General features: G+C 38.2%; 3 protein-coding genes and 3 long non-coding RNA genes across 6 annotated transcripts in view; 5 read left to right on the forward strand and 1 right to left on the reverse strand.

Moving 5' to 3' along the window:
• The first annotated feature begins 13,718 nt into the window (after window positions 1–13,718).
• LOC123321313 lies at window positions 13,719–14,580 on the forward strand. Its single transcript, XR_006538848.1, has 2 exons — window positions 13,719–14,108; window positions 14,169–14,580. It is a non-coding gene; the product is annotated as an uncharacterized LOC123321313 (long non-coding RNA).
• Window positions 14,581–19,051: 4,471 nt separating this feature from the next.
• On the forward strand, window positions 19,052–19,946 carry LOC123321314. Its single transcript, XR_006538849.1, has 2 exons — window positions 19,052–19,474; window positions 19,535–19,946. It is a non-coding gene; the product is annotated as an uncharacterized LOC123321314 (long non-coding RNA).
• A 4,184-nt stretch (window positions 19,947–24,130) lies between these two features.
• On the forward strand, window positions 24,131–24,450 carry LOC123321308. Its single transcript, XR_006538843.1, has 2 exons — window positions 24,131–24,315; window positions 24,400–24,450. It is a non-coding gene; the product is annotated as an uncharacterized LOC123321308 (long non-coding RNA).
• A 211-nt stretch (window positions 24,451–24,661) lies between these two features.
• LOC123321291 lies at window positions 24,662–27,114 on the reverse strand. Its single transcript, XM_044908760.1, has 3 exons — window positions 26,726–27,114; window positions 26,524–26,667; window positions 24,662–26,461 (listed from the first exon to the last, which is right to left on the reverse strand). Exons 1-3 carry the CDS (start codon window positions 26,836–26,838, stop codon window positions 25,216–25,218), a joined length of 1,503 nt encoding a protein of 500 aa, XP_044764695.1. The 5' UTR covers window positions 26,839–27,114; the 3' UTR covers window positions 24,662–25,215.
• A 39,049-nt stretch (window positions 27,115–66,163) lies between these two features.
• LOC123322346 lies at window positions 66,164–71,800 on the forward strand. Its single transcript, XM_044910289.1, has 6 exons — window positions 66,164–66,234; window positions 66,319–66,378; window positions 68,832–68,958; window positions 71,158–71,231; window positions 71,290–71,709; window positions 71,793–71,800. The coding sequence occupies exons 3-6, from the start codon at window positions 68,885–68,887 to the stop codon at window positions 71,798–71,800; spliced, it is 576 nt and encodes a 191-aa protein (XP_044766224.1). The 5' UTR covers window positions 66,164–66,234; window positions 66,319–66,378; window positions 68,832–68,884.
• Window positions 71,801–71,902: 102 nt separating this feature from the next.
• The window catches only part of LOC123321292, a 1,926-nt gene continuing 1,739 nt past the window's right edge, over window positions 71,903–72,089 (forward strand). The window contains exon 1 of the mRNA XM_044908761.1: window positions 71,903–72,089. This exon is cut by the window's right edge and continues 76 nt beyond it. Within this exon, the coding sequence (XP_044764696.1) occupies window positions 72,012–72,089 (78 nt within the window). The 5' untranslated portion in view covers window positions 71,903–72,011.

Below are 72,089 nucleotides of genomic sequence, written 5' to 3' on the forward strand. Positions count from 1 at the left end.
TGGTTGGACACTATTGAAAGAACTGCTTATATTGGATATATTTTTATTCCGATTATACTAATTATGTTCATTTATTTCGGCTAGTTATACTTTGATAATGTTCATATATTTGTACCAATTATATTTTAATATTGTTTCCTTTTCATAATAAAGCAAATGCACCTTTTCAATGAAGCGTTGCATCTTTTCGAGAAAATTCAATACAAATTAAGTTACATTATATTATGTATTTAGATGCTTATTCCATCCATAAATTACTTTTACAACCGCTGCATAGCCATCGGTCAGTAGCACTAGTCAGCCGAACAAATTGGGTATATCACCAATGCATTTCATAATATTGTAGCATATTATTAAAGGTTAGTCATTATTTCTTTTCTTTCTCTACATATTGCACTCCAATTCAACCGTGCAGACCTTTTGTGAAATACCAGAATATTTTAAAGCGAATACACCACAGTGTAACCCAGATAAAAAGCCTGCTTTAAAGTATTGGTAGGTTGATGAGCTCTTGAAGGTTTTCATTCGCGGATTTGTTTAAGAACTGGTTATTGAAACAAGAGCAACCACAATATCTCCATATTCCACAAGTGGAAACTTATCGGGACTGTAACTTATATCTCTTTCTTGAATTATGTAAGCATAATTCAAGCCATCTGTGGCAATACGTTAACATCACGCTCTGCGCTCTCCGAATATTTCATGTTTCTGCAGTGGATATAAAATTGTTAAATTTCAGAATAAAATAGTGGTTTTATAAACATTTAGTATACTATAATTTGTTTTCAAAAGTGGAAATTTTCACAAATTAAACGAGAAAAGGACATAAGTAATTTCATTCAGAACAATTCTTTGAATGTACCATACGGTGGGTGCCAACAAAAAAAAAAGTGCATGCAAATACAAATATCCAGACAACCCATAAAGGAGGACATACATGCTCGGATAATTCTAGAATATGGCCGAAGAAAATTCCGATGTCACAATAAAACAACTTTACGATGAGGTGGTTAATTCAAAGAAGGAAATAAAGAATTCGATTGCTGCAAGCGAATCAAGAATACTGTTGGAACTGCAGGCCCTAAAAAAAAGAGTTGCAGAACTAGAAACAGAAAATCAATTTTTGAAAAGTGAAATAGAAAATACACATCGAATAAATAAGAAGAATAATTTAATTTTATTCGGCATAAATAAAACAGCTGAGCAAATTACACCCGAATTCCTCTGTGAAGAAATAAAACGCCTTATGCAGATAGAAATCAAAACCAACGACATCAACGACTGCTATAAATTAGGAAAGAAAGAAAAGGCCCCCATTAAAGTAGAATTGATATCTTATTTAAAAAAGAAAGAAATCTTATCTAATGCGAAAACATTGAAAGGATCATACTTGAGTATATCGCACGACTTGACGGAGAAGCAGCGTGAGGAATACAAAATTTTAAAAACTAATTTATTAAAAGCTAAGGCAAACGGTTCTCGAAATTCATTCATACGAGGGAACCGCCTTATAGTCGGAAATGAATCTTACACATTGGAAGACTTAGAGCATAACCAACCAGAAAACAAAGCAGATAGTGCACCACCAACACCAATAAGAAGAGAACAAGCGAGTGCAGTATTCGAAAGTGAAGGGGATGAAAGTTCAAAGGAGGTGTATTGGGAGGATACAGAAATTTTGGATGAAGCAAGTACGTCATAGACAGGACCAGAGAGAAAACAAAACCAAAATAGAAAAGTTACTCCAAAATCTACTATCGGAACTAGAGTATTCAAGAAAAAATCTCCTAACAAACAATTAAGGTTGAGACAATGGATCTGCCCAACAGTAGGATAAAGAAGCAGGAAAGAAGGTTTTAATTTCAATAATAAATAAATATACTTCAATAAATTAATTCTAATAGGACTCAAATAACTAAAAATACATGTGTTTCTTGCTTTGGTATCTCTCAAAATGAACCGTTATATAAGGGATTACGAATGCACATTATATGAAACTATCATAGTAGATATTGATTACCTAAAAACCAATAAATTAAAATTTAATAACAATTTCAACATACTGCATGTAAATATACGTAGCATAAATTTAAATTTGCCTGAATTGATCATATTTTTGGAATATTTATCTTTGGATTATGGAATCATTGTACTCACTGAAACGTTTCAGATTGAAAATTGTAATCTATTTCAGTTAAATGGATTTAATTGTATTTATAATGAAGGTAGTTATTATACAACAAGAACGATGGAGTGGTCATCTACGTTAAAGAGAACCTTAAATTCAGTTATAAAATTGTTGAAATCGGGGAAACAGAAGCTATAGATATGTTAATAAAAGGAGTATGCAATGAAGATATGAAGGTAACAGCCATATACAGATCTCCACATCAGTGTACAAGACTGTTTAATGAAAGTTTATACAACTATCTGCAAACAATATCATGTCAAAGGCACGTGATAGTGGGTGATATTAATATCAACATCCTATCCAATGAAGATTTCGCTGAGGAATACAAAAATATTATGAACACCTTTGGATTTGAATCGTTCATAAACAAATGCACAAGACGAGCTAGCGGTTCTTGTCTCGATCATTTTTATGCCAAGGGCTGGAATACGAAGAGTACTCCAGACTGCATGAATGGCTATATTCTGGATTATTTAATAACTGACCACAACCCGACTATGCTATCTTGCGGCAGAGCTGAGGAAACCAAACAATCAGGCACTACGAACAAAGAAAAGATTTATATAAATTATGGGCAACTTGAACAAGACTTACTGAATGAAACCTGGCAAGGAATGTATACGGAAACAAACGTAGATTCAGTTGCTGAAACATTTGTTAACATTCTCACAAACTATATAAAAAAAAATACCATTCATGTAAAAATCGAAAACAAAAATATCAAACGTAAGTCCTGGATAACACCATCCCTACTAAAATCAATAAATGAAAAAAATAATATGTACAAGGAACTTAAAAAAAATCCGGAAAATCTAGATCTAGGAGGGCATCTTGAAATAAATCCAGAAATGAAGATTCCAGAGACCAAATTCATTAAATATCTTGGGATAGTAATTGACGTCAACTTGAAATGGGACCATCACATTAGTCATGTAGTTAAAAAACTTAGAGGTCTCCTGAATAAAGTCAGAATTATGAAGAAATATTTGAAAAGCCCTAAATATTTGATAGTATTGTTCAATGCCCTGGTTCAGTCTCAAATTAATTATGGCATCTTGAGATGGGGTGGAGTTTATGATGTACATCTTAAAAAACTGAATACTATGCAAAAATGGATATTGAGAATAATTCATGGCAAAAAAATTACATATCCGAGTGAACCACTATATCAGACATCCAAAATTTTAGACACGAGGCAGCTCTACACACTCAAAATAAGAATTAATATTTTCAAAGGGAAAATAATATTGGAAAAAAAGAACCATCCATATACTACAAGAATTAAAAATAATACTTACCAGACCTCAAGAGCAAAGAAAAGAATAGGACAAAGATACTTTTATTATCTCGCACCGCGCATATATGAGAAGCTTCCTGAAGATCTGACAAAAATTAAAAATTACAAGCAGTTTAAAAAGAAAATTAAATTCTGGATTTTAGAAAGAGGTCGCAAATATGCGGAAACACTGATAAATCAAACTTAAAGAATTGCACTAGAATGGTATAAGTTATCACGATTTATGAACTGACCTGAGTTGATAAACTTACCGAGTTGATACTCTTAGGAATTGACATTTCACCCACTACACGATTTGTGAGCTGATTTATTGTTCGGAATATTTTTACTTGTATTGTTTTATATCATAAGGTTCATTACGTTAGTTAACTGAAAAATAAGTTTAGTTGTGTACACCCACAGGTTAAAGGAAAGAAAAAATGTTAATTTATAGTTACGCACAGGTTGTAAATTCTAGAATTGAAAACCTCTGTAACTCGTCATGTTTATTTATGTTGAATAAACATTATTATTATTATTATTATTATTATATAAAAACCCCCAATCTTGTTTATCCTCTAGGCATCATTAATAAACTTGAATACCACTCTTCCGTAGCTGGTAACAACGAAAATATTCTTTGAAATATCACTTGTAACAACACGGAATGACGTTTGCTTGTACTTTTTGAGGTTATAAGGATCCATTTGCCTGTTCGTTTGAGAAAAAACCGTTTCAATCAATTCACTATGTTAATATTTCTACAAGATAATTCGAAATACTTGTGACTTATTTTTAATAAAATAATCAAATATTGGTTAGGTGTACTAGGTTAGAAAAATTCAAATTTGACATTTGTTCTTTCTAACTCCGCCCATTTCGAGATGCGAGCTGCTCAAGGTCAACGAAACTCGCTTGGTCAAAATAGTGGAGTGGTACATCTTGTTAATCTTTGGTATGTGCGTAACTGCGTGACTACTCAGACGCTGTCCTGCACTGGGTGGTGATCGTCGTATTAGTGATGACGTGGCAATTGTGGTAGGTCAGTGTTCCAGATCCAAACAAGGGAAAAACGTGAACTAATGTCAATTTTCGTTTTATTATTAATAAATAAGAATTTTTTTCACGGTGAGTGTATTCAATTTTGAACGACAGTCATTTCTATATACTTTTCTTTAATTGTTATCCTACATTAAGCTTAAAATATGCTAGAAACCTAGAACGTGCATAACCTCAAATCTTTATATTTGATTTGAATTTCGAATTATTATTCGTATCATTCAAAATATTATGATTTTGTCTAGGTATTCACAATATTTCATCTAGAAATAATATTATACTAACAGATAAAAGTGTAATTGAGAAGAAATATGGACTTGTTGAAGCATATATAACTTCTTAAGACTTATCATCTGGCTATTAATATTAATTAACTTGTTATATATCTTTCAGATGACTGGAAAAGGAGTAATTTCATTGTCCCACATTGTTGTATTTTTCATTTTCAATTTCAGAGAGGAGAAAATGGTTTTTCTAGTGAAAATGTTGTGCGTACACATTTCGATCCTGAAGTACAACCTATGTTACTTAAAGGAGAAGTGCAAGCAAGTATGAAGAACAGAGTGTATTCTGTTGAGGTAGGAAATATAATTTATAATGAAGGAATTTCAAATTATGTTTATTATTTCAGATATCTTTAGACGCAGAAGATGGCATTGTTGCTGCAACCTGCTCGTGCCCCAGGGGCCAGTTAGTTTGCCACCATATGGCAGCTCTCTGCATTTTTGGACTCAATCATTTTAGTGTAACGGATAAACCATGCATATGGAATAAACCAAAAAAAAGTTCTGAGCAAGATGAAGTTCAAAACATAACACGAATCTTTCCAAAAAAAAAAAAGAATTACCGTGCTGCAAATCGAATGGCAACAGACCAAGAAATTGAGACATTTGTAAATTCTTTGGGGGAACCAGTTGGATTTACGTGGTTACTGAAGCCAGAGCCTTCAGAGCTTTATTTAAATTTGGTTCCTGCAATTCAGGATATCATATTCAGTGAGGAGTATCTGGAATCTACTGACAAAACTGAATATTTTTTGGCGGCAACACATATTTCTCAAGATATGATTGTTAAAATTGCTGAAGTAACAACAGGACAACACAAAAATGAAAATTGGTTAGTCCTCAGGAAGCACAGAATTACAGCTAGTTATTTTAGCCAAGTAATTGAAGCATGTAAGAGGAACAATTTTCCACCTTCATTATTTAAAACTTTATTAGGAGGGTATAACTTAGACGGCGTGAAAGCGGTTCAGTGGGGACGGGATAATGAGGCTGAAGTATTAAATTGCTTTTGTAATGGACTCAAAAGGGATGTCTTGCCAACTGGTTTATGGCTGGATAAATGTGGATTTTTGGGGGCAAGTCCTGATGGCCTTAAAGGTGATGATTCCATATTGGAAATAAAATGCCCCTATAAATATAAAGCTACAAGTTTGTCAGAAGTTTCACGAACAGATAGAACTTATTTCAAATATAACAACGAGAGTGGAGATACAATAGTAAACCAAGATCATCCTTACTGGCATCAAATACAAGGGCAACTTCATATCACAAGAAGAAACTTGTGCTACTTGGTTGTATGGACACCTTCGGAAGTTGAAGTAATTGTTGAAAAATTCGATGAATGGTCAGAAAATATGGGGTTATTGAAGGAGTTTTTTATTATTACCTACTTACCATATTTATGTACATAGTATGTATTATTGAATTTTTTAATGAATGCATATCATATTTCTCTCACTTTATTCATCAGTGATTGTTTGCTATAAATCTTTTATTTGAGTTATAACAAAAAACTGCGAACAAATAAATTAATAGGAAAGTATGAAAGAAGTCTTATTTTTACCACACAAATCTTTTTTATTTAATACTCCTTAATTTATTATGTAACTGCAGTTTCGTGATCAACTGTGATCACATCTTCAGACAAGAGAGAAGCTAGAATTAATACAAAAATTACAAACCCCGTGAAATGATTATCAACAGAAAAATACAAACGCTATAAACTTATTATCAAACAAAAACGGGAAATAGTCGAATTTCAACTGACAATTCTTAATATGAGGAATAAGAGAGTAAAAAATCAATAAGCCAGATCGGAACGATAGATTGATTCAGATATATTCCCCATGTTTAGAATTGTGAATTAAAACTTTGACTACTTCTTGTTTTTGTTTAATAATATAAGTTTATATTGTTTGTTAATAGCCATTTTAAGATTATAGATGTAAAAACTTTAAATTTATAAAATTTCCATATTTCGTTGACCTGATATAAAATATCAGGTATTTGAATGTGTCAGACTTAACATGTCAAAAATACAACTTTATGATAAATAATAAGTAAAACAACTTAATTTCTGCTGATTTATTTAATTTTCCTTTGGTCATGAAAAATTTATTCGCTATCAGATGATGAGTAGAAATTTTTCACCTCATCAATTGAAGGGTCTTGGAGATTAGTAAGTGCGCCTATAACCTGGAAAATCTCCTCGGCTTGCTCAAATAGAGAGCGTGGGATGAAGCTTAGGATCTTGTACCTTTTCATTCTTTCTATTGCTCTCTCCACATGAATTCGAGCTCTTGCGATGGTCTCAGTTTGTTTAATTTGTGAGGCGGTAAATTGAGCAGTTTGGAGGAAGGGCGGGATATTTAGGCTCACTCCATTGGATTGGGTAGCAAATCTCTAATTAGGAACCCTTTGTCTGCCAATATTAAATCACCTGCCTACAACTACCGATGTGAAGTTAGCGGCCACTTTATCCGGAGGTAGCAGCCGTTTCGCCAGTGGCGTCGGGTGAATTATATTTTATCATAACTTTTCACTGGAACATAGTTCGCATATGAAGTTTGTAGAGATTCTCTTTGAGGTCATTTCTAATGCCATATCTTGATATCTGATTATTTTTTTTCCCCAAACTGAAAATTAACCTTCAACAAAAACATACTATCTGGTTTCTTCCGAAAACCATTGAAGTAAATAACCTCTACAGATGAAAATAAGAGACAATATTAATAATAACAACAGAAACAAAATCTTACAAGTTTATTGCATTCGAAAGGGGCTGAGGGGTGAAAATCACCACCACCCCCATAAATCATAGTTGTTGGAAAAATATCGAAGGAACCGTCCTCTACAGATGAAAATCACAGAATAAGTTCTATGTACCCCAAGGAACAATTTTTTATCAATGACATTGAATTCGGAAGGGGCTGAGGGGTGAAAATCACCACCACCCCCATAAATCATATTTGTTGGAAAAATATCGAAGGAACCGTCCTCTATAGATGAAAATCACAGGATAAGTTCTATCTACCCCAAGGAACAATTTTTCATCAATTTCATTGAATTCGAAAGGGGCTGAGGGTGGAAAATCACCGCCACCCCCATTAATCATATTTGTTGGAAAAATATCGAAGGAACCGTCCTCTACAGATGAAAATCACAGAATTTTTACCATTTTCGATTGACTATTTTCTGTAGATGAGAATATTGAAATTTTTAATATTCTGACAGTGAGTACCCATATTTTTTTCCCTTTTTTTTTTCTTGTCTTGCTTGGTCCGCTCTGATGTGTTTTTTCATCGTTTTTTCATTATTTTCGGTGTTTCTATTTCTTTGTTGAGTGTTTTTAATAATTTTACATGCAAAATTTATATTTATAAGGTTCTTATTTATGGTATTCCATCTCTGTCGTATGTATGTCGCTGAATGTAAAACATAATTCCTCATTTTTAGCCTGAAGAAGGCACAATGAAGTGCCGAAACGTTGTGAAAGAGTAGTTTTGTTGTGTTTGTTCCTTGGACCGATATTACCAAACTGAGATCACAGAATAAGTTCTATGTACCCCAAGGAACCATTTTTTATCAATTTCATTGAATTCGGAAGGGGCTGAGGGGTGAAAATCACCACCACCCCTATAAATCATATTTGTTGGGAAAATATCGAAGGAACCGTCCTCTACAGATGAAAACCACAGAATAAGTTCTATGTCTCAAGGAACAATTTTTTATCCATTTCATTGAATTCGGAAGGGGCTGAGGGTGTAAATTCACCGCCACCCCCATAAATCTTATTTGTTGGGAAAGTAGCGAAGGAACCATCCTCCACAGATGAAAATCACAGGATGAGTTCTATGTACCCCAAGGAACAATTTTTTATCAACTTCATGGAATTCGGAAGGGGCTGAGGGTGTAAAATCACCGCCACCCCCATAAATTTTATTAGTTGGGAAAATATCGAAGGAACCGTCCTCTACAGATGAAAATCACAGAATAAGTTCTATGTACCCCAAGGACCAATTTTTCATGAGATCTAACAAGATTAACTGGGATACCATCCGGACCAATAGTGAATTTGTTTTTTAGTTTTTTAAAAGCACATATAATTATATCCTCAGAAATATCACCTACATATATTCAATACCGGACTCAAGTCAGGAGACTCAACAGAATGAGAGTTAGAATTCTATTTTTGGCTGTGACTTACATAAACACTCTTAAAGTTCATTGCAAATGCATCTAGTATGTCCTTAGGTGTTTTCAATATTTCATCATTAAAGCACATGTGTCCCGGTATTCGTGACTTATTTTTTTTTTGAATAAATATATTTCCAAAAATTATTGGGATTGCTTTCCAAGTCAGCTTGAGACCTCTGGATGAATTCCCTATAGGCCGATTCCACGTCAAGTTTAACAGATTGTCTGAAGTATCTGAAGCGCTCACGATAAAAAATCAATTTATGTCTTCTATTCATTTTGAGATAGTGTTTTTTTACTTTTATTTTGTGAATCAAGTCCTTTGTAAACCATAATGGGTATTTACGAGAGGAACATTTTTTCTTGGGAACACACCCTGCGATAACATCTTGAATGGCAGTGTTGAAAACATCACTAGCATCATGTATATTTGTGATACTTCCCAAAAGCTGATTCCAGTCTATACCACCGAGAAGTCCATAAAATTTTTCCACATCTAGATTTTTGAAGTCAAATCGTTTGGCAGTAGAGGTGAAATTCTTTGGTATGGCAAGGCAGGATGAAGCCCGCACAATAAGTCCAGGATGATGTGGGTCAGCTGGCACTAATGGATCGTCATCACTAAGCACCTCACACGCGGCATCCTCCAGATAGATAACCAAATCTAAAAGTCTGTTATTGTGATTCCGCACCGCACTACACTGTCTCATATTACAGAAGTTCAGGAAACCATCAAAACGAGCAGTGTATCCTGTATGTGCAGCACCCTCGTAAACACTTTGAAGCTCCGGTATATTGAAGTCGCCAACAATTACCATATTGCCACCATCATATTTGTCTTCAATTAATTCAAAAAGTTCATCATACACATCTACAGATTCATTGCATGTAACCCTAGATTCATCTCTGAACGCAACTTTAAAGGCATTTTGGGAACTCGAAGACCTTCCAATTTCGGCATCGGAATCACATTCTTCCGATGAGATTCTCTGTGAAGAGATTTTCAAAAAAGATATGTCTCGAGATAGTATAACGGGTCGTTTTGGCGACACTTATTCAGTGGCATTGCGTCGTTTCTTGTTGCTAGAGAAACGACTCGATAAAGATTCCTCTCTCCGGCAACAATATAATGACTTCATGCAAGATTATTTAGAATCTAACCATATGACGTTGGTAGAGTCAAAGCCTTCTGATGAATCTTCTTATTTCATTCCACACCATTGCGTTCTCAAACCCGATAGTACTTCCACTAAACTCAGGGTTGTGTTTGATGCTTCAGCGAAGGTTGCTGGTCACTCGTCCTTGAATGATTGTCTTCTTACAGGTCAAAAACTGCAGAAGGATATTGCCACTATTCTTCTCCGTACACATAAGTTTGTGTTCACGGCCGATATACGACAAATGTATCGCCAAATTCTGATTCACTCAGGTCATCGAAATATCAGCGCATTCTCTGGAGATTTTCGACCTCAGAGTCAATAAGGTGTTATGAGTTAAACACTGTTACTTATGGGTTGTCTTCAGCTCCTTTTCTGGCGCTTCGAACCTTGCGTAAGTTGGCTGCCGACGAGAAGGATAGCTATCCTCTAGCTTCTAGGATCCTAAATGAGGATATATACATCGATGATATTGTCTCGGGTTCCGACGATCTTCGAAAGGCTAAAAATCTCCGAAATGACCTCATTTCTCTTTTGAATATAGGGGGCTTTGAACTGCGAAAATGGGCGAGTAATGAGCCAAAGCTTCTCGAAGGAATTCCAATGGAACACCAGCTGATGCAGTCCTTCTCATTCACTGATGGGGAATTTATGAAGATTCTAGGACTTTGCTGGAATCCCAATAGCTTTTCCTTCCCCTTTTACCTTTTCCTTTGCAGCATCGAAGATAGATTCAATTTGCACGAAACGTAGCATATTATCGCAACTTGCACGAATTTACGATCCTTTGGGTTTTATAACTCCTTTTTTCATTTTTTCATGAAGCATCTCATACAGGTTCTTTGGATTCAAGGTTTACAGTGGGACCAGACGCCTACTCTTGACGTCGTGCACTGTTGGAATCAATGTCTTTACATTGATTCATTTCATTGATTGATTCAAAGATGAACTTTCTCATCTACAAGATCTACGTATTCCACGTTGCATTTTCCGACAATCACATATCGGATTAGAATAACATGGATTCGGCGATAGCAGTGAAAGAGGTTATGCAGCTGTAGTATATTTTCGTTTCATTTATTCATCAGGACAAATTGAAACTTTTCTCATCTGTGCGAAATCCAAGGTTGCTCCTATTAAGCGCATATCTCTTCCTCGTCTCGAGTTATGTGCTGCTCTATTGTTGGCCAAACTAATTTCATTTGTGGTCTCCACTTATCCATCTGTTAGATTTTCTGAACTATGCGCATGGTCTGACTCAACCGTTGCTCTGTCTTGGATCAAATCGTCGCCTCATAAGTGGAAATCTTTTGTGAGCAATCGAACAACTGAAATTCAAAATCTGGTTCCTCCCGAAAAATGGTTTCATGTTAAATCAGAGGATAACCCTGCTGACTTCGGCTCTCGCGGTTTAACACCGTTCAGATTGGTGAATTGCACTAAGTGGTGGTCGGGACCGACTTGGTTAAGATCGAATCAAGCTCTTAGCACGCCATTTACCTATACTGAAGATTCTTCTCTCTGCTCGGAAGAAGAACGAAAAATTGTCTTGACAACATCGGTTCAGAAATCATTGACTGACGACCTAATATCACAGTTTTCATCTCTTTCGAAAATTCAAAGCATTTTAGCTTACATTCTGAGGTTCTGCTTCAATGCTCGAAATTCTTCATCGCATCGCCACGGCATGTTAACTATTTCGGAGTTAACACATGCCTTACTATTTCTTGTAAAGCAAGTTCAGGTGGATATTTTTAGTGTGGAAATCGATCATCTTCGAAAAGGCAAACTTTTGTCAAAACCTTTCAGGAAACTGAATCCTTTCCTTGACTCGGATGATATTCTCAGGGTGGACGGTCGTATTACTCTTTCAGGGCTCTCCTTTGAGAGCAAACACCCTGCTTTACTTCCTTGCCAACATCCTCTAACGGATCTTATAATTCGCCATTTCCACTTAAAACATTTGCACCCAGGTCACCAAGCATTGCAGTATCTTATTTGTCAGCAATTTTGGATACTTTCATCGAGACGAGCTATACATCGCGTGCTCTCAAAATGTAATACTTGCTCCCGTTCAAATCCTAAACCCGTTCAACCGTTTATGGGAGACTTGCCTTCTAGCCGTTTAAACCAGGTAAAGCCATTTCAATGTTTTGGTGTTGATTTTGGTGGTCCTTTCCTTATCACAATGTCAAGATCACGAGGTACTAAATATACTAAAGCGTCTGCCTTTTCATTTGTTTCGCCGTTAAGGCAATACACCTAGAATTGGTTTCTGACCTTTCCTCCGAAGCTTTCCTGGCAGCTTTACGACGCTTTATAGCCCGCAGGGGGCGGTGTAATAAGATCTTTAGTGACGGTGGTACAAATTTTCGTGGAGCCTACGGCCTTTTACGTACTTTGTTCCGCAATGCTACCGAATCTGAGCCTATTGATTGGAGCTTCAACCCTCCATTCGCACCTCATTTTGGCGGTCTCTGAGAAGCCGGAATAAAATCAGTTAAAACGCACTCAATGAGGGTAATAGGTGAACAGAAACTGACCTACGAAGAACTGTATATGGTTCTGACGCGAATCGAAGCGGTTCTGAATTCGCGACCACTTTGCCCGTTGAGCAGTGATCCAAATGACCTATCCGCCTTGACGCCAGGTCATTTTTTGACTCTTGAACCCTTAACATCGCTACCAGATGATGATTTGTCTCATCTGCAAATCAATAGGCTATCTAGATGGCAATTGCTCTCACGACTTCATGCAGATTTTTGGAAACGTTGGCACAAAGAGTATCTACATACGTTACAACAACGAAAAAAATGGGATAAACATCCGAATTCTACCCTAAAACCGGGTACGCTTGTCCTAATTAATGATGGACCTATTTCTCCCTTGCGCTGGCGGTTGGCACGAATTGAGAAACTACATCTAGGTTTAGATGGAATAGCTCGTGTAGCTACCGTTCGTACTAGCCAAAGTGGGATGCAACGTCCTATAGTAAAGTTGTGTCCATTACCCCAGCAATAATCATTGCTGAATTTTAATTTTTTTTATTTTTTTCTTCTCTTTAAAATATGTATATTTTAGGTGGGCCGTTATGTTAATGCAACACTCTTATTCAATTGAATTTCTAAATTCAATATATATATTTTTCTTTTGTTTCGAAACGATCGTTGAATCAACGCGTCAGTTTCTATAATTAATTCTCCTTTTTTGAATTCATTCATTCATTTGTGTATATTTCAATTCATCATCGGCAAATACGCTGGAAAATCTCGGACTGCATATGGAGACATATGGGCGAGATTAATATAACTTCTCGATTGACGAAGGACGTAGACAGTGCAAATTACAACCGAATTTCGTCGATTTTTCAAAATTCCGATTCCATTTTTTCTTAAATAGTGCTTTCAAAAGGACTTCGAAAGATAGCAGGAAGTGCCAGCTCCCCATTTTCTGGTGTTCATCCCAACAAGGTAGGTCGAGTGCTTCCAGCGTATCTCTATGTATAATTTCTTTTCTCATTTTTCTCTCATATTCTCTGAGCTATCGTAACATTGTTACCCTCATTTCATTTTCTCGGCGGAGTAGTGTATGCCACGATTTTGTTCGGGTAGTTTAGGTTTCCTAAATCTAGCGGCCGAGTTCGAACAAACTACGTTTTTAATATGTTTGTGTAATTTTTTGTCCGAATGTTCTTTCTGGAGTTACGACCTTGCGGGAACATATTTTCAATTCATTATTCTGGTAACAAGGAAGAGAGAAATATCTTTTTGGTGATTATAAAGATATCTTTTGAGGATTTAATAAATCTCTTCATTAAGTAAATTCACAATATTTAGAAAGCTAAGAGAGACTATTGGTTTTCATTCTCTGGCTAAACTCGAAAATCGAGGATTTCATTATTGGAATTTATTGTTACCTCGCATCAACCCCACACACCACCAAGGGTAAGATATAATTTCCGTGCTCCAGAGAGAGTATTCTGATTGTTTTGTATGTCCTTTTAGGGTTTTTATTTTTTTTTATTTTCTCTTTGAAATATTGGAATACCACATTACGTCAGTTCCATGCGATAATGTTATCTGGAGGGACGTTTAATGATCTATTGGAGGAGTAACTGATCCAGGAAAATTTCACCTTCCTCATTATTTGTTTGGATAAGTACCCCGCAGGGGATCTATATATGTGTACTCGTATATCGATTTTATATTATCAAAAAAAAAATTATTGATGATTAGTTATTGTAGTTTTAGAGCAGGTAGTACATAAGATAGGTAGATAAGTTAAGATTAGGTTAGTATAGGGTATAGGTTAGATAATAGGCATAGGGTAATAAATAAGAGATTAGTAGATAGGTAGGTTTAGATAGGTTTAGGGTTGTAGTTATTAACTTGAATATATTCAAAATTAGAATTCAAATATTATTTTTCTTCGATCATGTTTCGGAACCACCAACTTCCAATACTCATTGTCATCATATGACAATTGTGGGTATTTGACGCTACAATACTTAAATAACTTATTATCAGAAATCTTCCACTTCGGATAACTATCAGGTTTGAGTTTAACACGAGTGATCATACTGGAATACCACCTATCTAACCCATGATTTTCATCAGTTTTCTCAACCCTAGCTATTGATGATGTTTGTATTAATGGGGATAAATTTTCATTAATAGGTATATCTGAGTTATCTTTTCCGACAGATCTACTCAAAAAGTCTGGAACAACATTTTCTTTACCAGGCCTATGGACTATTTCAAAATCATACTGAGTTAGGGCAACAGACCATCTTGCCAAACGACCTCGTGGATCCTTAAGGTTGTGTAACCACAACAGACTGCTGTGATCGGTAACCACAGTAACTTTTGAACCCTCTATATAAGGTCTGAATTTTTCAAGACTAAAAAGAACTGCTAGGCATTCTAACTCTGTTGTCGTAAAAATTCTTTCATTACGCGAAAGTGACCTACTGGCATAGGCCACGACTCTATCACCGTCAGGATATTTTTGAGTTAAGACACCACCCAAACCGAACCCTGAAGCATCGCACTGAACCACGAAAGGCAGATCGAAATTCGGACAAGCTAGTATAGGGGAAGACACAAGTGCTTGCTTGATGAGCCGAAATGAGTTCTCGCATTCTTCAGTCCACCTAAATGTAGAATTCTTCTTAAGAAGGTTATTAACAGGGGCAGCTATATGAGCGAAGTTTGGTATGAAACGTCTATACCAACTTACCATGCCCAATAAGCTACGGAGCTCTTTAACACAAGTAGGACGGGAAATATTCACTATAGCTGAAACCTTCTCAGGGTCAGCCCGCAAACCATTCCTGTCAACTATATAACCCAAATACTTTATTTCAGGCTTACAAAATTCGCATTTAGATCGATTTATCGACAAACCAGCCTCCACAATTTTAGAGATGAGCAATTTCAAAATCCTAAGATGATCTTCAAAATTTTCCGTCACTATGACAATATCATCGAGATAAGGGAAACAAAATTCCGTCAATTCACCAGTTATTATTTTATCAATAAATCTCTGCCAAGTGGCAGGACTGTTACATAGACCAAAAGGGAGACGATTGAAATGGAATAGTCCTCTATTAGGTACAGTAAAAGCTGTATATTTCTTTGAACCCGGTGCCATCGGTATATTCCAGAAAGCACTTTTTATGTCAATCGTGGAAAGGTAGTTAGCTCTCCTGAGTTTGTCGAGAATTGTAGTAATTCTTGGTAAAGGGTACGCATCCTTCACCGTTACTCTATTTAAACGCCTATAATCCACGCAAAACCTATAAGTGTTATCCGGCTTCTTCACAAGAATAATAGGAGAAGACCAAGGGCTATCAGAAGGTTCAATAATATTGTTTTTGAGCATCTGATCCAGTTCTATGTTGATCTGTTTTTGAACCGGAGGTGATACTGGGTAGTACCTTTGCTTAATAGGTGTTTCATCAGTCAGCTGAATCTTATGATGAACGAGATTCGTAAGACCGACTTCTGATCGAGGTTTGCTGAATATTTCCTCCAACATTTTGTCGAGATTAAGCTGCTCGTTTTCAGAAAGAGATGTTTGTGCCAATATATTATCGGTTGATACAACTGAAGCGAAGCTCCATTCTTTAGATCTCAAATTAGGAACGATTCCTATCTTCCTCCAAAAGTCAGCACCCAAAATTAATAAATGAGTAAGAGATGGCACCACTAGAACGTCCATTAAAACTGTTCGATCGCAAACTTGAACAGGTACCGTTAAATATCCCAAAATTTGACATTGGTTGCCATTAGCAACAGTGCAATGACTACCTGAATATGGTTTCAGAGGTAAATTAAGCCTCTTTAAGATATTCCAACCTGGACCACCCACTATAGTAGAGGATGCCCCGGAATCTAACAAACCCAAAAATTTTATATCGTAAATTGATACCTGCAAATAGGGTCTTTCGTCACTCCCTGCGCTTTGAAGAATATAATCCAGTATGGGAGAGGTTCTATCCGAGTCTGGAGCCGCTAGTCGACCATCTAGTGCTCCGGTATGGCGTTTCCCTGAGATCTTGAATTGTTTTTTGAACAAGACGGACATGTGAGGACAGTGTAATTTGGTTTATTACATCGATAACACCTTTTCCTTCTTGGAGCTCTACAGACGTTCGCTTTGTGCCCGCTTTGGCCGCAATTATAACATTTAATGTTTGATTCTACAGCATCAACATTCGATCTCGACGCAGTATTTGAGAAGGAAGTAGAAGGCTCATTATATTCCGTTTCTACCGCCGCCAAATCTGGCTCCAATAAACGAGAAACCCTACGTGATGGTGGAGGCTTAAACGATTCTACAGACGCTTTACACGATTCTAACTTTCTACCATACCTAAGTAATTCCTCAATAGAATGTATATCCAATAAACCTAATTGGGTCTGATAAAAAGGAGAAATATTCTTCAACAATATCTTCAAACGCAAGTGCTCCGATACAGGTACTGTGAGACGATTGAACAAGTTAGTCATAACAGCAATATACATCCCTATAGATTCATCTGGCGATTGTGTACGATTTTTAATTTCATCGAATAATTTATCATTGTAATCAACAGGTTGAAATTCCTCGCGTAGTAATCGAACTAAAGCAGACCAATTTTTAACACGACTTCTTGAAGCACGATACCAAATTAAAGCTTTTCCTGAGAACAAATCAATGGCGGAGTTGAACAATTCTTCATACGTTGTATTTCTCGCGACTCTCATATCCTCTATACGTTCGAGAAATGCGCTAAGGGAACACGAATCTTTCTCTCCGGTGAATTTCAAATTCCATTGGGAAACTGGTACCTTTTTGATTTTGACCGCATTGACGACATTAGACGAATGTGAAAAGTTATGTGGGAAAGCATCAATATCAACTTCCGAATCCGACGAAGAAATTTCTGAATTACTGCTCGAGAGAGCAGTCTGAGCCATTCCTGGACCTAGACTATGTTCTGACAGTAGAGAACGATTATATTGCCTTAATTTCTTATTAAAATCTGTTTGTTTGGCGAGAATGTTCACTAATAACGATGACTTAGCTGTCGAATCATCATTTGTGATTGGCTTTGCGTTATTCAGTCTTTCAAGAGCGAAATTTATTTTAGTGGAAATTTTCTTCTTGACAGAATCATTGTTACCATCAAAATTCTCTAACAAAGCATCGACATCAGACAACATCAAGTCTAAAGCAGCCCTATCTGCATCGAAAGAAAAAGGATAATCAGGCCATTTGATTCTAATATCAGATTTACGTTCCATCTTGATAAGACTTCGCAAAGTTTGTCTCATTAATTTAACAGTATCGACATCTGTAACTCCTCGTATAGCAAGAAGATATTGTAGTTCAGACGATGAAAGACGATTGATCTCAAGGTTCGATGAAGCCATGATGAAATATATTACTTATGGGTGAGAATCAAATAAAAAAAAAATTTAAACGAATATATAACCGCGAATAACAACAACTAGCTTGAGGACGCAGAGTTCGAACAATAACAATTTTCTAAATTTTCCTTCAAGTCGAAAGAAATATGTAATATCAACATCAACTAAGAATCGATATGGATCAAAAATAATTTGAAAATATCAGGTTTCGATTTCAATATCAGATATCAATAATTTAATCAACATCAACTAAGATACTCTAATCAATAAATCCCTACTAAGTACAAATCCAACCTCTCAATTTTATTACTATGACGTGTTTCAAAAGTTGATGTTCCAAAAAGAGGGGTGGCCCCACGTTGGGCGCCAAATTTGTTACGTTTGGAATTTTACCAAAGTTAATTGAATCAAACAAAGTTGTTTTTTTTTTTCAAATTTGCCAGTTGTAACAAAAGTGACCAGCTAGCTCACTCAGGGTGGGTTTCCCTCTGGAGCATGAAGTAAAGAAAAATTTAAAGAGTTCTAATGGGCGCCAGGTAATTTCATTATCTGGTCACGTATTTCTAAAATTACCAAACTTATGGCATAAAATGAAAAAAAAAATATAGATTCTATTGACTGACAATGAGAGGTGGAAAAAATAATATTTGAATTCTAATTTTGAATATATTCAAGTTAATAACTACAACCCTAAACCTATCTAAACCTACCTATCTACTAATCTCTTATTTATTACCCTATGCCTATTATCTAACCTATACCCTATACTAACCTAATCTTAACTTATCTACCTATCTTATGTACTACCTGCTCTAAAACTACAATAACTAATCTCAATGATAGGGAATAGCTCAGGACTTGCAAATTAATTTTTAAACTCCTTGAAAAAAAAAATTAAAATAAACAAATTCTCTCTACTTATAGTCGGATTTTTCTCTTTTATCCCTTGTTTTATCCAATAATTTTTTTTGGAAAAAAAATTTTTTTTTGGCGAGTGGGGAGTGTTACCCTCATTTCATTTTCTCGGCGGAGTAGTGTATGCCACGATTTTGTTCGGGTAGTTTAGGTTTCCTAAATCTAGCGGCCGAGTTCGAACAAACTACGTTTTTAATATGTTTGTGTAATTTTTTGTCCGAATGTTCTTTCTGGAGTTACGACCTTGCGGGAACATATTTTCAATTCATTATTCTGGTAACAAGGAAGAGAGAAATATCTTTTTGGTGATTATAAAGATATCTTTTGAGGATTTAATAAATCTCTTCATTAAGTAAATTCACAATATTTAGAAAGCTAAGAGAGACTATTGGTTTTCATTCTCTGGCTAAACTCGAAAATCGAGGATTTCATTATTGGAATTTATTGTTACCTCGCATCAACCCCACACACCACCAAGGGTAAGATATAATTTCCGTGCTCCAGAGAGAGTATTCTGATTGTTTTGTATGTCCTTTTAGGGTTTTTATTTTTTTTTATTTTCTCTTTGAAATATTGGAATACCACATTACGTCAGTTCCATGCGATAATGTTATCTGGAGGGACGTTTAATGATCTATTGGAGGAGTAACTGATCCAGGAAAATTTCACCTTCCTCATTATTTGTTTGGATAAGTACCCCGCAGGGGATCTATATATGTGTACTCGTATATCGATTTTATATTATAAAAAAAAAAATTATTGATGATTAGTTATTGTAGTTTTAGAGCAGGTAGTACATAAGATAGGTAGATAAGTTAAGATTAGGTTAGTATAGGGTATAGGTTAGATAATAGGCATAGGGTAATAAATAAGAGATTAGTAGATAGGTAGGTTTAGATAGGTTTAGGGTTGTAGTTATTAACTTGAATATATTCAAAATTAGAATTCAAATATTATTTTTTCCACCTCTCATTGTCAGTCAATAGAATCTATATTTTTTTTTTCATTTTATGCCATAAGTTTGGTAATTTTAGAAATACGTGACCAGATAATGAAATTACCTGGCGCCCATTAGAACTCTTTAAATTTTTCTTTACTTCATGCTCCAGAGGGAAACCCACCCTGAGTGAGCTAGCTGGTCACTTTTGTTACAACTGGCAAATTTGAAAAAAAAAACAACTTTGTTTGATTCAATTAACTTTGGTAAAATTCCAAACGTAACAACATACCTAGTAGAAGACTTAGACATTCAAGTGTTTTCCTACCTAAGTTTCGAAATACCAGATACGCCAAGAATTCACCACTTCAAAGAATTACTCATTCATGTAATAATCTGAGTTTCAATTTGTTCTCCATAGGATCCATTGAAGTAAAGAGATACTTGAAGAGACTGTATTCTTTATGATTGTTTGATATAATTTGCATTACATATCCTTTTTTGTCCATAGTTTATAAGTCTTTTTTCTTAGTTGTCTTTCCTTTGCTTGATTGGTTTCGATTCAATTTAATTGTGGATGCAGTGATTGGACTTTAATAAGTTGCATTATTCATAATAATAATAATAATTCATAATAATAATAATGATAAATAATAACCGAATTACAGTTGAGTCGAAATTAGGACGTCTTCATAGACGCAACTTGACCGATTTTCGACAGCTGGGGCACATCTAGTTCGGGTTCGACTTTTGGACGGTCCGATAAAATTGTTCTAAAACTGCGCAAAACTGTTGCGCCCTAGTATCGAAACCTATGCGCAGTTCTAGAACCATTCTCGGACTCTCCGAAAGCCGAACCCGAATACAGCTATTATATTCCGTTCGCTCTTCGCTCTCAGCACAGACTACTAACCCTCTAAACGGTTCACGCAGGTTACATGGCCTTGAACCTCTTTTTAGTACCGATACCAAACTGAAGATGTCTCTCTACTCACAGTGTGAAGAAGAATGGAGAAATGTGATTTGTGAATTTTTGGTAGAGTTTGAGGTTACTTATTTGAGTTTGAATTTTGAATTGTTGTAAATTGTGTCGTTGAGGAAGTAAGTGCTAATAAATACGGTTTCATCATGGTTTATCACAACAAGTGTAGTGTTTCCCAATGCAAAAGTGACTCTAAAATTAGGCATAGATTTCCTAATCCAAATAAGGAATTGAGCCGTTTCAAGGAATGGATTCTTGCAATCAATAATGTTGAGCTTGTAGAGGGGTTTTTCTCGGTGTTCTCGAGCGCCAGCTATTCTTTAAGGGAGAATAGCAAACCTACCCTGGCAGCTACTAGCCGGAGACAGGGTTCCCTGGTGTCTAGGGTGTTAGCGACGCACAATGATAGGCAGAATCAACGTATACAACTTTTATTGGTCAATTCGTAAAAGGGGAACACAAATGGCACTACTACAAAATTTTTACAGTGACTCGAAATCGGTGAAATTTACAGGGGCAAGACGGACGGAATAACACTGGATCCGATCTCAAACGTTATACGGGGGTTAACGGACTTGTTCGCCAGCCATAACCTGAGACGTACACTTGACGGACAGATACCGGACTTCAGCCAGGTTAGGGGATGAAAGACGGCACAGATTTACAACAGCTCACCCCTAGTTGCGCTTCTCGCCCCCTGAGTATCCACGCCAGCGGGGTTCTTCGATAACAACTGAAGTGAGCGTCGAAACAATGGGGAAGGAAAGAGGGTTAGCCACTCCAAAGTGCCTCCGCACCCCCTGAGTATCCACGCCAGCGGGATGCTTTAGCAATAGGGGTGGAACTTAACCCGGGGTAGGAAGGGATAAAGGAAGGTTTTCTGCCACTCCAAAGTGCCTCCGCACCCCCTGAGTATCCACGCCAGCGGGGTGCTTTAGCAGTAGTAGTGGAGCTTAAACTAGGGGTAGGAAGGGATAAAGGAAGGTTTTCTGCCACTCCAAAGTGCCTCCGCACCCCCTGAGTATCCACGCCAGCTGGGTGCTTTAACAGTAGGAGTGGAGCTTAAACTAGGGGTAGGAAGTGATAAAGGGAGGCTGAAGTTCCAATATTATATAACAGAAAAATAACGGCGTGTCGTCTTACCTAAGTTTCTGTTTGGCCACTTCACTCCGGACAATCACCCAATATGGTGAACAATAAAAAGAAAAACTGAAGAAAAATTCTATCCCGGATTAATGAAATTAAAGAGAAAAAAAATTCTAAACTCAAAAATACTTTTCTAATACTTGAATGCAGAAGGCAACGGCGGACGGTAATTAACGGCAAGCGTACTAATTCGGCGAATAATTAGAAGTCAATCGTAAGTGAAGTGGCCTGCGGGGGAACATCTGATTTTATACCCACAGGGGGGTGCGGAAATCAGATGTGCCCGACAGTCGAAATTCGGTAAATTTGCGTCGATGAAAACGTCTTAATTTCGACTTATCTGTGCTAGCGAACAAAAAAACTCGGTTATCTTCCAATTCAGGATGTTTTATACGGTGCGACATCGTTTTTAGGAAATAAAAACGGAATAAAAACGGTACGGTATGTTTACAATTCCGAACGATGTCGGAATCCTGAATTGGAAATTCGAAAAGATTTTTCGGAAATTAATTCAAAACAAAATTATTTAAAAATGAAAACTAAAATAATTATTCTAAAATGAGGGGGTAGGTTTGAAAACTACCCTCTCGTTACATCCCCCCGGCTCCGGTTGAAAAATTGAATCCACGATGAAATAGGGGATTAAATTTTTCACGGTGAAATCTACTAAGTCCGGTTAACGGTTTGACTATTCACGGCAAGACGATTGAGATCGGATTTACATCAAACAGGTTCACCTAATCTACTCCAGGTGGCGTATACTCGGCTAATGCTATCTCGGTTGCTCCCACTCTATGGTCCGCGTTGACGTATGTCCGCCGGTGGTGCTGTCGAAGTTCTGTGTTCTATCAGCTAACCTCCAAAGTCCAATAGGGACGATAAGTCGTGACGTCATATTTAGGTTGGTACCTTTCAAAATATATCTGTCATTACTTTCCGTTTCCAAACAAACCGGTTTCACAAAGGCGATATTTTCAGAAATGATATTTCTAAAGTATCTACTACCATGTAAGTAATTTTAGGTGAGTTTTCTAATTTGGTACTTAATTCTTAACCAACCTATAAAAAAAAACCCATGTATTTGTCATATTTATAACATTATGCAGAGATGTTCGTAAATTGATAGGTTATAGCTGTTTCGTTTGATTTTTGCATATTTATTTCAAAAATTTCTTTTAATGTTCTTAACAGCCATGAATGATTGAAAAGAAAAAGAAGAATGTGAATTTATTTCAGTTACTCACTGTTAGATACTACAAGATTTTCGAAAATGTGTTTATTTCTTCAGTCTTGTAGTTGTCTTCTTAGTGTTATTTCGAGATTTAAAATGGCATCAAAGCACGTTATCAGGCTGTCCGAAGTAATAAACTTCTTTAAAGACGAAGATAAATTAGTGAAGAAAGGGGAAAATGCTGTTGAATCAGGGCATGTGATTAATATGGTGTTTGATAGTGATCTTCATGTAGTTCGTGGAAAGGTGCATGCCAGCATGAGAGACCGACAATATAATGTTGAGGTATAGTATAGACTAATTTATTGCTTCTTATTTTATTCTTATGTAATAGGATTTAGTGGATGGAGATACTGGCTGCACCTTGTTACCTATATTCTTGTATTGTTTTAATGTTATTATTATTCCTTCATACATGTAGTTCTTTTTATTTTTCAGATAGAATTTGATATTGATTGGTCAGTAAAATCAGGAAAGTGTGACTGCCCACGTGGACAATTACGTTGTCATCACATGGCAGCATTGCTGCTTTTTGCTCGAGACAACATTTCAGTCACTGATAAGGAGTGTGCTTGGAACAAATCAAAACAATCACAAGAGAAAAACGTTAAAAAGTTAAAAGATATGTATCCTGCCAAGCCGCACAGGTCAACTGACAGGAATTTAACAGAAGAAGAGATAAAAGTTTTCAAGAACAAGCTTTCTGTTTTTGATGGTGCTGTTGGATTCTCTTGGCTGTTAGCGGATGAAATATCATCAGAAGAATCATTCATTATTAATGTGGAAGATATTCTTTTCAGCCAAGAGTATTTAATAGCACAGAACAGAACCGTGTTTTTTGAAGACAAAATCAAATTAGAGGAAAACGATGCCAACAAAATAGCTGAGCTCACAATTGGACAGTCCGAGAATGCTAAGTGGCTGTTGGCTCGGAAAAATCGATTAACGGCAAGCAATTTTGCAGTTGTATTGGCAGCCTGTAGTAGGCAGCGTTATCCTCCCAGTCTTTTCAAACGTCTTTCAGGTACTTTAATTTCTGTTCATTTTGAAGTTAGAGCTAGTTTTTTTTTTAATTGATATCTTTATTATTAAGAAAAATTATTTACAGGTGCATATAATCTAGAAAATATAAAAGCCATACAATGGGGGAAGCTTCATGGAAAAAAAGGCATCGAAGCTCTGGAGGAAGCACTTGGTGTTGAAGTCATTCCCACTGGACTGTGGTTAGACAAGTGTGGCTTCTTAGGTGCTAGTCCGAATGGATTTATAGGAGAAGATCAACTTGTTGAGGTTAAATGCCCCTATAAGTTCAGAGATGTCACTGTATTAGAAGGATTGAAAAGTACTCATGACTACATAATAAAAGCAGATGGAGATGGAAATGTAGTGATAAATAGAAGTCATGAGTACTTTATTCAAATTCAAGGACAGCTGGCTATCACCGGAAGAAAGAAGGCACATCTTGTCATATGGACACCGAAGGAGTCAATACTTGTGGTGATTGTTGCAGAGGATTTCAAAGAAAATTTGATAATTTAAAAAAAATTTTATTTGGAGCACTATGTTCCGTTCATATTAGGGGAAAAATATGTGAACCAATAAATACTACTTAAAAAAATTATTTCAATTATTATTCCTGTGGTGTACATGTTTCATCAAGTTGGCATTTCTGTGATATGCTTACAGCTGGTCTATTGTCAAATTGTTCGATGACAACAATGCTAAAGGTATGGGATTTCCTACACTGATCGTAAATCGAAGTTCACTTAAATGAAAAGTGGGTACTTCGTAGTTTTTACCATATAAAATCGAAAGAAAATATTGAAATTTATTAAAAAAAGGCAACAATAATAGAAATAAATATTTATTAGGAGCCCATGAAATTATGTTAAAAAATTGCGAAATGTCAATCAATAAATTTTTTTTAATCAATTTTATATAATTCTCCTACTTGGGCAATTAAAGGAAATTGCAAATTAGTTAGTGCAGCACAAACTTGAAATATTTCTGATGAATATGGCATCAAGGTCTGAGGAATTGAGTCCAATATGGAAAAACACTTAATTCGCTGTATAGCCCTTTCAACATGGATTCTGGCTCTGGCTATAGTCCTTGTCTGTATGATTTGTTCTGGGGTAAATTGTGCATTTGTTAAAAATGGTGGTATGTTTAGGCTGACTCCATCTGGCAAAATATCGACTATTAAGAAGCCCTTATCAGCTAAAATAAGATCACCAGCCACCATTTTTTTAAAAATTGCACAATCTTCTACGATCTTTTTATCTGACGTCGATCCTGCATATAAGTCACTTACAAAGGTTATCACACCATTTGGAGCAACACCAACTAAACCCTTTACAGTGTTTTGATGTTTATAAGAACTGTATGTGGACTTTTGCTTCTCTAAGGAAGAAGGCTTTATGCACTTGACTTCAGTGCAGTCTAGTACAATCCGACAATTAGTAAATGTACTGAAACACGCTGGCATACACTGCTTGTTCTTGATTCTGGAAGGTATACTGCCCATTAGTTGTAGAAATATTATTTCATGGAGAGCATAAACCCATGTTGTTATTATATTTGAAACAGTTGCTTGGCTGCAATTAAACCTACAGGCCAAATCATTATGGAGTAAGTTTAATCTCAGTTTCATTAAAGTTAATAGTAGCTGATCTTTTTTTGGTATGATGCCTACTGTCCACCCTTGGGTATAATTCAACGTCAAATTGTCGAACAAATCATACAGACAATCAAATATATACACTGTAGGCAATCCAGTGTACATATTCACAAGTTTGTTATCATCCTTTATAACTTCAAAAGAAAACCTGTTTGAGAGATTCTGCAGTTGTCTCTTAAGTGTTTCATTTTCCTTTTTCAAAAAATACAGTTCTGCTTCTTGCAGTCCTGAAAATGTTGGCATTTTTCCTTGCTGGGTCTCAGTAGAAACACTTGCACCTGCATTAGATGGCCCTGGTAAGGAAGGGTCAACACATACTGGTGAACTATCAGTAAAATATTCCTCATTCCGATCACCCGTTTCAGTGACTGAAACCAGTTCCTCACATACCGTTGAATTATCATTATCCTTATTAGTATCCTCTGTTATAGAGGATGTAACTTCTACTTCTCCACTTCCTTGTTGAGATTCCTTGGTTTCGGAGAGATTTCTGTGAGTAATATTAAAATAAATTGAATAATTTGGGCTATCAGTTATATTCTTGAACATTACCTTCTCTTTTTTCTTTCTGGAGACTGAAACGTGAAGAGCTTTTTCTCGTTGTGCTTGAATAAGCTTGGCAAATTGTTTTTGTCACCATTTATAAAATGGCATGAACAAATCAGTGACCATTGTGTCGGACTTCTGTCCTCCCGTCTGAAATAAATTAAACCATTAACAACACTACCAGTCATTAAATAAAGAAATTTCAAACCTGATTAGTGAAACCCATTTTCGGTGTAAAGTTGGATCTTTTGGGAAACGAAAGAAGGAACATGTTTTCCTCTCACTATAGTGGTTGCAGTCAGGAGCAAAGCACATAACCATTTTAAAATCTCTCTCACAAAAACACGAAACTTAACCTTCAAATCTTTTTCGTTTGAATTATTGCAGAAATATGTACCAGAACTTCAAAGAAATTGTATTCAATTTGAAGTTCCTTCAAAGGAGATTCACAAAAAACTTGCAAAATATTTAACTTATTCCTGCTTATCTTTTTATAATGCAAAACGGATCACCTTACGCCAGAATACACACCAATAATGGTTTGTTTGGAAACAGGCCGTCATAGAGCAATGTCAAATTGCGACGATGACGTCAGACTTATCGTCCCTATTGTCAAATTTCGCCGGGTGGTTCCAAATTTCGATTTCCATTTCCATCGGTGAAAGAAATTCCGGAAAATAGTGGAAACAGTGCAGGACGGAATCTTCAAAGTGAGTACCCTTTCGATTTGTCATTCGTTGTATTATGTATTTCTGGGCCATTTTAGGGTGGACTTCGCAAAGCCGGCTCCGGGCACATGCCATGGGGGTTAACAGCCACCAATATCATCCAACCAGGGTAGTTTGGAATACCAGACAGCGTCGTTGGCTCCCCTTGTGACGGTGGTGCAATTCTCGAGGGTGTTGGAGTCAGCAGCAGTTGTAGGTTGCATAAAAATGAGAGAAAAGCATTTAGTATACTGATATCCTGGAGCAGAGGGATAACAGGGTGTACGGTGGAATTTCGGAGGAAACAGTAAGTACGGTCGGTAATTTAATAAGGAGATACACATATACTGATCTATTTCACTTACCGTTCAGGCCAGTTTGTAATATCGGTGTAAGCGGTGTCAGCCTTCTATTGCTATTTTCTATTCGGTTATGGTATTTAACAGTGACACAGGGGTGAAATAGAGACAGACAGGACGGGTGTATCTCACTTGTTATTATCGGTCTCACAAATAATACAGAAAAATTGAATTAACTGTTACGGTTCCTGTTTTTCCAGTGAATTAACGGAATTTTCTGTTGTAGGTGTTCTGGGATACCACTTATCTACCCAATGGCAGTCAGACGGCCCTGTTTGGTGGTACTAAAAGTTGTACAGAACAAACAAAACTGTACGGAACAGAATCTTCCAACACTGGCCGACCTGGTTAGATCTATCGGTTATGGTGGAATCGCGGATATATAGGTATGTACATTTTGTCAGTTAATAAGGAGATACCAGTATAAGGCTCTATTTCACTCACCTGGGCACTTATTCGGTGAAAGCAGCGGTAGTACCCCATTACTAACCTATTTTCGGTGATAAATATTATTTTTAACGGTTACAGAGGGGTGAAATAGAGACAGACAGAACGGATGTATCTCATTTATTATCGGTGCATGCTATAATACGGTTGATTTTTATTTCGGTTGCTATACAGTGTACTTACTAATGATCAGACGGATGGAACGGTTTCAAATCCTTCACATGAATATTGGTGATTTTCTTACCACTGTCATCTTTCAGGTCATAAACAACGGGTGAAATTACTTTCACAACGGTATACGGACCAGAGAACTTCGGAGCCAACTTGGCTGCAAAGCTATCAACGGCGGACGACAGCGGATTAGCACGGCGCAGAACTCTATCACAGACATAAAAACGAACTTCTCTTCGACGGAGGTTGTAATGGTGAGCTTGCTGCTCAAATGCACGGTACAACCTGGTATTGACAAACTCATAGGCCTCCTGAAGATGACGGATTTGTTCTGTACGGTGAGTAAGATTTACTCTACTTTCTTCTGAGCTTCTGTTTGTCTCCTCGGTGTCTTCGTCTTGGGTGTTTGACGAGTAGATTGCCTTTGGAACTGTTAGTTCCCTTCCATAGTTCAGGAATGCCGGTGTGAATCCTGTAGATTCTTGTTTTGCGGTATTCAGGGCGAAGGTTAGTTCACCCAACTTCTAATCCCAAGTACGGTGATCGGCTTCACAGAACTGACCTATCATAGTTTTCAACGTACGATTGGCTCGTTCTACGGCGTTGCACTGTGGTGTATACGGAGGGGTGAAACGGTGAGCAATGTTTAGCTCTCGGAGACTGTTTTTGAACAGTCTACTGTCATACTGTACCCCGTTGTCAGATATCACCAGTTTCGGACAGCCATATCGGAGTATAACCTGTTCATATAGGGCTGAATAAACGGTTTTAGCGGTGGCTTTCCGCAACGGACGGCATTCAACCCACTTCGTGAAACGGTCCTGCATCACCACTACGTAAGAATTTCCTTTCTTGGAACGGGGGAGTGGCCCAACCACATCTGTACAGACCTCTTGGAACGGTGCATCAGTCATTCTATGTAGTTGCATTTTTCCAGGCGTCTTCTGTTGTGGTACTTTGTACCTTTGACAGGATGGGCAGTTTCTTACGTATTTTGCGACATCTCTGAACATCCCTGGCCAGTAATAATTCCGGGCTAGCCGAGAGATGGTTTTGGAGATTCCCAGGTGACCAGCTAATTCCGAATCGTGATTTTCTTTCAGGACCTCCAGTCGTTGTTCGGTGGGTACACAGAGCTTCCATGGTTGTCCATGGAAGAGTCCCAGAAGTGACGATACAGTTTCCCATCCTCAACGGCGTAGTCCGGGAAATCCTCTGGGTCTTTTTGTACCTCTTGGAGCTTTTTGTTGTACCAACTGCAGCGAATTTCGACGTCGGCCAGGCATACGGAATCTACAGACGGTAACGGGTTTCGGGACAGACTGTCGGCGACTTTGTTCAGGGCACCTTTCCGGTATTGGACTTCAAAGTCGAATTGCTGAAGGAAAACGGCCCATCGAGCAATTCTTCCGGACGGTGACTTGATGGAGTTCAGCCATTTTAGACTCATGTGGTCGGAAATTACGGTGAAATGAAATCCTTCCAGGTATGGTCGCAGAAAACGATGGCGAGACATTCCTTTTCGGACACGGAGTAATTTCTTTCGGCGGTGTTCAAGGTACGGCTGACATAGGCGATCACCCTTTCCTCTCCATCCAGAACTTGGGTCAGGGCTCCTCCAAGGCCTACGTCACTGGCGTCTGTTTGCAGGACGAACGGTTGATTGAAATCCGGACAGGCCAGTATCGGTGATTCGGTCAGTTTTTGTTTCAGGAGGTCGAAAGCTTTTTGTTGTTCCTCACCCCACTTCCAACGTGGTTTCTTCTTTAACAGGTGAGTTAACGGTGAAACGACATCGGAAAAGTTCTCTATAAAACGGCGGTACCAGCTAGCAACTCCCAGAAAACGGCGCAATTCACGGATGGTTTTCGGCGCTGGGAATGCTACGATAGAGGAAACTTTATCCGGGTCGGTACGGATTCCTTCGGAGGTAACGACATGTCCTAGGTATTTTAGGGATTTTCGCACAAAGTCACACTTTTCGAAATTGAGACGAAGATTGGCTTCTCTCAACCGCCGGAATACTTCTCTTAAGTTCTCCAGGTGCTCCTCGAAAGTTTCCCCCAGGACAACTATATCGTCCAGGTAAGCGAACGCCTCCGGTTCCATTTCTGGGCCAATAACGGTGTCTAAGAATCTCTGGAATGTGGCTGGACTAGCGTGAAGACCAAACGGCATGACGGAGAACTGGAACAATCCCCTTCCTGGAACTGTGAAGGCAGTAATCGGACGGCTTTCCTTTGCTAACGGTATCTGCCAGTATCCTTGTTTCAGATCCAGTGTGGAGATGTACTTGGCCTTACGCAGTTTATCCAGAATCCCAGAAATGTACGGTAACGGGTATGCATCTTTTACAGACACTTGGTTGACGGCACGGAAGTCGATGCAAAAACGGTATTTTCCGTCTTTCTTCCTGACCAATACTACCGGTGAACTCCACGGTGACTTGGAGGGTTCAATCACTCCCTCAGCCAGCATACGGTCTACTTCCTGATTGAAGATCTCCTGCATTTTCGGGTTTAGGGGTCGGTATCGTTGTTTGATCGGTTCGGTGCCCGGTTTCAGTTTGATCTTATGTTCAATCAGGTCGGTTGTACCATATAGGTCTTCAAACTTCTTTAATTCTTCTTTCAGAAATGCCTCCAGCTCCTGTTTCTGAGACTCCGTCAATTCCAATAGGTGTTCTTCGGCGGTGTGAACTTCTGCGGTGGTTTCGACGGGAGTCATCGGTTTCGAGATCAGACGGCCTTCCAGAAAGCACTCGGCGGTACTGAGATTTACGGAAAACTTGAAAGTCGACAGAATATCCATCCCCAGAATAATGTCAACCGGTAAGTTTGGGACCAGTAAGAATTTCAAATCAGGCAGTGTGTAATCGGAAATTTGCACGGTGGTGGTGTACAGTTTCGGTGTGACGGTGGTTTGTCCGTTCGCTATTACTGCGAAACTGTTGTGCATTGTTTGTCCTGTTATTCCTTCACTTTCACACTGATCGGATACGGCCTGACTGCAGAAACTCCTGGTCGCTCCGGTATCTATCAGTGCTCGGAAGTGTTTGCCGGCTATTCTGACCTCTACTAACGGACGGTTATCATTACAGGTAGTCGGTGCCAGTGGAGTCAAGATTCCGGGAGATGTGGTCGACTCCGCCTCCAATCTCCTCTTCAGTTTCCCGAACACGGACAGTCTCGTGAGAGAATATTTTCCCTCTGGCATCGAGAACAGAAGATTTTCGGTGGCCTGCGACATTCTCGACGCATGTGGCCATATCCACCACATCGGAAACACTGTGTCTGGAAGGACACTCTCCTTCCTGATGGTGGCTCGGTCCGGTCAGCGTGGCTATTTTCGGCTGGACGACGGGGTGGCGGTGTCGCAGTCTTCAGAAGTCGGACGGTGAGATTCCTGTCGCTGGGCTATTGACTCTCTGGACCTGGGTGGCTTCGGACGGCTTTCCCCCGGCGGAGAAAGTCGTGTCTGGTTGGCTGGTGTCGGCGGGACTGATTCCCTGTGATCAGTTGTTTGGCGAACCTGTTCTCCGGTATCCATAAAAAAACTTGCTTGATATCGGTTCAGTTGACGGGGACTGTATTTCAGGTGAGGTTCCTCCACAAAACCTGGTTTGGAGGGTGGCCGGGTGTACTGGCTCATCTGCCACTGGACCAGTTCAAAAACTTTTCCCTTACGGAGAAGTTCATCATAAGTCTTGGTCTCCTGGAAGGCCAAGGCTTGCTGTAAGGGCGGGATAAACCTCTGTCGGATAAGCCGGATCTGCTCTACCTCGGATGGTTTTGCATAGGTGAGTTTCTGGAATAAGTTCTGCATCCGGGTAACATATAGAAGCAACTTTTCTTCAGGGCCTTGTGTTCGCCTTTTTATTTCCTCCAACAGATTCTCCTCGTAGTTAACTGGCAGAAATGCTTCTTCCAGTTGGTTGCTAAAATCCTCCCAGTCCTCGAAAGTACCTCTCCGGGGAATGAACCAATCCCTCGCATCCTTTCGTAGTAACTCATACACTGATTCAAAAACTTGTTCCAGGGATACTTTACGTGATTCAGCCAGCCTCTCCACCTCCTCAAGAAATCCGGTTACACTACCAGTGCCATCAAAGGAGATGTTCCATTTGTGTACCGGGACAGTTGGTACTGTTGATCGAGACTCCGGTTCCGATCTGGCAGGTGTTGTGATAATTGGCCGGTCAGAATTTATCCACGGTGCAGGTAAGTGTGGGAAAGACAACCTTCGTGTGGAATTAACCCATCTACTTTGTGTCGGACCCTCAGGTGTTGTTGTCCCACAGTCCTGTGACTGTGTGAGAGGTATCGCTGGTAATTGTTGCAGTAATGCTCTACATGTCTGCCTTGTCTCATTCATGACCCGTTCTAATGTTGGATTTCTTACAGGTGTACCGGTACGTGAGACATTAACTACAGCAGGAGGGTCGACACCATCTCCTAAGTCGATAAGTGATGTCTCAACCTTTGATATCCTCTCCGGTTGGATCAGTGACACCCCAGGTGAACTGGGCACCTCCTCATCCAAAAGAGACCTCTGATCTCGGTTGGATGTCTGCGGCTGTTCAGGATTACTCTTCCTACGCAGCTCCTCCAGTGTCTCCAACGCCTTATCTGTAGTTGCCTTCATTTGTTCAATTAATTGTAACTGTGTTGTGTCTGCGGTGACAATAAAGTTCAGCCTGCCTTGAATGTGTATTAATCTGGTGTAAATTCGCGAAAATTCGTTAGCCGCATTATTATGATTGAAGTTCTGAAGGGATTCTACCAAATCGGTGAGTTTATTTTGACAGATCTCAATCTCGGAGGCGGGATTCAATGATGTTGGGGGTAGTAGAGGTTCATTAGACTGAAGTACTTGTCGTAGTAGACTCCGTTTAGTCATCACAGTACCCGGTATCGATTGTCCCCTCAGTTGTAATTCGTATGTAAGTTCATCACTGAGTAACCGGTTCACATCCATGTTCGACATATTATATTCAACTAAGTCCGATTCAGAACGCACCAATATTTCACACTCGGTATGTCTTTCACAATCCGTTTAAGTTCTAAGTCCAACCCGGTAAGTTAATCGTTAGCCAACCTATTCACTTAAGTTCGAAGTGGGTATCGGTGTACCCCAAATAAAAATTAAGTCTAAGTCTCGGTATATCAGAAAAGAGTCTAAGTCCCGACGCACCAAAAACAATCTAAGTCCCGATGTATCACAAAAAAAAATTTTCAAAAATTTTTGAAGTCCAACCTTACTCGAAAAAAATTTCAATCAGTCCCACTAAAGTCCGAAAATATTCGAGAAATGCCGCACACAATCGCAAGTCACTTCGTATAGTCCGAAAAATTTCCTGAAATTCGAATAGCACCAAAACGCACAGGTTAAATTCCAAACAGTCTTTCAAGTTCAATAGCCAGAAAATAAATCACAATAATTGACTTTCAGTTTTCAGAAAAATCAGAAATAATCGGTAAGTTTCAACAGTACAGGTCAAAAGAAAATAGAAAACAGGTAGATAGGTTATCAACAGGTAAAAGGTGATTCCCTATTGAACCGATAGGTAAATCACACCTATTAAATTTTACCAATTGCGACAATAAATTTTCAATTTTTCAAAGTCCGGAAATTCACTCACCTTCAATGTGAAATTAAAACAGTTCAATTCAATAAATCAGAAATATGCAATTAGAAATCGGAAATAATTTTCACTGATATAACGGCGGAATAACAGTTCAGTTTTCAACAATTCAATACAGTAATCGGCAAAAAGAATAATCACAAATTATTTTCAACGGGGTTCAACAGTAGGAAAATTTCCAAAATATAGTCCAATTCAATCCACAGTATAACAGATCAATATGGAGAGGCAGGGAATAAAACACAGTTCAAGTTTATTTTTCAGTTTTCCGTTCAAGGAATAGTTACTCACTGTTCTGAGGTTTAACTCACTGTTTCGGGAATTCACTCACTGTCCGGTTATTGTCTCTCACCTCAGTTGTTTCCTGGTAGATTCTGAACGGTCCCTGCTCGGGCGCCATTTTTGTGAAGGGGTTTTCCTCGGTGTTCTCGAGCGCCAGCTATTCTTTAAGGGAGAATAGCAAACCTACCCTGGCAGCTACTAGCCGGAGACAGGGTTCCCTGGTGTCTAGGGTGTTAGCGACGCACAATGATAGGCAGAATCAACGTATACAACTTTTATTGGTCAATTCGTAAAAGGGGAACACAAATGGCACTACTACAAAATTTTTACAGTGACTCGAAATCGGTGAAATTTACAGGGGCAAGACGGACGGAATAACACTGGATCCGATCTCAAACGTTATACGGGGGTTAACGGACTTGTTCGCCAGCCAGAACCTGAGACGTACACTTGACGGACAGATACCGGACTTCAGCCAGGTAAGGGGATGAAAGACGGCACAGATTTACAACAGCTCACCCCTAGTTGCGCTTCTCGCCCCCCTGAGTATCCACGCCAGCGGGGTTCTTCGATAACAACTGAAGTGAGCGTCGAAACAACGGGAAAGGAAAGAGGGTTAGCCACTCCAAAGTGCCTCCGCACCCCCTGAGTATCCACGCCAGCGGGATGCTTTAGCAATAGGGGTGGAACTTAACCCGGGGTAGGAAGGGATAAAGGAAGGTTTTCTGCCACTCCAAAGTGCCTCCGCACCCCCTGAGTATCCACGCCAGCGGGGTGCTTTAGCAGTAGTAGTGGAGCTTAAACTAGGGGTAGGAAGGGATAAAGGAAGGTTTTCTGCCACTCCAAAGTGCCTCCGCACCCCCTGAGTATCCACGCCAGCGGGGTGCTTTAACAGTAGGAGTGGAGCTTAAACTAGGGGTAGGAAGGGATAAAGGGAGGCTGAAGTTCCAATATTATATAACAAAAAAATAACGGCGTGTCGTCTTACCTAAGTTTCTGTTTGGCCACTTCACTCCGGACAATCACCCAATATGGTGAACAATAAAAAGAAAAACTAAAGAAAAATTCTATCCCGGATTAATGAAATTAAAGAGAAAAAAAATTCTAAACTCAAAAATACTTTTCTAATACTTGAATGCAGAAGGCAACGGCGGACGGTAATTAACGGCAAGCGTACTAATTCGGCGAATAATTAGAAGTCAATCGTAAGTGAAGTGGCCTGCGGGGGAACATCTAATTTTATACCCACAGGGGGGGTGCGGAAATCAGATGTGCCCGACAGTCGAAATTCGGTAAATTTTCGTCGATGAAAACGTCTTAATTTCGACTTATCTGTGCTAGCGAACAAAAAAAGTCGGTTATCTTCCAATTCAGGATGTTTTATACGGTGCGACATCGTTTTTAGGAAATAAAAACGGAATAAAAACGGTACGGTATGTTTACAATTCCGAACGATGTCGGAATCCTGAATTGGAAATTCGAAAAGATTTTTCGGAAATTAATTCAAAACAAAATTATTTAAAAATGAAAACTAAAATAATTATTCTAAAATGAGGGGCTAGGTTTGAAAACTACCCTCTCGTTACAAGCTGATGAAAATGGATCCCAAGAAAGTTTATGATTCAAAAAGATTGAGTCATGACCACTTTGAAGCAGCGTTTGTTTCTAGATGGTCGCACAAGTTGTTTTCTAATACTGTTCCGATACTCAATCTTTTCTGTGAGAAAAAACAATCATATGTTGCATGAAACATTGAATAATGAAAATTTTTTTTTAGGCCCAACTCAATCCAGCTCCCTTGATATTCGGAATACTCTATCATCATCCAAATCAATTGAACAGAAATCAAGCAGTTCTAACCAACTGTGTGGACTTGATTTGGATGAACCAAAAACTCCTGATTATATTCAAGGTAATGGATACAAATACAGTATTACAACTTAACATTCAATCTCATCTTGGGTTAGTGCTTAATTTCAACAAGGCCAAACCATCATTATGAGTTAAGTGTCACATGTTTTAAAAAATCGTTCTTTTCTGTGAGAAAACAATCATATGTAGCATGACCCATTGAATAATGAATATACTTTTTAGGCACAACTCAATCCAGCTCTCTTGATATTCGGGATACTCCAACATCATCCAAATCAATTGAACAGGAATCAAGCAGTTCTAACCAACTTTGTGGACTTGATTTGGATGAAACAGAAACTTCTAATAATATTGAAGGTAATGAATACAAATACAGTAAAACATCATAACCACTCAGTCTCATCCTAAGTTGGTGTATGAAGTCCAAAACATTATTCTGAGTTTAGTGTTACATATTTTAAAGAATGTTTTTATGTTTCAGGTGATAAAAATCTTCCAATGACCCCATATCGGTTTTTAAAACAATCTGGGATGTCAAGGCAAACCTTCACCCTTAATGAGAAAAAATGTATAAAGCCATGAATCAACTTTATAAAAAATATATGTTGGAGAGGAATAGAAAGAAGTCTTTCAGCCGTCGACTCATTGATGCTGAAATGTTTGAGAAAAACCACATTGAAGTTGATTGCAACAAATTGAACCATTTGACATCTATGTTCATAAAATGTCAGCTTAGGGAATGTGAGAAGTCAAAAAAACTCCGCAGATTAACACTTGATGAAAAATTGTTGGCATTGGTCCTATACAAGCAAACGGCTAAGTCATATTCAATCTTGGCAAAAATATTTATTTTACCTAGTAAGTCTACCCTGACAAGACTTCTCTCAAAGATTGTTGGAGGGCCAGGTGTGGATAAGGTGATTTTTGAGTCTCTGAAAGAAATGACTGCAGAAGTGGATACTTCAGAGAAATATGTGGCCATTCTTTTGGACGAAATGTCAATAATGCCCAGCCTCCATTTCAATGAGCATTTGGGATTTATAGAAGGGTTTGAAGATATGGGGGAAAATATGAGAACAAGTTCCCTGGCGGACCATGTTCTAGTATTTATGGTTAGAGAATAAAAAAGCCGTGGAAATCACCAATCTCCTACCACTTCTCGAGTATTGGTGGTACAACAAGCGTTCAAGTAAAACACTTATTAACAAAAATTGCAGAAGAGCTGATAAGTATAGGCCTAAAACCTATCAGAGTAATTTGTGACCAATATAATGCCAGTATCATAAGGATGATAATTTGGCAAATTGTTCGGTAGGAATAGATCATATTTGGATCAATTTATTAAAGAAGGAACTGTCATCCGGTAATTTCAAAATTAAATGAATCAACGTTTCTGTGCAGTCTCTGTTTCTGTGTGTTGACAATTAATGTCAGACAAAAAGCGACAATTCCAGAAGATTTTCAAAAGTAGATTTTTTCGTCTGATGAAGGAGTCTGCTATAGACTCCGAAACGTTACGAAGAATTATAGTTTCAACGTTATTTATTTTGAGTTCATTGTCAGGCAACAATTTTTTCTAGTTAATTTGCTCCTGACAAATTAGTGCAAGAATTCACGCAGGAGCAAATCGTTGATTTCATTTTTAATTGATTTTGTTTCAGAGATTGGGAGTGAAAGCCCTAAAAGGTTTGTGAAGAGATGCAAAATCCTCCCAAAATAAATTTCAATCGATATCTAAGAGAAAAGTACTTGAGACGTGGAAATATTGATCAGTACAGAGATGGGTCCTTTGAAGTAGGTGATTTTAGAATTTACCCTATTTTTGACCCTCCAAATTTATTAAAGGGACTAAGGAATAATTTCATTGAAAAAAAATATAATTTATAAGAAGGGTAATGAAACCAAAACGGCCAAATGGAAACATATTGAATATGTATATGAGCATGACAGCAGGGCAGTTGATGGCTTGATGGCTCTACCACATTTGACTAATGAGCATATTTATGAAAATAAATTAAGGAAGATGAAGGTGAAAAATGCGGCACAGATATTTAGCCAAAGACTGGCTGCAACAATTCGATTAGTTGGTCAATTTGGTAAGTCAATGCAAATATAATAAACTATTAGTTTCTGATTAAGTATGTCTTGTTATAGGATAAACAGTACATAGTTCTCATTATTGATGAAGTAATATTATATTTAGAATAAGTTGTGCACATAGTTTATTTACATTAATAATTTAGTAATATTATAATTTAGTATTTGTACATATATGCTATTTAATGATTTGATTCATTCATTCATTCATTGCTGTATCCCGTTACCGGGAATAAATCTACAAAAAGAAGAAGAAAAAAAAAAAAAAATGATTTGATATGATAGCATTTAAGGATAAAAAAGAGCCAATAAAAATCTGAATTTTTTTGTGTGTTTTTATCCCATAAGCTCAATAATAATAGGAAAATATAATATAATATAAAATAGAACATTTTAATATAATGAAATTCTACAATGAGAATTTTACATTCGACTTTTGTCTCAAAATTTAAATCTTTAGTTCATAAAGTGTCTCACAGCTCTTGCATCAATCAAGTTTCAAGTGAGAGCCATTTGATGAACTCGAAATAATTTCATTATTCCTGAGATTCCCCACATCATGAGTCAAAAATCTCACGTAAAATTTACATTGTGGAAACTCGTCATACCATCATTACATAATACGAGCACTTTTAGATTTCCATTTACTTATATCACTATTTATAGTACCGATACCAGACTCTTGGTGGCGCTGACTTTCATCTTCATCAGTTATAATTGTCGTGAACCGTCTAGAGGTTAGTAGTCTGTGGCTCTCAGTTCTCGATATCACCTGGAGTGGGATGTATTGCAGATTATTTTGGAGTTTGTTCTGCACCGCTACTTAATTCTAATTTTCGATTTGCGACATACTCATATTTCCTGATTACTTTCATTCTACTCCGATTTGTTTTCTTTTTCCATTCCGTGGCCTACCTAGCCTGTCGTGTAGCCTCTCTTATCGGCCCAAGAGAGTGAAGTTTCCATCAGAGGCAGAGGATGAGACTGAATCTTCATCAGCAGAATGCAACTACATAGATATTCCGAGAACATATCAAGAGGCTCAAAACAATCCTTATAAAGTTAAATGGCAGGAAGCCATGGATGAGGAAATAAAACTCATGCAGAAGAGAGAGGTATGGAGGAAAGTACCCGCTCCTGAGAATACGAATATAATCGGGACAAAGTGGGTATATGACCTGAAGAGAGATGCTGAAGGAAATGTAAAGAGGTTCAAAGCCAGACTTGTAGCGAAAGGCTTCGCTCAAGTAAGTGGCGTTGATTATGAAGAAGCTTCTGCACCAGTGGCAAATTTCACAATAATTAGAATATTTATGCTCATACTAGTAACCAGACAAGGATGGCTAGACAGACATCTAGACGTGAAAGGGGCATACCTGTATGGAAAATTGGACCGTCCGATTTATATAGGAATTCCAGAGGGATATGAGCTAAAATTAAACACAAATGAAAATGAAGTTCTGGTTTTGAACCGGGCATTGTATGGACTCCATCAGTCTGGTGTTATGTGGTATAATGAACTAAAATATACTCTGGAGCAGCTGGGATTTGTACCATTTAAATATACAAATTGTGTTTATATATATATATATAAAGACGAAGCTATTTTAATGGTGTATGTAGATGATTTGGTTTTGTTCGCTAGGGATAAATCATCGATGTCCTCGATTATAACTTTATTGAATGATAAATATGAAATAACTGACCTGGGGCCGGTGTCAAGATTATTAGGTGTTAATTTTAACAAATGTAGTGATAGTACAATTTTGATACATCAGTTGGACTATATTGAGAATCTTGCTAAACATTATAATATTACTGATGTTACTTTGGATGTACCAATTAAGCCAGGTCATGTGATTTGTAAGGAGTATTCTCCATCCAATGATGAGAAAAAGCTGTTGATGGCTAAAATACCATACAGAGAGGTTATTGGTAAACTAATGTTTTCGGCTTTACGCTCTCGGCCAGATGGAAGTGTAATATTTCTTAGACAAGTGCCTGTGATTTGGCGCGTTACTAAACAGAAGTGCCTGGCATTAAGTACTATGGAGGCCGAGTTTATAGCTGTATCCGAAACTTTGAAGGAGGTTGTATGGCTTGATAGGATACTTAAAGAACTTGATATTTTTAGTTGTAAGAATGTTCTATTTTGCGATAGTCAAGCTACTATCCACTACATAAGAAATAATATAGAAAACAATAGGACTAAACACATAGATATGAGGTATAACTTTTGTAGACAATTGTATCAGGAAAATTTGTTCAATATTGAATATGTACCAAGTAAGTTTAACTTGGCTGATATATTTACAAAGGTCTTGCCCAGAGAGGGCTTTCATCATTGTAGGGAGAGATTGTTGACTTGTATCGAAGGTGGGAAGAAGGGAGGGTGTTGAGATTTGCATTATAAGAAAAAGAATGTATTCTGTGATCCTGACATCTTCCCCCTTCACAGAAGATAGTAGTGAGGTTAGAAATTTTTTTGTAGAAATGGTGATGAATGCTTTTGTACTGGCTTTTAACATATAATATCATAATCATCCATAACTGTTGACTGATTTCTGTGGACTTAAAATACGAAATAAAACCTGAAAGTGGTGAAGTTGGGTTTATTTTCACTCCAAAAATACAACGATCCAACAGATATAATGCGTCACGAGGGCATCCTTTACGATCACACTCGTTCAATCGACAAGCATGATTTCAATATCAAAGCTTGTGCTTCCCAAATACACCACTTAACTGAATCTCACAAGGACCTTAAAGACGCTGTGGACTCTGCCAGCACCAAAATTTCGGATATTGTATCCTCAATGTCGATCTCTAACAGTGTAAGTTCTGTGGATCCGGCCATCCAACCTGCTGAAATGCTTGAACTCTTACGTAGATCCCATAATATCCTGATACGTGGTATGTAAGGGGAAAGGATGCGTTTTATAGCCTCTCCTCTCAAATGCCAACCTCACCTACTCGCGGTGCACCCTGTTCTTACGAACGAGGCTCTGGCGACCGAACATGAGCGGTATAACTCTGTTTCCCACAATTACGTAGCCTAAACATTGGCTTGAGCAGGAAATGGCTCTCTGCGTTGCTCAAGTTACGTCTCAGACCTTGTCGTCTCAGGATGCCTGTGCCACAAGATAATCTAGTCGTAGCCGCAACCAAAGTTGCACTGACAGCGTTACCAGTGCAGCTTTTGAACACCTTCTAACGCAGCTCCTACAAAAAGATGGATCAGTCGAACAGGACAAAATTCGTATCCGGAGGTAAAATACCCTCCCATTCGGATCTCCGGGGGAGGGTGCCTGAGCGAGTGAATCATCGAACAAACACCGATGAAAAGCACATAGCTTTTGCAGCATGGAACGTCAGAACCTTGCTAGACAACCCCAAGGCCGACCGACCAGAGAGGCGTAATGCCCTAATCGATAAGGAACTGCAACGAACATCCATTGCAATAGTTGCTTTAAGCGAAACACGCTTTTCGGACGAAGGTAGCTTGGTAGAACAAGCGTATACTTTTTTCTGGAAAGGCTTGCCGGAAGGCGAAATCAGACAACATGGCGTAGGCTTTGCCATTAGAAACGACCTGGCCGCCAAACTTACCGAAAATCCAGTTGGTATCTCAGAACGTTTAATGACCCTACGTTTTCCTGCAGCGAATAACACGTTTGTGAACATCATTGCAGTATACGCACCCACTTTGAACTCCTCTGACAACTTAAAGGACACTTTTTACGAAACACTCGTTGCTACATTAAGTAAAATCCCAAAACGGGAACGAATTATTCTCCTTGGAGACTTCAACGCTAGAGTGGGCAAAGGTCAAGACTCAGAACTATGGCCGGGAATAATAGGGAAACACGGCACAGACAGCATCAATTCGAATGGAGAACGTCTGCTGGCTCTTTGTGCAGAACACAATCTGTGTATAACGAACACCTATTTTATTACGAGACCCAATTCAAGGGGGACCTGGCGCCACCCGCGCTCAGGGCATTGGCATACCCTCGACTATGTGATCGTGAGAAGGAAAGATCTGAAAGAGGTGTTGGTCACTAAACCCAGAGCAGATCTGGAGTGCTGGACTGATCATAGGCTGGTAATCTCGAGAATGAAAATCTCAATGCGCCCAAAATACCAACGCAAGCCGAAGTATCTAAGAGAGCGCCTTCAAATATCCAAACTACAAAACCCTTCTACAAAGGACAGATTCACAGCTGCCGTCAAAGATAGCCTAACACCACCGGATTATAACGACGACATTGAGACTCATTGGCTCCGTTTCAAGTCATCCCTTACAAATACAGCGAAAGAAATACTGGGCACAGAAAGCTCCCGAAAATCCCCAGACTGGTTTGCCGACAGCGAAACTTATATCGCACCCCTTTTGGACGCAAAACACAAAGCGATGAAAACCGCAATTAACAAGCCTGGCGATGTTGCAGCCCAAATAGGTTTCATAAACAAAAAACGCGAGGTCCGTCAAGAAATAAGAAAAATCAAGGACAGCTGGTGGAAAGAAAAAGCTAGGGAAATACAAGCTTACGCCGATAACCATGACTACAGGCGTTTTTTCGAAGCTATTAAAACTGTTTACGGTCCAAGCAGAAAAACTAGCTTTCCTATAAGAGATGCTCATGGAGCTATTCTAACTGATGATAGAAAAATTCTCGAAAGATGGAAGGAGCATTACTCACAGGTCTTGAATCAAAATAACGACTCGGATTTATCCATTTTAGACCTGCTCCCCGCGTATAGTCCGATGACATCGCTTGATGACGAAATCTCAATGTCGGAAATCATAAGCGCGATTAAAAATATGAAAAATGATAAGTCACCTGGTCTAGACGGCATTCCGGCGGAGATATTCAAAGCCTTGGATGAGGACATTGTCAATAGTCTCCTAATACTATTCCGCAAGATCTGGGAACAGGGAGATGTGCCACAAGACTTCATAGACGCTTTAGTTATCAACCTCTATAAGAACAAAGGCGATACGTCGAATTGCAACAATTACAGGGGCATATCGTTGCTTAATGTGGCCGGTAAAATTCTCTCGAAGATTATGGCTAATCGTCTGGTTCCACTCTTAGAGAGGCTTTTACCTGAATCCCAGTGCGGCTTTCGACCAAATCGAGGTACGGTGGACCTAATTTTTACACTGCGACAGCTACAAGAAAAGGCCCGTGAACAACAATCAAGGATTTATACAGCCTTCATCGATTTAAGCAAGGCATTCGACTCGGTGAATCGGAGAGCGCTATGGAAAATCATGGCACGTCTTGGAGTACCCGAAAAATTCCTAGCAGTGTGTAAAAGCCTTCATACCAACAACACCGCTAGAATACAGCATAATGGCTCTACAACCGACCATTTCTCAACCAACTCTGGAATAAAACAAGGCTGCGTATTAGCGCCTTTACTGTTCAATATTTTCGCCATAGCTGTATCGATAATTGCTGACATGAGCATGCCCGTAAGAGGTGTTGGGATAAGATTCAGATTTGATGGAGGCCTGTTTAACCTGAAGCGCCTCAGAGCAAAAACCCGTACCAAGTTTATCACGGAACTTCAATATGCAGACGACTGTTCACTCATCGCTAGCAGCTCAGAGGATCTACAGATAATGATGGACACCTATAAACATATATACGAAGCTTTAGGCCTTAGACTCAATATTGACAAGACCAAAATCCTGGTAAGTCCGCCAGAAAGCCTTCAAACAGATATCAGCCTGGACAATGAAACTCTAGAACAGGTCGAGCAGTTCAAATACTTGGGAAGCTTCATAAATACTAGGGCTAACCTTGACACGGAAATACACAACCGTATCAATTCGGCATCACGGGCATTCTGGAAGCTGAAAGACAGAGTGTTCCAAAATCACGACCTCAATCTGAAGACCAAGACAGCTGATTACAGAGCAGTGGTCCTCCCAACGCTTCTTTACGGAAGCGAAAGCTGGACTCCCTACAGGCGACATATTAAACAGCTTGAACAGACGCAGCAACGTCATCTAAGACAGATAATGCACATCAGATGGTTCCACAAAGTTTCGAATGCAGAAGTCTTGCAGCGCGCGAGTTGTACAACAATTGAGACTCAAGTAACGAGGGCCCGACTCAGATGGAGCGGCCACATTCTGAGGATGCAAGACACAAGACTCCCCAAAATAGCTCTATACGGCGAAATCACTGAGGGAGCCCGGAAACCAGGAGGCCAGTATAAGCGGTTTAAGGATACACTACATCAATCCCTAAAATCAGTTAATGCTAATCATAACTGGGAACAACTAGCGTTAGACAGGTCACAGTGGAGGTCTTTGGTCCACAGTTATAATGGAGAATCGAGAAGGATACAGCGGCGGCCAGATCTGGTTGGAGACTATCCATGCCCTGAGTGTGGAAGGATCTGCAGGTCACGGTTGGGTCTCTTTAGTCACAGGAGGGCACACAGTCGCAACTAGCACTGAGAAGTTACAAGTCTGTTCAAATTTATTTATTTTTTTTTTCTTTTTTTTTGTAGATTTATTCCCGGTAACAGGATACAGCAATGAATGAATGAATGATACGTGGTATTCCAGAAACATTTTTCGAAGCAGATGAAATCACTGTTTCCTAGATACTCAACCATATAACACCAGATGTCAATTCCCAACGCAATTCCATGTCCAAAATTGGGAATCCAGCAGCAAACCGACCTAGAATGATCAAGGTGTCTTTCAACAACCCATTGGTGGTCTCGAAGATACTCAAGAATAAAAAGACTACCGCTACTGTACCTGATTGGCGCAGTGTCAACATCTCCGACGACAAATCACATATGCGGGTCAGAGAGCTCAATGATTTGCGCACTGAACTAAAACGCAGGATCAGAGCGGGTGAAACCAATATAGACATCAAGTACATCTCCGGCAAACCAACAATAACCTATGTCCCAGATTGTAGTAGCTCGAAAAACTGAATGATCGTCACGAGTGGACTATTTTTCACACTAATACACAATCTTTGATGTCTAAGCACACTGAACTGATAGCTTTTGCCAAATTATATCAACCAACGTTTGTACTTATTACTGAATCATGGCTTCAACCTGGTATCCCAGATTCACTTGTAGCTATACCTGGCTATTCAATCTACAGACAGTACAGCACCTTAACCGTGGGTTAAGGGGGCGTGTGTTTATGTTTCTGAAATTTATTTTATTTATAAGTAAAATTATAAGAGGAGAGTTTTAGGTCCCTGGGATGTTACAGTTTATTTCTTTCAGAGTTCCAAATGTTTGTTTGCGCTCTTTTGGAGTGTTTTATAGCTGCTTTAGGAATACAAATTCGGCACAAAACTCACCAATTCATAGAATGATGACCTCATGTAATGGCTCTTTGTTCCAGCGTAGATTTATTTCATAATTCGCTGGTTAGCTTGAAAAGAACAATGAAAACTTTGCTTCAGTCTTCTGATAGTTGTTGGTAGGAAATAATAGTTTATATTCTTTGTGATGGGATGGTTGTAATTCATTGTGATATTGTATTTTATTGTGTGCATATTTTAGATTTTGGAAGATTTTGTTTTGGTTTGTTTGAAATAGGTGGAAGTTTTTTCCGTTTGAAATAATTGTTAATATGTGGATACTATCTTGGGCGTATGCCTGTTTGTATTCCAGTGTGAAATAAATAAATGAATAAAGCAGTTTCTGACTGTTTTTCTTTAACAACCTCAAAGCTTGATTCTCCTGGAGTTGATTGGTGTCTTTCAGGGAAAATCTTGCATTTTCACAATTGGATGTATTTATAGACCGCTTCCTTGTTAGTCCGATGCGGCAGTAGCCGCTCACCTGGGTGATTTTTTCCACACTAAACGAAACCTGTTTGTGGCTGGTGATTTTAATATGCCAGATGTTGAGTGGCCCCTTTCATCCAGAGTTCTGCATCTAGTCCTTACATAGATAGCATTCACGCAAACAACTTATACCAGCTCGTCGATTTTCCAACACGATTCCGTAACTCGCAAACTCCTTCCCTCTTGGATCTTATATTAACCAACGATATCGACCTTGTATCCAAAATCGAGCAGTGTCCACCTCTGGGAAGATTTGATCATATTGTTGTGATATCTACCCTTGATCTAAAATTCCAAATATGGAGAGTAGAGAGAAGGAGAACGATCGACGTACTAAAAATGTGTCCCCGAAAACGGGAAACGTAGGATAGGTGTCGCTGCGATTGCAGCGGGTATCGATAAGGGGTGGAGATTCTAGCGTCAATCTGAAATGAACAGCCTTCATTTTATTTTATGTTATGAGTCATCGTGGTTTTTTGATGATTTTTCAAAAAACCTTTCTTCAAATCCATATTAAATATGAGTTCTCTGAATTATATGCAATAAAATGCAAGTCGAAATCAATGAAATTCAAAAGAAATCACTGATCAAAAAAATTGTACCTACTTTTGTTTATCATTGTTTATTGAAAGCAGCTATGTTAGTTGGTTTACCGTAATCTTCAAAATTATATAAATCCGATGTGAGGTGTAGTACACATCAAGACAACAAAAAGTAGCAGTCTCAGATTTATCACTTAGGTATTAAAGTAGATTCTGTTGCCAATACTCAGCTGAAAACCGATACAAACCATATATTATGTTATGCCAACAAAATTCTTCAAGAATATTCTCTTCTGAACCATGTAGTTTTATTGGTTAGATATTCTTATTCAGACTTAGAGTCCACATCTCACGAGGGATGACAATTTCGATTTCATTTATAATGAATCCATCATCTTTTTGATATCTTCATCGCAAAAGTGCTCTTGACACACTAATTGATTCGGAGTCGATTCTTGAGATAAGGTTTTTTCAATTTTCTCTCAAAAATGCTCTCGGAAATTTTATCTCTTCTCTTTTTCTTTCCGATGCCAAAACACTCTTATACTAGCGCACGCTTCAACATTTCACCATGGTCATATGTTGTTCTCTTATCAAAAATCGAAAATAATAATATTCCTATCATCTGTCACCAGGGAAACAGTTCACTCAGCCAACGAGCCAACTACAATTTGATTTGTGTAAATCAAAATTTCGCACTCTCGTGATGGCCAGCGCGCCTGTTGGCAAAAGCATGAACTACCCAATTGGTACATACTTTAGGGGACAAAAAATCTGTGGTCTCAAAGCAGCGATCGTTCTCCTGCTCTCTACTCTCCATAATTCCAAACGACAACCAGATAATCACGGAAAACCTTGAAAATGACAAACTACTCTCGTCTAAACCGTAAGCTGAGTGAGATCGACTGGGGCGCAATTTTAAACCGACCGGTGATGTGGAGGAGTATTGGTCGGTGTTCTCATCAATCCTTCAGAGCTTGACTCATGAATGCTCGTATGAGAGAGATATTGTCCAAGTACCATCAAAGCCATGGATTGATCAAAACATTCTCAAGATGATACGTCACTAAAAATCGCTATGGCAGCGTTATATACGTCGTAAACTGCAGAATGACTACAATGATTACCGAATTTTTTCTAACTCTCTTTCATCTCTCATAAAAAACGCGAAGAAGGATTACGAAACTGGACTAGTTAGATCGAAGGACCACAAACAAATTTTCAAGTATGTGAGGGCAACTCTCAATTCTAAAGTTGACACTCCCCTTGTCTTCAACAACAGCAATCAACCGTGTTTAAGTCCTGAAGAGTCTGCAAATGTACTGGCCGACTCTTTTGCCTCATCCTTCACCACAGGAAGCCTCAACTCCCCTATAATGCTAGACCCATTCAGTTCCCCAGAAATTTCAAACATAAGTTTTACTCCTTCTATCGTTGAAGCTCATCTCTCTCTACTCTCAACATTAAATCTTCCCCAGGAGTTGATGGTTTCTCTGCAAATATCGGCCCATCAGTTTGATTCCGATTGTAGCAAAGGTATGCGAGAAAATTATTCTTGACAAAGTTCTCCATTTTGCCCTTACTAACTCTCTTATACCTGACTGCCAGCATGGTTTCCTGCCAGGGCGTTCTGTGATCACCAATCTTCTTGAAGCCCTCAATTCCTGGTCAAAGTCACTGGACAGGTCCCATCATGTTGAATTTTGGAATTCGTGGCCGTCTACTTTGTTGGATTGAGGCATTTCTAACCGATAGATCATTTTGGGTTCGTGTTGGATCGTCAAGACCTGCTTTAAGTGGAGTTCCTCATGATTCCGTATTGGGACCTCTTCTCTTCTTCCTCTACATCACCGATAATCCTCAAGTCCAACTGTTCTCAATTTGCCGACGACACCAAATTGTTCGGAAATCCTAACGACGCAGCTCACGAACTTCAGCAGGACCTAGAAAAATTGAGCCTCTGGTGTCGAGACTGGCAATTGCCATATAATCTGGAGAAATGTGTGGTGTTACACCTGGTCACCAACAACCCCCGTTGTCCGTACACTTTAAATAATATTCCGATCGCTACCTGCAGTAGCCACTGTGAGCTCGGTGTGGTTGTAACAGAGAATTTGAGCTGGTCCGATCATATTCTCACTGCAGTCAACAAAGCTAAGCGTTCTCTTGTTCTGATTCGGAAAGCTTTCGGAAGATGTGAACCACCTACATGCGCAGCCCTGTAAAAGCTTTATATCCGCCCCATCTTGGAATTTGCTGGCCCTGTGTGGTGTCCAGTACTGAACAAAGCTTTTGCAATGCTCGAGGGTGTTCAGCGTCAGGCATCACGACTACCATATGGCATCGCACGACCTACTTACGAGGAGAGGCTTTCCCTTATGAGCTTGCCCTCATTTGCTGATCGGATGATTCGAGGTGATCTCGTCATCACCTTATCATGTGAACATGTCGTCGAGTAAGGAAGTCGATGCGAGTGTTTCTCTTCAACTTACGATTCCCCAATGCGGTTACTATAAGAATTCAATAGTGGAACATAGTTGTAGATGTAATATCTGCTATAAACACACTTGATGAGTCAGGTACAGGTGAAAGGGAATTCCGCCGGTGGTAAAGATTTGAATTCGCGCAGCAGTGCGTCCGCGTGTGGTGCAACTGGAAATCATAATCATGAGCGACCGTCAACGGCGGCGACTGAAGGTAACCTGGCAGCTGTGCGTTCTCCAACTTACGCTCTCGCTACTTCTAACGCCAAAACCAATACACAGAGTGTATCTAAGGACGTAGGCGCGATCGAAATTCAAAGTGTGGTGCTTTCTAATGAATTAGTAGAAACAAATATTAATAATGGTGTTCCTTCCGGTCCGGGAAATACTGAATGGCAGCTTGTAAATCGCAGACCCATTCGAAAACAACGGAAAGCACTTGTTGTTGGTAGTAATACAGGTTCTACCTCTGTTGTGGGATTGGGTAAATTAAGAGCTCTTCATGTATCTAACCTGAAACCGGATACAACTGAAGGAAACTTGATGTCATTTAAAAAAAAAATTTCTCAGATGTTGTATGTGTAAAGTTGGAATCACGTTATCCAAAGCATTATCCATAAGTTTTGATTCCAAACTCGGAATATGAGACGGCCCTCGATGGCTCCAACTGGCCAAACGGGGTGAGTGTTCATCATTTTTTCGACCGGAGAAAAATCCAACGACCGCGGGTGGCCTGAAATCCTTGACAGGTGGTGCTTTACAGGATGTGATATTTGGTATAATTCAGCTGAACGTTCAGTGCATTTCTAACAAACTAAATGACTTAGAACTATTGCTGGAAGAGAGGAAACACGATATAGTAAGTATCGCGGAACATTGGTGCAGCAGGGTCAGTGTCGACTCCATGGTGTTGCCGGGTTACACGTTAACTGACTATTTCTGCCGCCCCTTGAGGGAACATGGAGGATCAATGATTCATACAAAAAACAATCTTCAGGTGAAGTAGCTTAAACTCTGCGAGTTTTCCATTGAGATGCATGTAGAAATATGTTCCGTGGTAGTTACAATTCAAAATACAAGGATCGGTGTTTTAAGTGTTTACAGACCTAGCTCTGGTGACATTGATAATATTCTTTGAGGGGATTTTTGGCGCCCTTCAATCCTGTGTAACAAAAGTTGATTACATTTTTTTATGTGGTGATCCAAACATTGATTCATTAGAGTCGGGCTGTACCAGGACTAAACTTTTACATGATTTGCTCGATTGCTTTGATCTCAAAAAAACGTCCCAAGTTCCAACTAGAGTTTCATTCATGGACGTTGTTCACTTCATGCGCTTTCTAACTAACCCCGCTTGGGTGAGCACTGGCTGAATATCCTGCGCAGCACCTTCAGCGGTTCGAGTCGGCAATTGAATTGGACTCGTTGGTTGCTGTTGTTGCTTTGGAGCTGTAGCTTCTTTTGCAGCAGGAGCCCGCTTCCTCAACATCCTGCCACCGACGTCCCGCATGCTGTCATGTCCAGCGCCGGCTCCAGACATGCCCTGACGATCCCCAGGCAGCGACTTGTTTCCGAGGCTTCTCGTTATCACCATTTTCATGGGTTTGTGCTCCCCTTTCGCGGATTGGGTGAGGGGTAGAGAAATGAGAGCAGAAAGAGCACCCCTATAAAGGATGTGAAAGAGAGAGGAAAAAGGAATGGGACTGCGGACAGCAGGCGTGGCTGGCTGCACCGTCTACGTCGTTACGATGGCTACCCGGCAGGCCATCTACCAGATAGCTGCCAGGCAGGCCAGACAATTATTATTATTATTATTATTGAAGTTACAACGTGCACCTGCTCTTAGAACAAATAAATCCATTAGAAACATCAGTCAGGCCAACCTCAACAAGAAGGTTACCTGCTTGTCTAAAAGTAATTTTGAAGCATTATACTCTGTGAATAATGTTGATCTAGGCTTTGAAGTTTTCACGAATGAAATATTGTATTATCTTGATGTGTGCTGCCCTGTAAAAACTATTCCGGTAGCAGTTGCTCGTAAGAATTGGTTGACTGCTGAAATAAAGCAGAGCAAACAAAATTTAAACAATATATATTGGATTCATGCAATTATTCGGTCACCATCCACTTTGATGAAATACAAGTATGCAAAATCACAACTCATTGATAAAAACCTCCAAATTGATGTATTATTTATTTTATTGTTTATCTACAAACTCCTGAATGGCCTGGTGATCTGTCCGGAACTTCATGCGAAGATCTACTTCAATGTTCCGGGACGTTTACTGAGGGCAAACCGATTATTTTTCCTGTCCCGTCACAGTACCAACTATGCAATGCATTTGCCTATTGAGAGGACGCTGAGATTGATTAATTCAAAGAGTCTTGATATTTTGGGTGTTTCTTTGCCTCACTTCAGGAGAGAGATTGAGGATATTTTTTAGTTTTGTAATCTTGGATATGTGCGGGTAGTATACATTATATTGTATTTTCTTTCATTATAAAGGTTAGATACTATTATCTGTACTGTTGTCTGTTGTGATGGGGTTGATCCCGTATAATAATAAATAAATAAATAAATAAATAAAAAAAATTATAGTTCGTTCATCGATAATTCTGATAATAAGGGTAAGGCTCTGTAATGAGAGAATGGTTTTTCAAACCTATCCCTTCATTTTAGAAGAATCTTTTAGTTTTCACTGTTAAGTAATTTCATTTTCGAATTAATTTTGGAGAAAAATATTTTCAATTTCCAATTCAGGATTCCGACATCGTTCGGAATTGTAAACATACCGCACCGTTTTTGTTCCGTTTTCAGTTCTGAAAAAACGATGTCGTACCGTATAAAACATCCTGTATTGGAAGATAACCGTGTTTTTTTGGTCGCTAGCTAGATAAGTCGAAATTAAGACGTTTTCATCGACGCAAATTTACCGAATTTCGACTGTCGGCCACATCTGATTTCCGCACCCCCCCCAGTGGGTATAAAATCAGATGTTCCCCCGCAGGCCACTTCACTTACATTTGACTTACGATTAATTCACCTGCTGTTCACTTACTTTTCATATCCGATTAATCGCCTCACCTTAGACTATAGTGACGTCCGCCGTAGTAGATTAGCGTTCTGCCGTTGAATTTTATTAGAAGATTTCTTTTGAGTTTCGTTTTCACCGTTCAGAATATAAATTTTTTTCTCTTTAATTATTGTGCACCATAGTGGGTGATTTCGAAATTTGCGAGTGCAAGTGGCCAAACCATAGGTAAGACGACACTCCGCCATTCTTTTTTTTTTCTCTCTTTCGTATCATTGGAACTTCAGCCTCCCCTCATCCCTTCCTACCCCTAGGTTAAGTTCCACTCCTACTGCAGAAGCACCCCGCTGGCGTGGATACTCAGGGGGCGCGGAAAGCACTTTGGAGTGGCGGAAAACCTTCCTCAACCCCTTCCTACCCCTAGGTTAAGTTCCACTTCTACTGCAGAAGCACCCCGCTGGCGTGGATACTCAAGGGGTGCGGAAGCACTTTGGAGTGGCGAAAAACCTTCCTTCATCCCTTCCTACCCCGGGTTAAGTTCCACACCTACTGCTAAAGCACCCCGCTGGCGTGGATACTCAGCGGGTGCGGAAGCACTTTGGAGTGGCTAACCCTCTTTCCTCCCCCGTTGTTTCGACGCTCACCTCAGCTGTTATCGAAGAACCCCGCTGGCGTGGATACTCAGGGGGCGAAGAACGCACCTAGGGGTGAGCTGTCGTAAATCTGTGCCGTCTTTCATCCCCTAACCTGGCTGAAGTCATGATATCTGTCCGTTAAGTGTACGTCTCAGGTTCTGGCTGGCGAACTAGTCCGTATACCCCCGTATAACTGTTGAGATCGGATTCCGTTTCATTCCGTCCGTTTTGCCCCTGTAAAGTCACTGATTTCGAGTCTTTCACTGTACGAATTTTGTAATAGTGCCATTTGTGTTCCCCTTTTACGAGTCGACAAATAAAGGTTGTGTACGTTGATTTTGACTATCATTGGGCGTCGCTGACGCTAACTCCCTTAAAGAATAGCTGGCGCTCGAGTACACCGAGGAAAACCCGTTACAAAAATGGCGCCCGAGCAGGGACCGTTCAGAATCTACCAGGAAACAACTGAGGTGAGAGACATTAACCGGACAGTGAGTGAATTCCCGAAACAGTGAGTAAAACCTCACAACAGTGATTAACTATTTCTTGAAAGGAAAACTGTGAAAAATAAACTTGAACTGTGTTTTATTCCCTGCCACTCTGTATTGAACTGTTATACTGTGATTTGAATTGGACTATATTTTGGAAATTTTCCTACTGTTGAACCCCATTGAAAATAATTTGTGATTATTCTTTTTGCCTATTACTGCATTGAGTTGTTGAAAACTGAACTGTTATTACGCCGTTATATCAGTGAAAATAATTCCGATTTCTTATTATTTCTGATAGAACTGTTTCAATTTCACATTGAAGGCGAGTGAATTTCCGGACTTTGAAAAATTGAAAATTTATTGTCGCAATTGGTTAAATTTAATAGGTGTGATTTACCTATCGGTTCAATAGTGAATCACCTATTACCCTGTTCATAACCTATCTACCTGTTTTCTATTTTCTTTTGACCTGTACTGTTGAAACTTACCGATTATTTCTGATTTTTCTGGAAACTGAAAGTCAATTATTGTGATTTATTTTCTGGTTATTGAACTTGAAAGACTGTTTGGAATTTAACCTGTGCGTTATGGTGCTATTCGAATTTCGGGAAATTTTCCGGACTATACGAAACGACTTGAGATTGTGTGCGGCATTTCTCGAATATTTTCGGACTTTAGTGGGACTGATTGAAATTTTTTCGAGTAACGTTGGACCTTAAAAATTTTTGAATTGTGATACATCGGGACTTAGATTGTTTTTGGTGCGCCGGGACTTAGACTTTTTTTTGATACACCGGAACTTAGACTCAATTTTTGTTTGGGGTACACCGATACACACTTCGAACTTATGTGAATAGGTTGGCTAACGATTAACATACCGGGTTGGACTTAGAACTTAAACGGATTGTGAAAGACATACCGAGTGTGAAATATTGGTGCGTTCTGAATCGGACTTAGTTGAATATAATATGTCGAACATGGATGTGAACCGGTTACTCAGTGATGAACTTACATACGAATTACAACTGAGGGGACAATCGATACCCGGTACGGTGATGACTAAACGGAGTCTGCTACGACAGGTGCTTCAGTCTAATGAACCTCTACTACCCCCAACATCATTGAATCCCGCCTCCGAGATTGAGATCTGTCAAAATAAACTCACCGATTTGGTGGAATCCCTTCAGAACTTCAATCATAATAATACGGCTAACATTCTCTCACGAGACTGTCCGTGTTCGGGAAACTGAAGGGGAGATTGGAGGCGGAGTCGACCACATCTCCCGGAATCTTGACTACCTGTAATGATAACCGTCCGTTAGTAGAGGTCAGAATAGCCGGCAAACACTTCCGAGCACTGATAGACACCGGAGCGACCAGGAGTTTCTGCAGTCAGGCCGTATCCGATCAGTGAGAAAGTAAAGGAATCACAGGACAAACAATGCACAACAGTTTCGCAGTAATAGCGAACGGACAAACCACCGTCACGCCGAAACTGTACACCACCACCGTGCAAATTTCCGATTACACACTGCCTGATTTGAAATTCTTACTGGTACCAAACTTACCGGTTGACATTATTCTGGGGATGGATATTCTGTCGACTTTCAAGCTTTCCGTAAATCTCAGTACCGCCAAGTGCTTCCTGGAAGGCCGACTGATCTCGAAACCGATGACCGTCGAAACCACTGCAGAAGTTCACACCGCCGAAGAACACCTGTTGGAGCTGACGGAGTCTCAGAAACAGGAACTGGAAGCATTTCTGAAAGAAGAATTAAAGAAGTTTGAAGACCTATATGGTACAACCGACCTGATTGAACATAAGATCAAACTGAAATCGGGCACCGAACCGATCAAACAACGATACCGACCCCTAAACCCGAAAATGCAGGAGATCTTCAATCAGGAAGTAGACCGTATGCTGGCTGAGGGAGTGATTGAACCCTCCAAGTCACCGTGAAGTTCACCAGTAGTATTGGTAAGGAAGAAAGACGAAATATACCGTTTTTGCATCGACTTCCGTGCCGTCAACCAAGTGTCTGTAAAAAATGCATACCCGTTGCCGTACATTTCTGGGATTCTGGATAAACTGCGTAAGGCCAAGTACATCTCCACACTGGATCTGAAACAAGGATACTGGCAGTATCCGTTCCGTTAGCAAAGGAAAGCCGTCCGATTACTGAACCGGAGGCGTTCGCTTACCTGGACGATATAGTTGTCCTGGGGGAAACTTTCGAGGAGCACCTGGAGAACTTAAGAGAAGTATTCCGGCGGTTGAGAGAAGCGAATCTTCGTCTCAACCCCGAAAAGTGTGACTTTGTGCGAAAATCTTTTAATTACCTAGGACATGTCGTTACTTCCGAAGGAATCCGTACCGACCCGGATAAAGTTTCCTCTATCGTAGCATTCCCAGCGCCGAAAACCATCCGTGAATTGCGCCGTTTTCTGCGAGTTGCTAGCTGGTACCGCCGTTTTATAGAGAACTTTTCCGATGTCGTTTCACCGTTAACTCACCTGTTAAAGAAGAAACCACGTTGGAAGTGGGGTGAGGAACAACAAAAAGCTTTCGACCTCCTGAAACAAAAACTGACCGAATCACCGATACTGGCCTGTCCGGATTTCAATCAACCGTTCGTCCTGCAAACAGACGCCAGTGACGTAGGCCTTGGAGGAGCCCTGACCCAAGTTCTGGATGGAGAGGAAAGGGTGATCGCCTATGTCAGCCGTACCTTGAACACCGCCGAAAGAAATTACTCCGTGTCCGAAAAGGAATGTCTCGCCATCGTTTTCTGCGACCATACCTGGAAGGATTTCATTTCACCGTAATTTCCGACCACATGAGTCTAAAATGGCTGAACTCCATCAAGTCACCGTCCGGAAGAATTGCTCGATGGGCCGTTTTCCTTCAGCAATTCGACTTTGAAGTCCAATACCGGAAAGGTGCCCTGAACAAAGTCGCCGACAGTCTGTCCCGAAACCCGTTACCGTCTGTAGATTCCGTATGCCTGGCCGACGTCGAAGTTTGCTGCAGTTGGTACAACAAAAAGCTCCAAGAGGTACAAAGAGACCCAGAGGATTTCCCGGACTACGCCGTTGAGGATGGGAAACTGTATCGTCACTTCTGGGACTCTTCCATGGACAGATATCGATTGAAACTTATTTTGGGAGGATTTTGCATCTCTTCACAAACCTTTTAGGGCTTTCACTCCCAATCTCTGAAACAAAATTAATTAAAAATGAAATCAACGATTTGCTCCTGCGTGAATTCTTGCACTAATTTGTCAGGAGCAAATTAACTAGAAAAAATTGTTGCCTGACAATGAACTCAAAATAAATAACGTTGAAACTATAATTCTTCGTAACGTTTCGGAGTCTATATCAGACTCCTTCATCAGACGAAAAAATCTACTTTTGAAAATCTTCTGGAATTGTCGCTTTTTGTCTGACATTAATTGTTTCAGAGATTGGGAGTGAAAGCCCTAAAAGGTTTGTGAAGAGATCTTCCATGGACAACCATGGAAGCTCTGTGTACCCACCGAACAACGACTGGAGGTCCTGAAAGAAAATCACGATTCGGAATTAGCTGGTCACCTGGGAATCTCCAAAACCATCTCTCGGCTAGCCCGGAATTATTACTGGCCAGGGATGTTCAGAGATGTCGCAAAATACGTAAGAAACTGCCCATCCTGTCAAAGGTACAAAGTACCACAACAGAAGACGCCTGGAAAAATGCAACTACATAGAATGACTGATGCACCGTTCCAAGAGGTCTGTACAGATGTGGTTGGGCCACTCCCCCGTTCCAAGAAAGGAAATTCTTACGTAGTGGTGATGCAGGACCGTTTCACGAAGTGGGTTGAATGCCGTCCGTTGCGGAAAGCCACCGCTAAAACCGTTTATTCAGCCCTATATGAACAGGTTATACTCCGATATGGCTGTCCGAAACTGGTGATATCTGACAACGGGGTACAGTATGACAGTAGACTGTTCAAAAACAGTCTCCGAGAGCTAAACATTGCTCACCGTTTCACCCCTCCGTATACACCACAGTGCAACGCCGTAGAACGAGCCAATCGTACGTTGAAAACTATGATAGATCAGTTCTGTGAAGCCGATCACCGTACTTGGGATTAGAAGTTGGGTGAACTAACCTTCGCCCTGAATACCGCAAAACAAGAATCTACAGGATTCACACCGGCATTCCTGAACTATGGAAGGGAACTAACAGTCCCAAAGGCAATCTACTCGTCAAACACCCAAGACGAAGACACCGAGGAGACAAATAGAAGCCCAGAAGAAAGTAGAGTAAATCTTACTCACCGTACAGAACAAATCCGTCATCTTCAGGAGGCCTATGAGTTTGTCAATACCAGGTTGTACCGTGCATTTGAGCAACAGGCTCACTATTACAACCTCCGTCGAAAAGAAGTTCGTTTTTATGTCGGTGATAGAGTTCTGCGCCGTGCTAATCCGTTGTCATCCGCCGTTGATAGCTTTGCAGCCAAGTTGGCTCCGAAGTTCTCTGGTCCGTATACCGTTGTGAAAGTAATTTCACCCGTTGTTTATGACCTGAAAGGTGACAGTGGTAAAAAAATCACCAATATTTCATCCGTTTTATCCGTCAGATGGTTAGTAAGTACTCTGAATAGCATCCGTTCACATTTCTCACCTGGTTACCGTCCTGATGAATCCGTTCCACCATAACCGATAGATCTAACCTGGCCCTGCCAGGGTTGGATAATTCAAATGTCTGTTCCGTACAATTTTGTTTGTTCTGTGCAGTTTTATTACCACCAGACAGGACCGTCTGACTGTCTTCGAGCAAATAAGTGGTATCCCACAACACCTACAACTGAAAATTCCGTTAATTCACTGGAAAAACAGGAACTGTTACCGTTAATTCAATTTTCTGTACTAATTGTGGGACCGATAATAATAAGTGAGATACACCCGTCCTGTCTGTCTCTATTTCACTCCTGTGTTACCGTTAAATACAATAACCGAATAGAAAATAACCATAGCAGGCTGACACCGCTTACACCGATATTACAAGCTGGCCAGAACGGTAAGTGAAATAGAACATTATATTTGTATCTCCTTATTAAAATTTTTTATGCAACCTACAACTACTGCCGATTCCAACACCCTCGGAGAGGTTCACCACCGTCACAGGGGGAGCCAACGACGCTGTCTGTTATTCCAAACTACCTTGGTTGGATGAAATTGGCCACAGTTAACCCCCATGGCGTGTGCCCGGAGCCGGCTTTGCGAAGTCCACCCTAAAATGGTCCAGAAATAACACAACGAATGACAATTCGAAATGGTACTCACTTTGAAGATTCCATCCTGCACTGTTTCCACGATTTTCCGACATTTCTTTCACCGATGGAAATGGAAATTTGGAACCACCCGGCGGAATTTGACAATTGGACTTTGGAGGTTAGCTGATAGAACACAGAACTTCGACAGCACCATCGAAGCGCGCCGTCAACGCGGACCATAGAGTGGGAGCAACCGAGATAGCATTGGCCGAGTATACGCCACCTGGAGTAGATTAGGTGAACTTGTTTAATGTAAATCCGATCTCAATCGTCTTGCCGTGAATAGTCAAACCGTTAACCGGACTTAGTAGATTTCACCGTGAAAAATTTAATCCACTATTTCATCGTGGATTCAATTTTTCTACCGACGGCCCGGGGATGTAATGAGAGAATGGTTTTTCAAACCTATCCCCTCATTTTAGAAGCATCTTTTAGTTTTCACTGTCAAGTTATTTCATTTTCGAATTAATTTTGGAGAAAAATATTTTCAATTTCCAATTCAGGATTCCGACATCGTTCGGAATTGTAAACATACCGCACCGTTTTTGTTCCGTTTTCAGTTCTGAAAAAACGATGTCGTACCGTATAAAACATCCTGAATTGGAAGATAACCGTGTTTTTTTGGTCGCTAGCTAGATAAGTCGAAATTAAGACGTTTTCATCGACGCAAATTTACCGAATTTCGACCACATCTGATTTCCGATGTTTTCTTGATGATAGAAATGAAATGAAGCAGTGTAAACATACTGTTTCATTCAGTTGATAATTCTTAGAAGGTTCAATATCCAATACTGTAATAATAATAAAGCTCAAGTTATTATTCAGTAAATGGATGAATACGAACGGAATGCTGTATTTTATTATTATTTTTAGCAAGACGCGAATAAAAAAAATCTGATTTCCAGTTTTGTTCATCCTTCAAAATGTAGATTCATATTTTAGCGTGGACCATGTGGATATACTTCGTACGGATTGAACATAATTCTAATTTTCTATTTTTCTTCGATGTAATGCAATGAACAAAAATGTGTCAATTTAGGGACGAATGGGATAGTTTTTATCTTGGTAATTTTCCATTTCGAGTTCATTCTGAACATCTGGTCTACCGAAATCGGCAGGGATACTAAGGCGGCAAACACAAAAGATAGGGGTGGAGAGTTGCGAAGCAATAAACTAGAAAGGGAAGCGGCTATCAACCCATTAGAGAAGAAGAGGATAATTATATTCAGTGGCGTAGCATGCCTTAGAGGGGCCCTGTATCAAAATGTGTTGAGGGGCCCTAAGGAAGGGTGAAGTAAAAATAAAAGTAGCAAAAAATGTTCGATTAGTATCGAAATGATTATATGTACTTATAATCAAAAGTTCTAAGTCATACTTGGTGCTGGGAGCGAAATAATACACAAACAAATAACATACAAACAATAAAAAATTATTTACAAACAACATAAAATGTTGTTGTTGTCTATTGACATTAACGACATGTCTGACAGCCGTTCCTGTTCCATAGAAGTGCTCAGATAATTTTTTATGAGTTTTAATTTTGAAAAACTCCTTTCAGCGATTGCAGTTGTAACCGGAAGGGTCAAAAATAAAAGGCATGCAGTAATAACGTCCGGAAAATTGGATGCAAGGCTATTGAATTTTATCAGGACTAATTCTAAAAGTTCTTTGACGGCACGAATTTTCTGAATTTCAGATTTTAAGTATTCGTATCTATCTGAATGATCGATTCGGTGTAATGAACGGGATTTTGAAATGAATGGTTGTCTTAGCACTTCTTCTCAAAAATGCTATTGTAAAACCTGTAAGAGGTTTTGGATAACATTTTTAGGAATTTTTTGCTTACAGACATTCGGGGGCCCCTAAAGCCTGGGGGCCCCGTATCACTGATACCGCGGTAGCTACGCCCCTGATTATATTGCTCCTCTCTCAATGTTCCAATCTGCTTGTCGAAATATGCATTTCGACGACACCTTTTCCGATTCACAAATAACAGAGGAATAAAATTATAAGGTGAATCATATTTTTCTTATTTAAATATATAATTGACATCTGAATCAATTCTGATTTTGATTTGATGAAGGATAATTGAAATCCCCACAGCGTTTTGAGTTTCGCAAACATAAAAAAGAAATCGAACAATTTCATATTACCTTTGAGTATTCAACACAATGAATTGATGTTACTCAAACTGCAAATTGAATACCACAATAATAAGGGCGAATATTCTGTTGTTTTTTTTTTTCATTTGCAATAAGAAACGATGCCAAGAATCATGATGTACCTACACTAGCGTGATTTTTCTTTAGTGTATCAATTGAAAACACGAATTTTTTCAATATTTAGCTCAATTTTTATTACAGTACATCTACACTGAGAGAACGAAATAGTGAAATTACAGTGAAAATCTTGGGTTATTTGTGACCAACGATAATCACTGGAATTTTACAAGGAATATTCTGAAACGAAAACCTTGTAAAATCACAGAAAATATAAATCACAAGTTGGTTGTGATTTCACATGACATTTTTTCTAATGATTTTTCTAGAAACTAAACCTGTGAATACTCAGTGTGAAATCACAAAAGAATTTTATGGTATCAACTGTTATATTACATTTATTCTATGAATTCGCGAAGGATTATTACAGAAATAAATTGTAAAATTAAAAAATTTTGGAAAATTACAGGATTCATTGTGGAATCACCTCTCGTTCTCGCGAAAATACGTTGTGAAATTTAGCATCAATTAGACCGTAAAATACTATAATGTTGTGAATAAACAGAGCAGATTCACAGAATTTAATTGTGAATTTCAAGTATTTGTTGAAATTCCAGAATTCATTGTAGAATTACCCCACGCCCTTTTGAAATTACCTCGTGAAATAACCATGAAAATTACTGGATAATTGTCTTTATTTTGTTATTGATCAAAGTAGTTGTACAGAACTAAATTGTGAATTTCAAAAATTCAACTAAATTTGGCACAATCACTGCCTAAAATATACACTTCAATATGGAAAAAAAACATTAAATTAAATAAAAAACAACAACCACAACATAAAATATAGTCATCAATATGGAAAACAAAAAATTTGAAACATTATATCAGTTAAAAAACAACCACAACATGAAATTAATATAATCTTCAATATAAAAAACAATATGAAACATTACATCAAACAAAAACAACAACCACAAATATCATCTAAAATGATAAACATTTTTTTCAAAATATAAAAAAAATCAACATAATTGTGAAGCATTCAACTATGAAATATCAGCTTCTGAAAATATTGATACAAGTATGCGCTTATTTAGCAGTTCATATCATAGGAGTATAAAATAAAAATTCAAAAACAAAGTATACCTAGTCTTTTTCCAACAAAAAAGACACAATCTTCTGGAATAGATAAATGTATGAATTTGTTTTCTATAAAACTTGCTTTTGTCGTGCTTGACTTACTTCCAGAATCCGGATGAATGTTGAAATGCATCCTTCGGAACATAGATTAAATTGAGGGCCTCCCTGAATACATAGGTTGTAAACACATAGGTATCGTTTTTCCATAAAGAATTCGTATCGGTGGTTTATTCCTGAAAAAAAATTAAATAAGTAGGTATCCAATAAGCAATATTTCGATAAAGAATAATTGAATAATAAGTTGTATGCATACGGTGTTTTTCATTAGTATCTGCCAAAGGTAAACCACAAACCGAAAAAATAAACATCGCTTTCAAAAAATGTGAACTATCTACTTACCAGTATATATTTCTTTTGTCACACACTTGAAACCTTCAAGGAACTTGGAAGGCAAAAAAACTTGGAACTTGAAAGAACTAAATCATAGGAAACAAAAAACTGAAGTATGTATAACTCTTCGCACTTCAAAGTTCTTGAAGACACAGTGGATCATTCCAGAATGAATTGGGTTATGGGGTAAGTTAGTGAGTATCTACGATAGGATATGGGATTGGGCAACGAGCAGGTGCCAGTTGCAGGAAAGGTTTTGATTGGCCACGGAATGAATCCAGAAGCAGATAAAAGTAGTGATTTTACAATTGCATTATGAAATTCCATTGAAGCTGTGAATTCGGATCCAGCCGAGCGACGTCACGTACCGCATAGGTGAAAAGTGACTTGATATTTGCAATCATATTGTAATATTACGTTCAAGCTATGAATGTGTTAAGCACATTTTTAAAATAGATATTTCACAGAAATACCCAGACTTGCGAGTTTTTTCAGCAGTAGGTACCTACTCAAAATATTTTCTGACCAAGTGACAAACAGAATTTGTTTTTCGATTACGGTTGAGGAGGAATGCAGGAACCTATAATCTCTATATTAATTATATAAAGAATAGAATAAAATATATTTTATTTATATCTTCAGAAATGTATTCATATAAAAAACAAGTCGAGAAAAAAAATTCTACAAAAAACGTCATTGTGGACTGTCTCAATGCGATGAATAAATTGGACAAAAAGTCATCTGTATGGACTCTATGTTGTACTGATGGATCAAAATTAGGAGGCAGAAGTCCAAAATGAGGAAGGGGGAAGCAACAAAAAAACCCTGGACACACACTCCTAGACATGCACATAATAGTTATAACAACAAAAAAATTCGTCTTTCCTTCACCGATCCACACCCGAAAGCTCCTGGAGCTACCACGAGTTGAGCTTCTGAAAAAGTCATCTTCAGATGAGACTCTGTGGATCGGAAAAAGAACAGCACAATTTTGGCCTTCGTAAGATCATTAGTTATTTATTAAATTTCAAGCGGCATCTTTGGAACGCTCTAATGGAAACCGATTGATCTATTTTTTTTATTCTGTTTTCATATTCGAGAAAAAAATTTTGACCATAATATATTTCAACAATTTCGCGTAAGATTTTTCTCTTGCTGTAGACATGTAAATAAAAAGTGTTCGATCCTTGAAGGAAACTGTGCCGCGATATCATGTTGTACAATTATATTTTTTCGTGGGAATTTCACAACCGCCTCAATAACACATTGTATAAGCACATTTGTGAGGGAATTTTAAAATTAAAAGGGTTCTGCATTGTAATTCTACAACAAAACGTTTTTTTATTCGCAAATTCACAAGAAAAATACTCAAATCACAATAACTTTGTGAAATAACGTTGTGAAATCACATTTTCATGTGATAATTCACAAAATTATTGTGATTCAAAAAAAATTTAGATCACAATAATGTTGTGAAATTACCGTTTCATGTTGAAATTCACAAATTTGTTGTAATATTGCATTGCAGTTGTAATTTTTCCGGTTATATCACAGGGAATTAACACATATTTTCTGTAAATTTCATATTCACTGTAAATATACATGATAGTTTTACATTTTTCATGAAATTTCGCAACACCCTTGTAGAAACATCCAGATATTAGTTGTGAAAAAAATAATCCAACTGTGTAACTGTAACCTGTCCAGCTAATATATGGGTAATTTCACATTGTAACCCCAAAATTTTTCTCAGTGTAGGAGGAAAATGAAAATGAATTTGATATTTATGGTCATTAATCCAATATTGAAGTTCAGTTGTCCATAAAAAATTAAAAATGGTACTGAAAAAGCTGTTTTACTGGAATAATCAATTTCACAATAAAGCAAATAAAAAAAAATTAGACTGAACGAGAATAATGAAGAGCATGATCGTTTATTTCATACAGAAAATTTCAGACAATCTTAAATTCTGGGCTTGTTGTTGAAAATAATTGAAAATACAATGACTAGATATCTTTGGCGGGCAGACATTTTTAAAAAACCGGTAACAAATCTGCGACTGAAAAACTGCGTTGAAAAATACAGGGTTTCCCAATATATAAAGAAGACTCTCCTCTATATCTCTGAAATTTTAAGGATCCGTTACGAGTGTCAAATAAAAAATAAAAATTACTGAAAAAAACGTATTGGAGTTTTTCGACTATTGTAGATATTCGAACCAAAAATATAGCGAAATATTCGAAACGGTGATATATATTTTCCAGAAACGCCTTGTACCTCGAGAACGAATCAATATATCTGTGATCTGCTTTTTGATATCTAATTATTTCGATGAAAGAGATCTGGGATACTTGGAGATTTTTCCTCTAGGTCTTATAGTTCTCGAGATGCTCTCCAGTTAATCTCGAATTTGGGACACCCTGTACATCTATTGTAAACTGAAAATGAGTTAAAAAGTGCAGAAAATGTTCATTAGCAACTTTGTGAATACAATATGTGATACCTACTGTACATCAATTTCCATTACGAATTTGGATCATCATATATTATGATATATGACTTCAACGTCCATTTGAGGAAAAATTCATTTATCTGTAGGGAAATTACAGCCTTCTCATTAGGCATTCTTTGCATTTGTTCGTAGCCATAATCACCAAAAACTATTGATCTAGGGTACCCATAGATGTGCTAGCAATATAAGATCTGTGATACTCCATTGAATTCCTATAGAGAATCAAGGCCCATCAGGAATGATTCAAATGTTACTGATATACAGATTTTCGACAAAATGTGGATACACTTCGTGGATAAGACGAAAAAATATTTGTAATTTCGACAACCTAATGTAGAAAATAATTTTGATTTCGATATTTCATCCGATATAATTAAATTTTTATTTCTACTTGAGACCGGATCACATGTATATTTTTTTTCATATAGAATAAATGAATGGAGTAATTAATTCATCGAAATCATTCGAGGAATGAGTCTAAAATGTTCAATTCATCTGAATTTTCTTGAAATTTATTTCTCCCAAATTACAGTTTTTGAAAAATTCGGTTTGTCAAATTATGTAACGCCTTCCTGTTCGCAAGGATCTTTCTATGGGTCGTTTATGGTACATAATCTTTATGATGTTTTGAAATATGGAATGCAAAAAAACGTGTTTGCCATTTAAGTACTACTTACAGCCAAATTCAGTAGTAGGGGTGAGGGATGGTCCTCGAGCTGTTTTTGAAAAAGTATTTAAAGAGTTTTTACGCCTGCGACAGTACAGTTCTAATATTTTTTCGGTGACGGTTAAATATTCTTGCAACGACAAAAATAGATAATCATCATGTTCGCCTTAGTGCTGTTTGTAGATGGTGTTTATCACATTTGTAAACAAAAAGAAGTGAAGAAATTGGTTGGGAAGAAAAATGTGAGTGCTCCTTATAAAAGTTGTGGTCGTTTTGAGGCGGAACTAATTGCGGAAAGCAGTGAGTATATAATCTTCATAATTTTTAGTTCTGGATTATACTTGAGATAATTTCAGATAATAGGAAGGAGCTGTTGACACTGAAGCAGAAGTTAGAGGCTGAAGAAGAAAGTTCATCTGAATCTACATCAGGTAGGTTTACTGATGAAATCAAACACAATATCGTTTTTTCTTCTTAATCATCGAGATGAATGATTTCTTTTTTTCGTTGTTGTATAAATAAAATGAAATTGAATCTTTTTTCATTTTTCAGAAACGACAGTGAACAGTGAAATCACAGTCATTTCAAACAAAGAAGATGAAAAATCCATTGAAAGACAAGGTAATTATGAAACTCATATCCTATGTATAGTATCTCGATATTTATATAAAATTCGTTATTATTTACAGAAGATGATTTGGAAACCTTCAATACTGAAAATTCAATCAGGAATCCCGGGACAGTCGTTGATGATATAGATATAGCAAACATAATTTTTTTTCATTTGCAGAAAATATTGAAACTAATGAACCGGAAACACTTTCCAGTAATGCTGAGAACCCTCTGTTTGAGAAGGGAGGTTAGTACTTAGTACTAATATCTTACTTTGTGTTTCCTCTATATACGTTATTATATTCTTCCTTATTTTGTTTTTCATTTCCAGAGAAGCAATTCCAAGCAAATGATCAGCTCCCGGTTAGAGACTCGAACGTGGAAATTGAAGGTAGAATAATTTCGTATTTTTCCGTCATTAATTCTTACTCATATTATGTAATGGAGCAGTTAGAAATAATCATTATTTTAATTGAACTTTTTTTTTTGAAAACTTCTCTTCAGCCGATTCATACTAAGTATTTCATTTTCAGAAACAAGTGGAATTGAGGAATTGATGTCAGTTTCTAGCAAATCTGAAAACCAGTCTTTCGAAAAGAAAGGTTGGTACTTAAAGCTTGTGTTCCTTCAATGTTTCTTGTTGTACCTATCCTTATTATATACTTTCCTAATTTCTTTCTTATTCTCAGAGAACGAACTTCAAACGAGCAGCGTTCCGTGTCGGAAGAGAGATACAGTGTCGCTGATAGAAATGAAAGGTAATAATATGAAAATTTTTTTCTCATCACGTAAAAAATTTCTAACAGTACACAGGGTGACTTTGAATTAATTTTCAACATTCATCACCATGTTGTAATATCAAAAACACCGAGGAATCCAAAAATAATTTTGTGGTACAACAGGTGCAATAAACCAATTATTTCTAAATCATATATGTAATTGGCGACGTTTCGCATATTTTCATCTGCCTATTCAGCTCTTAAAATTATTTCAAAAATTGAAAAACCTTCATACAATACTATGAACAATATGATAAGTTGAATACAAGCTAGAAATCTGAAGTATCGAACATCAAGCTAGCAAATCTAAAATTTTTTCAACCCCAATATTTCAATGTAAAAAGCATGTGCTGTCCGATAAGATTTTATTATTTTCGTGGAGGACACTTCTTATATTGAGTTCATATTTGGCGAGCCAAATATTTTTTTCGAAAAATGTTACTCAACGAACCCACCCCTCAAAGGTACGACCATTAAGATGGATTCGAATTAATCGAATTAGTATACTTCTCACTTGAAAACTCAACCTATAATAATAAAAATTGCGTCCAAAAATGTCTCAAAGAGTAAATTTCAATATTTTCTAATTTTGTGTTAATATTTTGGAAATTCAAGGTGGACGAAATTGATGAAACCTGAACTACAACATTTTTACCAACGAGATAGAGGAAAATGAATGTGCCATTCATGTCGTCTTTCTTCGAGAAACTAATAATGCCATCAACTGTATTCCTCCATCTTCTTTTGTTTTCGAGTTATAAGCTAAAATTTAAATTTGGGCGATTTCAACTTTGGTCACATCATACAGACTTTATTTATAGCAATCCACTGGCCTACTTTGATTTTTTTCAACAAGTAGGTATATTTGCTGAGCTATAACATCGTTGTGTTGTTTCTTATGGAAACAGTCGTTTGAAGTGAACCAGAAAGAATCGCTATTATTTTCCCATATTATTCTGCGATTCAGCCTACTCAATCATTTAAAATTCACAAACAAACAATATTTTTCATAATATCTGAACGAATCTGAGGGCTATGTATGATATATTTCTGAAACGGGAAAATAATGGCGATTCTTTCTGGTTCACTTCAAACGACTGTTTCCATAAGAAACAACACAACGATGTTATAGCTCAGCAAATATATCTACCTGTTGAAAAAAATCAAAGTAGGCCAGTGGATTGCTATAAATGAAGTCTGTATGATGTGACCAAAGTTGAAATCGCCCAAATTTAAATTTTAGCTTATAACTCGAAAACAAAAGAAGATGGAGGAATGCAGTTGATGGCATTATTAGTTTCTCGAAAAAGACGACATGAATGGCACATTCATTTTCTTCTATCTCGTTGGGTAAAAAGTTGTAGTTCAGGTATCATCAATGTTGCCCTCCTCGTACGCAAAAACATACTATTTTCTTCCGTCGGGTGTACCGTTCCGATAAAAATGTATTGGAGAACTGATCTATCAAAATCAATTAAAGGTTATTAATAATACTGAATGAATATGAGTGCGCTATATTTTGTGCATTCCCATACGCACCAGATTGAAATTTGCATAGTATCTTCACAGTATTAATTTGAGCTCCACATCAACAAGAATATAAACAAATTTCATAATTCTTGTTGTGGACGTAGAAAGATAAAATAGGATAGGTACTCAAAAAGTCGTACTTTTTGAAGGGCTATACCTCCGTCGAGAAACATTTTTAGATAAAAAATTATCAAAACATTTTCTAATATTTCTGATCGTAAAATGTGGTGAACTTTGACTAATAATTCTGGAACAAATTATTCATAATATTGAATTCACAAAAGTGAAATTTGTGTTCTAAAGGGCAGATCCAAATTGGATCCCGAAATTCTATTCAACCAATGCCACTTTCTACAAACCAAAAATTTGGCAAAATATTGATTGAATAATCTTTATTGCATTCGGATTTTAGATCAGAAATTAAAGAGGTTCAGGTTGTTGATACCTTCTTGAATAATTCCCAGAATGTCTACCTTTGACGAACTCAGAATATGACGTTTATAACAAACATATTTCTCAATTAGTTCTTTTTCAGTCGAACCGACAATCATTCCGGAAAACCACAGCATTGAATTCTCAAATGAAGATATGTCCAATTGGAAACCTTTGGATATCGATAGCATCGATATTGATTCAATCCCTATCATAATTCATCAAAATGAGTAAGTTTCTTTTGAAAATATTTACGTCTTACATGAGAAGGTCTTGACGCAAGAAATGAATTTGTGAATAACATAATGAGTATTGATAGAATTCAATTACGTGATTCCGCATAATAATCAGTCCATTTGAAGATGGAAATATAACTGAAAATTCCAAGTACAGGGTGTGCAAAGTTCAATGGGATTGAATGGCAGCTCCGTAACCGCAAGAGCTAGAGAAAAATGGCACGTTTCCGACCTCGATTTTTAAAGGATGGATAATAGCCCAAACCGCATCCTTCTATCTTCGTTTGTTTTCAAGTTATAAGTGAAAACTAATTTCTCGGCTCTTTGAATTGCTGCCTCTATAGGTAGTTTCAATGATATCGAAAAACAAATGCTACATTCTATAGACACTGTTTCATGCAGAATTCAGTGGCGCATGAATTTTGTGAATATAAACCCTGTGTTTTTTCAAATTCCCATATTTTTTGTCGATTCGGAATATATTATACTCATAAAAGTCGTGTCCGGTGAAGTTGGCAGGTCATTTTCATTGATAATATGGTAATGAACTTTATGCTTCTATTTTGTGTCAGATTATCAAATGTCTCCCTGCACAAGCTTTGCCTTTAGTGGATTTCTTCAGGTTTATCATTCAGATATTAATATTGTAACAACCTTGCAGATTTCAAAAAATAAATCTCATTATTATTACTATTATGAGAGACTTTGACAATCACTTTCATTCGGGATATTCAAGAAGATAAAAAAATTTACTAATTTACAATATGGAATGCATCACTTTCAGGAAATTTCATAAACCTGGATTCAAATTAATATGTTCCTAAACCTTTTCAACAAGTTGATTTTCTAAATACCACAGCCTTTTCAAACACATTCACAAATAAAGATGGCTGTTCCAGTAAATATGAATTATTCAAGGAAATTCTCGTTATTTCTTCATTTCCGAGCATCTTCTCGAATATCCGGAAAGTCCCTCGCAACCTGACACAACATAGAAGCATAAAGTTCATTTTCATATTATCAATGAAAATAACTTTCCAACTTTACCGAACCAGTTCTGGAGTGTCTTCATTAGAAGAATAATAAGATACAGGACTGATTTTATTTATTTTGAAAAAAAAATATATGGGACTGGAATATGTGAAAAAACAGAGGGTTTATATTTGAAATATAAAAGTTACCACTATATCATTGAAGTGGCGAACGGAAAAATTTTTTAGGCTGCGCCACTGCATTCTACATGAAAAAGTGTGTGTAGAATGTGACGATATCACTGAAACTTTACGGAATAGAGGCACCAATTCACAAAGCCGAAAAATGGGTTTTCACTTATAACTTAAGCCCGTTTGCAACCGCCGAGAATTCTCTAGAAAATTTACTCGAGATTTCATGCGCCGTGAATTATGTACCGTTACATTCGCACTTTCGGTAGAATTCTCTGTTCAGTTGCGTACAAAATAATGTCTGCCGTTTTCTTGCGAGAATTTTGTAGAGAATTCTCCAGAGAATTCTCGGCTGTTGCAAACGGGCTTTAAAAACAAAAGAATATTGAGGGATGCGATTTGCGCCATTATCCATCTTTCGAAACGAGATCGGAAAAGTGCCTTCCATTTTTCCCTAGCTCATACGGTTACAGAGCTGCCATTTAATTCCATCGAATTTTGCCCACCCTGTACTTGAATATCAAATGTTTTGTACGGGAGGGTCGTGAGAGGTCAAGAGAATCAAACCACTAACAAAATCAATAATAAAGTTCGCCTAGGCTGATTCATTTTTGCTACAGTGATGATTTATTCGTTTTTTCTCTTTATTTGTGCAATTGATGAAGAAGTTAATTTGCACAAATACCAGTTAATATAAAAAATAAACGAATGTTAGGGGGTTCGCGAAATATTTCTTCCTACTATGGGGGTCATGTCAAGAAAAACAATGGTTAAGACTCATTGATGAATCCACCTGCTACAGGTTAAATTATGTTGGAACGACCGCATGCTGAAAATTTACTGGGAAATTCACAACCGCACAGAACAAAAGGGGCTTAAAAATTTCGAAATATCCAATACCTTTTTTTTTTCCGTACTGATTACTTATTCGCTTCACAAAATGTATTGGAAAATCCAGATACATTATCATTCTCAGATTTAATAACCATACAGTGGCACCACAGGTATATTAATAAACATGCATTTTTAGGATTATAAGGCCTGCATTGAACATGAGCTATTTGAATTCAAATTCTACAATTACTTCAGCTTCATTATCCCAAGGTAGATTATTATTTCAACTGATCACAACAAACGATCGAAATTAAAATATTTTTTGCAGATTGTTCTGCTTATATACCTGATTTGAGTGGAAGCATCGATTTCTCAGCCAATACAATCAACATCTCAAATGCTGTCGAAAACCCTACGACAGATACTTCAACGGACTTCGAGAAGTCTCTTCTGATGAATAAACCTGGACACAGTGCTCCAGATGACAACATCATGTATGTGAATACGGTAGAGTCAGGAAGAAAAAAAGATTATTGTATCTTCTGTCGAACTGAGCAGGCCAAACTGAGTCGGCATTTGATAAGAAAACACAAAAATGAAGAAAAAATAAGAGAAATTCTTAGTCACGAAATAGGAAGCAAGAGAAGAAAGGAATTATTTGCAGCGATTCGTAAGAATGGCCAATTTTTTCCGAGTGAAATGGTAAATACTGGCGAGCGTAAAGTAGCCAGACGTCCGAGTGCAAAATGTAATAAAAAGGCCGTTGATTTCGTGACTTGCCCCTCTTGCTGTGGCGATTATGCCAAATCAGCATTCAGAAGGCATTTCCAGCGGTGTGATAAATCTGGAATCAAGAAGAAGAGGAATAATTTAATAAAATCTAGACAAATAGTAGGAAGGATCCATAGAAGCGCCAGCGACATCCTAAGGAGAAGGGTGTTTCCGACATTGACTGAGGATGATGTCTCAAAAGAAATCAGATATGATGAGTTGGTCATTTTATTTGGAAACAAGTTATGCCAAAAATATAAGGACCCTCATTTTTACGACATGATTAGACAGAAACTCCGCCAACTAGGACGTTTTCTAATAGAAATAAAAAAGATTAATGATGACGTAGATTATTTG

This window comes from Coccinella septempunctata, chromosome X (genome assembly GCF_907165205.1).
Source record: "Coccinella septempunctata chromosome X, icCocSept1.1, whole genome shotgun sequence".
Lineage (NCBI taxonomy): Eukaryota > Metazoa > Arthropoda > Insecta > Coleoptera > Coccinellidae > Coccinella > Coccinella septempunctata.

Bases quoted from the DNA above. Each gene is read 5' to 3' on its own strand.
- LOC123321291 (XM_044908760.1), bottom strand. From the start codon at position 26,838: ATGGTTATGTGCTTTGCTCCTGACTGCAACCACTATAGTGAGAGGAAA. The intron at 26,668-26,725 runs GTTTGAAATTTC...AATTTATTTCAG, and splicing joins AAATGGGTTTCACTAATCAG to ACGGGAGGACAGAAGTCCGA. The intron at 26,462-26,523 runs GTAATGTTCAAG...TATTACTCACAG, and splicing joins CCAGAAAGAAAAAAGAGAAG to AAATCTCTCCGAAACCAAGG.
- LOC123322346 (XM_044910289.1), top strand. From the start codon at position 68,885: ATGTCCAATTGGAAACCTTTGGATATCGATAGCATCGATATTGATTCA. The intron at 68,959-71,157 runs GTAAGTTTCTTT...ATGCATTTTTAG, and splicing joins ATCATAATTCATCAAAATGA to GATTATAAGGCCTGCATTGA. The intron at 71,232-71,289 runs GTAGATTATTAT...TATTTTTTGCAG, and splicing joins TTCAGCTTCATTATCCCAAG to ATTGTTCTGCTTATATACCT.